At 35.6% G+C, this 72,089-nt stretch overlaps 1 protein-coding gene and 1 pseudogene across 2 annotated transcripts; both read left to right on the top strand.

Moving 5' to 3' along the window:
• The first annotated feature begins 44,033 nt into the window (after positions 1–44,033).
• Positions 44,034–46,964, top strand: LOC120120764 (annotated as a pseudogene).
• Positions 46,965–48,565: 1,601 nt separating this feature from the next.
• Positions 48,566–54,644, top strand: LOC120120762 (E3 ubiquitin ligase PQT3-like). Of its 2 annotated transcripts, XM_039140297.1 has the most exons (16): positions 48,566–49,388; positions 49,573–49,669; positions 49,865–49,946; positions 50,071–50,237; positions 50,321–50,397; positions 50,922–50,978; positions 51,063–51,219; positions 51,316–51,464; positions 51,573–51,737; positions 51,839–52,132; positions 52,536–52,577; positions 52,668–52,917; positions 53,099–53,218; positions 53,472–53,547; positions 53,784–54,387; positions 54,436–54,644. In XM_039140297.1, exons 1-16 carry the CDS (start codon positions 49,223–49,225, stop codon positions 54,465–54,467), a joined length of 2,535 nt encoding a protein of 844 aa, XP_038996228.1. In that variant the 5' UTR covers positions 48,566–49,222; the 3' UTR covers positions 54,468–54,644. The 2 variants fall into 2 exon arrangements, with proteins under 2 accessions (XP_038996228.1, XP_038996229.1); XM_039140298.1 differs by lacking the exons at positions 53,472–53,547; positions 54,436–54,644 and having other exon boundaries at positions 48,568–49,388; positions 53,784–54,141.
• The last annotated feature ends 17,445 nt before the right edge of the window (positions 54,645–72,089 follow it).

Here is a 72,089-nt window from a genome sequence, read left to right as displayed (position 1 = left end):
GTGCTCCATACAGTATATAATAAAAACATACGGATAAAATCTTTCAATGAAATCGGTTTATGCAACATGTTTTTAAAACATGAACACTACCCCCATCCGTTCACATCATAATTGTGTAGGTTCCCCAGAACCATACACCCAACCGCACATGCCATTTAGACCCTGAGCACAAAGCCGAGAAGTCTGCAGATAATCTTCCTTCAACAATACCCACCCAAATGACAATGAATGTATTCAAATGAAAACAATGATTAATCACTTAAAACATAACAAATATTTTATGCTTAAAAACCATATGCAGAAATACGAAAATCAGAATTCAAATCAATAATTCAGATATCAGATAAGCAGATCTCAGAAGTCGGTATGAAATACCTTAATTCAGAATTATATCAGAATATACAGTAAATCAGATATCAAGTATTCGGTATTCAGATAAATCATTTAAATCAGTAATATAATACTGTTAGGAAACACACCTGTAACAGTCTGAGAAATCGGATAGGGAAGCCTACTACTGGATTTGTCGATCACGCTCTGCTGCAGCGCTAGATCCTACGAATTGGAAAAATCCTTATTGGAATTCTAATAAAAAAAATAATCTTAATCTTTACTTAAATAATATACGGAAACCTACGGGTAGTTCTTGTAATACGCGGTTCGGACTGATCTGACGAACGGACAACACCGGACCTGACTGATCCTTGCTCAGGTGAAACACGAGTACCTTCATAAAATATCTTACTTAATCAATTTCTTAACCATATATCAAAATACTAAAATACTAAGCCTTTTTAGGTTCACAAGCTCGATTCGGGAATTTCGGGTCAGAATTTGGCAAAACGGACTTCGGAATCAAACTCAGGACGTCGAAAAACATAAAGTATGACCTTCTGAAATTTCGAATTCTCGGTCAAAATCAAAGTCAACGGGTTTGACTGACGATTTGGAGACTTCCGGGTTCGAATTTGGTGAAACAGACCCCAAAAACGGATTCGGGACGTCGAAACTGTCAGGATAGGTGTTTTCGGAAAAGATTAACGATCGTTTAATAGCCGGTCAAAGCCGGTCAAAGTTCTGGTCAAAGGAGGTCAACAATCTGTTGAACATTTTACACAAATAGCACCCTTTTTCGAATTATTTACCAGAATATCACCAAAACTGAATTATTTACCAGAATAGCACCAAAACCGAATTATTTACCAAAATAGCACCAGTCAACGGTCAACGGTCGGGTCGGGTCAACGGGTCGGGTCAACGGTCGGGTCGGGTCAACTATCGGGTCGGGTCGTGACCGGTCAAACCCTTAAGAAAACCGGTCAAACCGGTTTTTTTCAAACATTCACTCGCCCACCGGCGGCGTGTGTAGGCGCGTGGGACGTCTTCCGGGACTCTAAAAATTCCGGAAAAATTTCTAAAAATTATTTTCAGTGATTTCGAGATACTTACAAAGATCGGTTCAAATTTTTGAACGGCGGAGAGCTTGATTTCATCAAATCGGAAACTTTGACCGCTTCACCTCCCCACGCGCCGCCGTCGACGGAGATCGAGGATGACACCGGCGAACTCGGAACGGCACAAGGAACACGATGGTGCTGGAGGTGTCGTAAACGGAGCAACGATCGGCGATGAATTTAGGATTTTCAAGGCGATTGAGCTAAAAAAAAACGTCGATGCTTTGACTTGAAATTCACGACGTTTGGCAGCGTTTCGCTTCAATTAAATTGAGGGGATTGTTCCTGACTCGATAACGAACACGATGGTGCTTTCAAAACAACGATCGGAATTCAGACGGCGTCGGAATCGGGGTCGGAAGTTGAGGCAAGGAAATGGAAATTTGGGAGGAATTGGGTTCTGATTTTCAGAACCCAATTCACGCATAAATCATATATAAACCAAATACCTAACTTTTTGGGTAAATTCAGGGCTTGGTCCCTGAATTTCCTTTAACTCTAAAACAAGCTTCAAGTTTTAAAATCTTTCAATTTAGTCCCCAAATTTTCACCAATTACACAATTAAATCTTCAAATCCCAAATTAATATTATTTGAAATTTTCTGGTTGTTACAATTCTCCCCCTCTACAAGAAATTTCGTCCTCGAAATTTACCTTATGACAACAGATGAGGAAATTGAACCTCCATTGACTCCAATGTCTCCCAAGTAGCTTCTGAGGGGCTACGGTTACTCCACAGAACTTTGACCATTGGAATACGCCTATTCCGAAGAACTCGCTCATCCCTCTCTAAAACATGAACAGACTCCTTCTCATATGACAAATCAGGTCTCAGCTCTACCTCATCAACCTGAATGATGTGATCTGGATCTGGACGGTATCGCCTTAACATAGACACATGAAAAACATCATGAATACGACTGAGCTGGGGAGGCAACTCAAGCTGATAAGCAACAGGTCCAACTTTCTTCAGAATACAATACGGCCCAATAAATCTCGGACTCAATTTACCCTTACGTCCAAATCTCAATACCTTCTTCCATGGAGATACCTTGAGAAAAACCTGATCTCCAACCTCAAACTCGATATCCTTACGTCGCTTATCTGCGTATGACTTCTGCCTATCAAATGCCTCTCTTAAGCGATCACGGATCAGTCTGACAGTATCTTCAGTCTCTCGAACCAAGTCTGGACCCAAAGTCTTCCTATCATGCAATTCAGTCCAACATATAGGAGTACGACATCTACGTCCATACAGAGCCTCATACGGTGCCATGCGAATACTCGCCTGATAACTATTATTGTAAGCGAACTCAGCTAATGGCAAGAAATCTTCCCAGCTACCACGAAAATCAATCACACAACCACGTAACATATCCTCCAACACATGAATCAATCGCTCAGACTGTCCATCGGTTTGAGGATGAAAAGCTGTACTGAAATTCAAACGAGTACCCAGAGCCTCGTGCAAAGCTTTCCAGAACCTGGAAGTGAATCTCGGATCTCGATCAGATATGATAGACAACGGGACACCATGAAGTCTAACGATCTCAGAAATGTACAACTTAGCCAGTTTATCCAGAGAATAATTAACCCGAATAGGGATAAAGTGCGCTGACTTGGTGAGTCGATCAACAATCACCCATATAGAATCCTTTTTGGAAGGAGTTAGAGGAAGACCAGTAACGAAGTCCATCGTAATACGCTCCCATTTCCACTCAGGAATCTTAATTGACTGTAACAATCCAGATGGATGCTGATGCTCTGCCTTAACCTGCTGACAAGTCAAACACCTCGCCACAAAATCTGAAATATTTTTCTTCATACCAGTCCAAAAGTAGCGCTCTTTGAGATTATTGTACATTTTGTCCCCGCCAGGATGCATAGCATATGGACTACTATGAGCTTCCTGAAGAATAACCCGTCTCAACTCATCATCTTTAGGGACGCAATGACGACCGTGAAAACACAAAATACCATCCTGATCCAAAGTATACTCCGAACTCGATCCCTGCTTAACTTGTTCAATAATGGGAAACAACGAGCTGTCAAGGAGTTGTTTGGCCTTAATCTCCTCGGCCAAAGTAGGTTTAACCTGTAACTCTGCTAACATGCTATTATCATCAAATAAGCTCAAGTTAGCAAATAAGGCTCTGAGATCTGATATCGCCTTACGGCTCAAGGCGTCTGCCACTACATTAGCCTTCCCTGGATGATATTCTATCTCGAAATCATAATCCTTTAAAAGCTCCAACCAGCGACACTGTCTCAAATTCAATTCTTTCTGAGTAAGCAGATACTTCAGACTCTTATGATCAGTATATATATAACATTTTTCTCCGTAGAGGTAGTGTCTCCAGATCTTTAAAGCGAAAACCACAGCAGCTAATTCCAGATCGTGAGTAGGATAGTTACGCTCATGCGGCCTTAACTGACGTGATGCATAAGCGACAACCTTCCTATCTTGCATCAAAACACATCCTAATCCAGAATGAGAAGCATCACTGTAGACAGAAAAATCCTTCCCAGATTCAGGCTGAATCAACACTGGGGCTTGAGTTAGAACAGTCTTCAATTTCTCAAAGCTAGCTTGTTGGTCCTCAGACCAGACAAATGGAACATCTTTCCTTAATAGTTTCGTCAGAGGAGCTGCAATAAGGGAGAACCCCTCAACGAAACGACGGTAGTAACCAGCTAACCCCAAGAAACTACGGATCTCAGAGACGTTCCTAGGTTGCTTCCAGTTCAGAATAGCCTCCACTTTGCTCGGATCCACCTGAATGCCATCAGCAGAGACAATATGTCCAAGAAAAGTCACTTCGCTGAGCCAGAATTCACACTTGCTCAACTTAGCGTATAGTTTATTCTCCCTTAGAGTTTGAAGAACAATCCTTAAATGCTCCTCATGTTCTGCTTCACTTCTAGAATACACCAGTATGTCATCAATGAATACAACTACAAACGGGTCCAAATAAGGTCGAAACACCCTATGCATCAAATCCATAAAGGTAGCAGGGGCGTTAGTTAACCCGAAGGACATCACCAAAAACTCATAGTGCCCATACCGAGTACGGAAAGCAGTCTTCGGAATATCCACATCTTTCACTTTGAGTTGGTAATAACCAGATCTCAAGTCTATCTTTGAAAAGATAGAAGCCCCTCGGAATTGGTCAAAAAGATCATCGATTCTGGGCAGAGGATATTTGTTTTTAAACCGTGAGCTTGTTCAGTTTTCTATAATCAATACAGAGTCTCAATGTCCCATCTTTCTTCTTAACAAGAGAACTGGGGCTCCCCACGGTGATACACTGGGTCGGATAAATCCCCTGTCCAACAACTCCTGGAGTTGGACTTTCAGTTCCTTAAGCTCCTTTGGGGCCATACGATAAGGAGCCATTGAAACCGGGTTGGAACCAGAATAGACTTCAATCTCAAACTCGACTTCTCTATCTGGAGGTAATCCAGGCAACTCCTCGGGAAAAACATCGGAAAATTCCTTGACAATTCGGATGCCTTCAATATCTGATTGAGATCTCCTAGTGTCCAGAATATAAGCAAGAAACGCCTCGGAACCCTTCCTGATCATCTTCTCCGCTACCAAGGAAGACACAACATTCGTCAGAAATCCACGTCGTTCCCCGATCATTACAATCTTTCGATTATCTGGGGTCTTCAGAACAACTCTCTTAGTCTCAAAATCAATATTTACTCGATGTTTGTTCAACCAATCTACGCCGAGAATCAAATCGAACTCTTCAAAGGGTAACTCCATCAGGTTAGCCAGAAAAATCTCCCCGTTGATCTCTACAGGGCACTTTCTAAAAATACGTTTCAACACGATGGATTTGCCTAAGGGACTTTGAACTATCACTGAATGCTCAGTATACTCAACAGGAATATTTAGACCCTCAGAAACGGAATGCGATACATAGGAATTTGTAGAGCCACTATCAAACAATGCAAAGTATGGAACTGAATGAATAGTAACGTACCTGCAGTCACATTAGGCCCATCACGATCTTGTCGAAGTCTGGCAGTATAAACCAATGCAGACTGTCTGGCCTCAGATCTGACTGGACCCCTATTTTGAGATGCTCGGCCTCTATTAGCCGATCCAGGTGCTCTCTCCTGAGTACGACCACCTACAGGAGTCTGAACAGTACTCTGAGATCGAGCGGGAGTACGAGCTGGTGTCTGAACTGTAGAAACTGGCACTGGACAATCCCTTATAATATGGTCACCAGAACCACATCTAAAACAGGTGCCAAATTTTCTTCTGCATTCCCCAAGATGATGTTTCCCACAGTAATCACATGTCTGCAAAGGTTGCAACCCAGAAGATCCACCATGTCTAGTAGACTGAAAAGTTGAAGCACCAGATGCAACAGGTCTGACACTCGCACCGCCTCTCTAAAAGAAATCACCCCTGCCTCTCTTGCTAGGATGTGCAGAAGAATTAACAAAACCAGAAGGCCTCCTGAATCGATTCTGGGCTCGATCAGTATCTCTCTTGTGCTCCATACCCAATAGCTCTATTTCTTCAGCAGTCTTGGCTATCTCGACCAAGGCGTCAAAATTCCTCTCCCGATGGGTAGCAACTCGACTCCTGATCTCATACCTGAGTCCATTCTCAAACCTCAAGCATCGATCTGCCTCAGTGTTAACAAGTCCAGGGGCATAGCGACTCAATCGGATGAACTCAACCTCGTAGTCCATAACAGTCATATTACCCTGCTCCAGATTCTGAAACTCCTGGCGTCATTCCTGTAGATATCTCTCTCCGACGTAACGACTCCGGAAACGTTCTTTGAAAAGATCCCATGTTAATTGGTTTCTTGGAATACTACCAGAAATGGATTGCCACCATCTGAAGCTTTCTTTCTTTAACATAGTTAGGGCCCCCTTCAACTTCTGCTCAGGTCTGAGGTCCATCTCATCCATAATCCTCTCTGTGTCCTCCAGCCAATACTCAGCGTCTGTCAGAGGTCCACCAGTAATACCCTCGAATGGAATTACACCAGCAGCGACCAAAGAATTTGAAATCTCCACTGCAGTCATGTTACTAGGGGCTCTAGCAGCTCTCTGAAACATGCGGAAGATAGCTCTATTAATGGCGTCTTCATTCATCTCAGAATCCTCATTTTCAGTGACAGGAGGGTCTCTCACAGGAGTAAACTGATCATCTTGAGAAAGAGTCGGATCTACTTGTGGAACAGGAGAATCAAGTGGTGACAATGGATCGTCTATCGTAACAGAAGGTCGAGCGACTCGCCCTCTACCACGTCCACGTCCTGTCCTACGACCTCTTGCAGCATTCATTATTGGATCTATAAGGCTCTACAGAAAGAATTCGAAACATATGTCAGATTAGCATCAGGGATCTCGAGAAAACTTTAAATTATAAAATATGGTGACATGTTTTTTTTTCAAAATTTAGGACCCATATACAGTCCGAGTGTTTAAAACCGAAAGCTCTGATACCACCAAATGTAACCCCCTAGACCCGGCCTAAACGTTAGACCCAAACCTAAGCGGGCACATGTCCCATTCAGAGATTTCTTTATATTTAAAACACTTATATTACATTATTTATAATACAAAACAAGATATTAGTAATACAAATAAGTCCAAAACGATAGCAAATACATGTCACCAAACACAAATGAAAAACATATAGAGATATACGTTCGTACAAATTAAGTAGTTGATCTTCCCTGATGCCAAATCTGCTAGCTTACGGTCTTCTACTATCTGAAAAAGGTTAAAAACTACAGAATGAACTAAAAAGCTCAGTGTGCTCCATACAGTATATAATAAAAACATACGGATAAAATCTTTCAATGAAATCGGTTTATGCAACATGTTTTTAAAACATGAACACTACCCCCATCCGTTCACATCATAATTGTGTAGGTTCCCCAGAACCATACACCCAACCGCACATGCCATTTAGACCCTGAGCACAAAGCCGAGAAGTCTGCAGATAATCTTCCTTCAACAATACCCACCCAAATGACAATGAATGTATTCAAATGAAAACAATGATTAATCACTTAAAACATAACAAATATTTCATGCTTAAAAACCATATGCAGAAATACGAAAATCAGAATTCAAATCAATAATTCAGATATCAGATAAGCAGATCTCAGAAGTCGGTATGAAATACCTTAATTCAGAAATTATATCAGAATATACAGTAAATCAGATATCAAGTATTCGGTATTCAGATAAATCATTTAAATCAGTAATATAATACTGTTAGGAAACACACCTGTAACAGTCTGAGAAATCGGATAGGGAAGCCTACTACTGGATTTGTCGATCACGCTCTGCTGCAGCGCTAGATCCTACGAATTGGAAAAATCCTTATTGGAATTCTAATAAAAAAATAATCTTAATCTTTACTTAAATAATATACGGAAACCTACGGGTAGTTCTTGTAATACGCGGTTCGGACTGATCTGACGACGGACAACACCGGACCTGACTGATCCTTGCTCAGGTGAAACACGAGTACCTTCATAAAATATCTTACTTAATCAATTTCTTAACCATATATCAAAATACTAAAATACTAAGCCTTTTTAGGTTCACAAGCTCGATTCGGGAATTTCGGGTCAGAATTTGGCAAAACGGACTTCGGAATCAAACTCAGGACGTCGAAAAACATAAAGTATGACCTTCTGAAATTTCGAATTCTCGGTCAAAATCAAAGTCAACGGGTTTGACTGACGATTTGGAGACTTCCGGGTTCGAATTTGGTGAAACATACCCCAAAAACGGATTCGGGACGTCGAAAACTGTCAGGATAGGTGTTTTCGGAAAAGATTAACGATCGTTTAATAGCCGGTCAAAGCCGGTCAAAGTTCTGGTCAAAGGAGGTCAACAATCTGTTGAACATTTTACACAAATAGCACCCTTTTTCGAATTATTTACCAGAATAGCACCAAAACTGAATTATTTACCAGAATAGCACCAAAACCGAATTATTTACCAAAATAGCACCGGTCAACGGTCAACGGTCGGGTCGGGTCAATGGGTCGGGTCAACGGGTCGGGTCAACGGTCGGGTCGGGTCAACTATCGGGTCGGGTCATGACCGGTCAAACCGGTCAAACCCTTAAGAAAACCGGTCAAACCGGTTTTTTTTCAAACATTCACTCGCCCACCGGCGGCGCGTGTAGGCGCGTGGGACGTCTTCCGGGACTCTAAAAATTCCGGAAAAATTTTTAAAAATTATTTTCAGTGATTTCGAGATACTTACAAAGATCGGTTCAAATTTTTGAACGGCGGAGAGCTCGATTTCATCAAATCGGAAACTTTGACCGCTTCACCTCCCCACGCGCCGCCGTCGACGGAGATCGAGGATGACACCGGCGAACTCGGAACGGCACAAGGAACACGATGGTGCGGGAGGTGTTGTAAACGGAGCAACGATCGGCGATGAATTTAGGATTTTCAAGGCGATTGAGCTAAAAAAAACGTCGATGCTTTGACTTGAAATTCACGACGTTTGGCAGCGTTTCGCTTCAATTAAATTGAGGGGATTGTTCCTGACTCGATAACGAACACGATGGTGCTTTCAAAACAACGATCGGAATTCAGACGGCGTCGGAATCGGGGTCGGAAGTTGAGGCAAGGAAATGGAAATTTGGGAGGAATTGGGTTCTGATTTTCAGAACCCAATTCACGCATAAATCATATATATAAACCAAATACCTAACTTTTTTGGGTAAATTCAGGGCTTGGTCCCTGAATTTCCTTTAACTCTAAAACAAGCTTCAAGTTTTAAAATCTTTCAATTTAGTCCCCAAATTTTCACCAATTACACAATTAAATCTTCAAATCCCAAATTAATATTATTTGAAATTTTCTGGTTGTTACAATTCTCCCCCTCTACAAGAAATTTCGTCCTCGAAATTTACCTTATGACAACAGATGAGGAAATTGAACCTCCATTGACTCCAATGTCTCCCAAGTAGCTTCTGAGGGGCTACGGTTACTCCACAGAACTTTGACCATTGGAATACGCCTATTCCGAAGAACTCGCTCATCCCTCTCTAAAACATGAACATGCTCCTTCTCATATGACAAATCAGGTCTCAGCTCTACCTCATCAACCTGAATGATGTGATCTGGATCTGGACGGTATCGCCTTAACATAGACACATGAAAAACATCATGAATACGACTGAGCTGGGGAGGCAACTCAAGCTGATAAGCAACAGGTCCAACTTTCTTCAGAATACAATACGACCCAATAAATCTCGGACTCAATTTACCCTTACGTCCAAATCTCAATACCTTCTTCCATGGAGATACCTTGAGAAAAACCTGATCTCCAACCTCAAACTCGATATCCTTACGTCGCTTATCTGCGTATGACTTCTGCCTATCAAATGCCTCTCTTAAGCGATCACGGATCAGTCTGACAGTATCTTCAGTCTCTCGAACCAAGTCTGGACCCAAAGTCTTCCTATCATGCAATTCAGTCCAACATATAGGAGTACGACATCTACGTCCATACAGAGCCTCATACGGTGCCATGCGAATACTCGCCTGATAACTATTATTGTAAGCGAACTCAGCTAATGGCAAGAAATCTTCCCAGCTACCACGAAAATCAATCACACAACCACGTAACATATCCTCCAACACCTGAATCAATCGCTCAGACTGTCCATCGGTTTGAGGATGAAAAGCTGTACTGAAATTCAAACGAGTACCCAGAGCCTCGTGCAAAGCTTTCCAGAACCTGGAAGTGAATCTCGGATCTCGATCAGATATGATAGACAACGGGACACCATGAAGTCTAACGATCTCAGAAATGTACAACTTAGCCAGTTTATCCAGAGAATAATTAACCCGAATAGGGATAAAGTGCGCTGACTTGGTGAGTCGATCAACAATCACCCATATAGAATCCTTTTTGGAAGGAGTTAGAGGAAGACCAGTAACGAAGTCCATCGTAATACGCTCCCATTTCCACTCAGGAATCTTAATTGACTGTAACAATCCAGATGGATGCTGATGCTCTGCCTTAACCTGCTGACAAGTCAAACACCTCGCCACAAAATCTGAAATATTTTTCTTCATACCAGTCCAAAAGTAGCGCTCTTTGAGATTATTGTACATTTTGTCCCCGCCAGGATGCATAGCATATGGACTACTATGAGCTTCCTGAAGAATAACCCGTCTCAACTCATCATATTTAGGGACGCAATGACGACCGTGAAAACACAAAATACCATCCTGATCCAAAGTATACTCCGAACTCGATCCCTGCTTAACTTGTTCAATAATGGGAAACAACGAGCTGTCAAGGAGTTGTTTGGCCTTAATCTCCTCGGCCAAAGTAGGTTTAACCTGTAACTCTGCTAACATGCTATTATCATCAAATAAGCTCAAGTTAGCAAATAAGGCTCTGAGATCTGATATCGCCTTACGGCTCAAGGCGTCTGCCACTACATTAGCCTTCCCTGGATGATATTCTATCTCGAAATCATAATCCTTTAAAAGCTCCAACCAGCGACGCTGTCTCAAATTCAATTCTTTCTGAGTAAGCAGATACTTCAGACTCTTATGATCATATATATAACATTTTTCTCCGTAGAGGTAGTGTCTCCAGATCTTTAAAGCGAAAACCACAGCAGCTAATTCCAGATCGTGAGTAGGATAGTTACGCTCATGCGGCCTTAACTGACGTGATGCATAAGCGACAACCTTCCTATCTTGCATCAAACACATCCTAATCCAGAATGAGAAGCATCACTGTAGACAGAAAAATCCTTCCCAGATTCAGGCTGAATCAACACTGGGGCTTGAGTTAGAACAGTCTTCAATTTCTCAAAGCTAGCTTGTTGGTCCTCAGACCAGACAAATGGAACATCTTTCCTTAATAGTTTCGTCAGAGGAGCTGCAATAAGGGAGAACCCCTCAACGAAACGACGGTAGTAACCAGCTAACCCCAAGAAACTACGGATCTCAGAGACGTTCCTAGGTTGCTTCCAGTTCAGAATAGCCTCCACTTTGCTCGGATCCACCTGAATGCCATCAGCAGAGACAATATGTCCAAGAAAAGTCACTTCGCTGAGCCAAAATTCACACTTGCTCAACTTAGCGTATAGTTTATTCTCCCTTAGAGTTTGAAGAACAATCCTTAAATGCTCCTCATGTTCTGCTTCACTTCTAGAATACGCCAGTATGTCATCAATGAATACAACTACAAACTGGTCCAAATAAGGTCGAAACACCCTATGCATCAAATCCATAAAGGCAGCAGGGGCGTTAGTTAACCCGAAGGACATCACCAAAAACTCATAGTGCCCATACCGAGTACGGAAAGCAGTCTTCGGAATATCCACATCTTTCACTTTGAGTTGGTAATAACCAGATCTCAAGTCTATCTTTGAAAAGATAGAAGCCCCTCGGAATTGGTCAAAAAGATCATCGATTCTGGGCAGAGGATATTTGTTTTTAACCGTGAGCTTGTTCAGTTTTCTATAATCAATACAGAGTCTCAATGTCCCATCTTTCTTCTTAACAAAGAGAACTGGGGCTCCCCACGGTGATACACTGGGTCGGATAAATCCCCTGTCCAATAACTTCTGGAGTTGGACTTTCAGTTCCTTAAGCTCCTTTGGGGCCATACGATAAGGAGCCATTGAAACCGGGTTGGAACCAGAATAGACTTCAATCTCAAACTCGACTTCTCTATCTGGATGTAATCCAGGCAACTCCTCGGGAAAAACATCGGAAAATTCCTTGACAATTCGGATGCCTTCAATATCTGATTGAGATCTCCTAGTGTCCAGAATATAAGCAAGAAACGCCTCGGAACCCTTCCTGATCATCTTCTCCGCTACCAAGGAAGACACAACATTCGTCAGAAATCCACGTCGTTCCCCGATCATTACAGGGCAACTCCATCAGGTTTGTTCAACCAATCTACGCCGAGAATCAAATCGAACTCTTCAAAGGGTAACTCCATCAGGTTAGCCAGAAAAATCAATATTTACTCGATGTTTGTTCAACCAATCTACGCCGAGAATCAAATCGAACTCTTCAAAGGGTAACTCCATCAGGTTAGCCAGAAAAATCTCCCCGTTGATCTCTACAGGGCACTTTCTAAAAATACGATGCAACACGATGGATTTGCCTAAGGGACTTTGAACTATCACTGAATGCTCAGTATACTCAACAGGAATATTTAGACCCTCAGAAACGGAATGCGATACATAGGAATTTGTAGAGCCACTATCAAACAATGCAAAGTATGGAACTGAATGAATAGTAACAGTACCTGCAGTCACATTAGGCCAATCACGATCTTGTCGAAGTCTGGCAGTATAAACCAATGCAGGCTGTCTGGCCTCAGATCTGACTGGACCCCTATTTTGAGATGCTCGGCCTCTATTAGCCGATCCAGGTGCTCTCTCCTGAGTACGACCACCTACAGGAGTCTGAACAGTACTCTGAGATCGAGCGGGAGTACGAGCTGGTGTCTGAACTGTAGAAACTGGCACTGGACAATCCTTATAATATGGTCACCAGAACCACATCTAAAACAGGTGCCAAATTTTCTTCTGCATTCCCCAAGATGATGTTTCCCACAGTAATCACATGTCTGCAAAGGTTGTAACCCAGAAGATCCACCATGTCTAGTAGACTGAAAAGTTGAAGCACCAGATGCAACAGGTCTGACACTCGCACCGCCTCTCTGAAAGAAATCACCCCTGCCTCTCTTGCTAGGATGTGCAGAAGAATTAACAAAACCAGAAGGCCTCCTGAATCGATTCTGGGCTCGATCAGTATCTCTCTTGTGCTCCATACCCAATAGCTCTATTTCTTCAGCAGTCTTGGCTATCTCGACCAAGGCGTCAAAATTCCTCTCCCGATGGGTAGCAACTCGACTCCTGATCTCATACCTGAGTCCATTCTCAAACCTCAAGCATCGATCTGCCTCAGTGTTAACAAGTCCAGGGGCATAGCGACTCAATCGGATGAACTCAACCTCGTAGTCCATAACAGTCATATTACCCTGCTCCAGATTCTGAAACTCCTGGCGTCGTTCCTGTAGATATCTCTCTCCGACGTAACGACTCCGGAAACGTTCTTTGAAAAGATCCCATGTTAACTGGTTTCTTGGAATACTACCAGAAATGGATTGCCACCATCTAAAGCTTTCTTTATTTAACATAGTTAGGGCCCCCTTCAACTTCTGCTCAGGTCTGAGGTCCATCTCATCCATAATCCTCTCTGTGTCCTCCAGCCAATACTCAGCGTCTGTCGGAGGTCCACCAGTAATACCCTCGAATGGAATTACACCAGCAGCGACCAAAGAATTTGAAATCTCCACTGCAGTCATGTTACTAGGGGCTCTAGCAGCTCTCTGAAACATGCGGAAGATAGCTCTATTAATGGCGTCTTCATTCATCTCAGAATCCTCATTTTCAGTGACAGGAGGGTCTCTCACAGGAGTAAACTGATCATCTTGAGAAAGAGTCGGATCTACTTGTGGAACAGGAGAATCAAGTGGTGACAATGAATCGTCTATCGTAACAGAAGGTCGAGCGACTCGCCCTCTACCACGTCCACGTCCTGTCCTACGACCTCTAGCAGCATTCATTATTGGATCTATAAGGCTCTACAGAAAGAATTCGAAACATATGTCAGATTAGCATCAGGGATCTCGAGAAAACTTTAAATTATAAAATATGGTGACACGTTTTTTTTTTCAAAATTTAGGACCCATATACAGTCCGAGTGTTTAAAACCGAAAGCTCTGATACCACCAAATGTAACCCCCTAGACCGGCCTAAACGTTAGACCCAAACCTAAGCGGGCACATGTCCCATTCAGAGATTTCTTTATATTTAAAACACTTATATTACATTATTTATAATACAAAACAAGATATTAGTAATACAAATAAGTCCAAAACGATAGCAAATACATGTCACCAAACACAACTGAAAAACATATAGAGATATACGTTCGTACAAATTAAGTAGTTGATCTTCCCTGATGCCAAATCTGCTAGCTTACGGTCTTCTACTATCTGAAAAAGGTTAAAAACTACATAATGAACTAAAAAGCTCAGTGTGCTCCATACAGTATATAATAAAAACATACGGATAAAATCTTTCAATGAAATCGGTTTATGCAACATGTTTTTAAAACATGAACACTACCCCCATCCGTTCACATCATAATTGTGTAGGTTCCCCAGAACCATACACCCAACCGCACATGCCATTTAGACCCTGAGCACAAAGCCGAGAAGTCTGCAGATAATCTTCCTTCAACAATACCCACCCAAATGACAATGAATGTATTCAAATGAAAACAATGATTAATCACTTAAAACATAACAAATATTTCATGCTTAAAAACCATATGCAGAAATACGAAAATCAGAATTCAAATCAATAATTCAGATATCAGATAAGCAGATCTCAGAAGTCGGTATGAAATACCTTAATTCAGAAATTATATCAGAATATACAGTAAATCAGATATCAAGTATTCGGTATTCAGATAAATCATTTAAATCAGTAATATAATACTGTTAGGAAACACACCTGTAACAGTATGAGAAATCGGATAGGGAAGCCTACTACTGGATTTGTCGATCACGCTCTGCTGCAGCGCTAGATCCTACGAATTGGAAAAATCCTTATTGGAATTCTAATAAAAAAAATAATCTTAATCTTTACTTAAATAATATACGGAAACCTACGGGCAGTTCTTGTAATACGCTGTTCGGACTGATCTGACGAACGGACAACACCGGACCTGACTGATCCTTTCTCAGGTGAAACACGAGTACCTTCATAAAATATCTTACTTAATCAATTTCTTAACCATATATCAAAATACTAAAATACTAAGCCTTTTTAGGTTCACAAGCTCGATTCGGGAATTTCGGGTCAGAATTTGGCAAAACGGACTTCGGAATCAAACTCAGGACGTCGAAAAACATAAAGTATGACCTTCCGAAATTTCGAATTCTCGGTCAAAATCAAAGTCAACGGGTTTGACTGACGATTTGGAGACTTCCGGGTTCGAATTTGGTGAAACAGACCCCAAAAACGGATTCGGGACGTCGAAAACTGTCAGGATAGGTGTTTTCGGAAAAGATTAACGATCGTTTAATAGCCGGTCAAAGTTCTGGTCAAAGGAGGTCAACAATCTGTTGAACATTTTACACAAATAGCACCCTTTTTCGAATTATTTACCAGAATAGCACCAAAACTGAATTATTTACCAGAATAGCACCAAAACCGAATTATTTACCAAAATAGCACCGGTCAACGGTCGGGTCGGGTCAACGGGTCGGGTCAACGGTCGGGTCGGGTCAACTATCGGGTCGGGTCGTGACCGGTCAAACCGGTCAAACCCTTAAGAAAACCGGTCAAACCGGTTTTTTTCAAACATTCACTCGCCCACCGGCGGCGCGTGTAGGCGCGTGGGACGTCTTCCGGGACTCTAAAAATTCCGGAAAAATTTCTAAAAATTATTTTCAGTGATTTCGAGATACTTACAAAGATCGGTTCAAATTTTTGAACGGCGGAGAGCTCGATTTCATCAAATCAGAAACTTTGACCGCTTTACCTCCCCACGCGCCGCCGTCGACGGAGATCGAGGATGACACCGGCGAACTCGGAACGGCACAAGGAACACGATGGTGCGGGAGGTGTCGTAAACGGAGCAACGATCGGCGATGAATTTAGGATTTTCAAGGCGATTGAGCTAAAAAAACATCGATGCTTTGACTTGAAATTCACGACGTTTGGCAGCGTTTCGCTTCAATTAAATTGAGGGGATTGTTCCTGACTCGATAACGAACACGATGGTGCTTTCAAAACAACGATCGGAATTCAGACGGCGTCGGAATCGGGGTCGGAAGTTGAGGCAAGGAAATGGAAATTTGGGAGGAATTGGGTTCTGATTTTCAGAACCCAATTCACGCATAAATCATATATATAAACCAAATACCTAACTTTTTTGGGTAAATTCAGGGCTTGGTCCCTGAATTTCCTTTAACTCTAAAACAAGCTTCAAGTTTTAAAATCTTTCAATTTAGTCCCCAAATTTTCACCAATTACACAATTAAATCTTCAAATCCCAAATTAATATTATTTGAAATTTTCGGGTTGTTACACCAAGATAAATGGGTCCAAAAGTCACGAGATTCAAGTAGAGATAATCTACCACAATTTAATCTTCCCTGAAGAGTAGTGAAGTGAATCAATTTTTTTAGAACTGGTCTTCCCTAAAGAGTAATAAAACATACCCCTTCTTCCAAGATTTGATATTCCCTGAAGATAAGTACAGCAAATCTACCTCAATTCAATCTTTCCTGAAGAGTAGTGAAGTGAATCATAATTTTTCAGATCTGATCTTCCCTAAAGAGTAGTGGAGTAGATATATTTTTCCAAGATTTAATCTTCTCTGAAGAGTAGTGGAGAAAATATACCTCAGATTCAATCTTTCATGGAGAGTCATTAAGTGAATCATAATTTTTCATATATGATCTTCCCTAAAGAATAGTGGAAAAGATTTCTTCCAAGATTTGGTATTCCCCGACGAGGAGTGGAATAAATCTACGTCGATTCAATCTTCCCTAATGAGTAGTGAAATGAATCTAGACTTTCAGATCTGATCTTCCCTGAAAAAGCAGCGGAGCAGATCAAGTCTGACCTATCCTAAAGTTACAGTAGAACATATCAATTTCTGGATTTAATCTCGAAATGTAACCTTATCATACGAACTTGGTCATTATTTATCTTTTCTCTATTCATATTACATGTCAATGAGCAAAGAGGGGCGACTGTAATTACCAAGTTTTGTTTGGATGAAGCCCAAAACTAAACCCAAAATCTAACTAAAAATTTAGGGTTTTTATAACCCTAACCCTTAGCCACATGTTCCAAGCCAGTTGCCGCTGCCATTGAGATCTCCAAGTCATACGCCAATGAGCTTCTAAGCCATCACTTTCTCATCCAACTAAACCAAATAAAAAATTAAAAAATAAAAGAAACCATCATTAACAAATCCTATAAAATCCAAGCATTGAATGAAAATGTTCACTTATCCTCTGCCATGACCTTACCCACCATACCCTTCCAATTATTTTTTCAACAGGAAATCCTATTTTAACAAGCAACATCAGGCATGATAAAGAGGGCAACAACAGAGGGGGGGAATATGAAAAAAAAGAAATTACCCAGAGAGAAAAAAAATGAGGTACCAACAAAAAAACAACAATAAGAACCAAGAATCAAGAGAAGCAAGATAACTATATGTGTCCTCAGTGAGCTCATCATATGGCCACCTTTGGATTTCTTTATCAAAGAAAACAAACTCCTTTTTGTGTAGAAGGCAAACCCTTATCTTTTTGAACTCTAGGTTCATGGTTTGATAATTAGAGGGTGTAAGAAGGGGTTGTTTGAGAGATTCAAAGGTTTTTAGGTTGTAAAGTTGAAAGAAAATGAAAAGAAGAAGAAGAAGAATGGTAGCTTAGAGATAAAAACGACGGGGGAGGGTATATGGCAACTGGGTAGTTTAGTTTTAGATTAAATTTTAATAAGGATTTTAATAAAACTCCTTACAGGACTGCCGTTTCACTCCCTCCATAGTTTGATTTGTAGGCCTAGGGGAGAATTGTTTCGTCCATCCTTTAATTTCTATCTTTGTTTATTTTGGTCAATAGAAAAATCACATTTGTAATTCTTCTAAGTTTTATTGGAACGTGATTTGGTCCCTTGATCAGTTTTATTGCCATTTTACTTCAGTTTTTTGTTGTCTATTATTTTGGATTTGTTTCAATTTTGTCCGTAGTCATGTTTGATTATTTCTAGTTTAGTTATTTTTTTTGTTTTTTGTTTTTTTGTTGAGTAATCTAATTTTCTTTTGTTTTAATCTATTATTTTTTTATTATAGATCATTAATAGTTTACTTACACTTTAGGTCTAGATTTTACCCCTATTCCGATTTAGCTCCTATCTTTTATATTAGTGGTTTTGCATTTAACAAGTGTGTCCTCTGTTTGTTCCATTTCCACCCATAAATGCTTTTTTTTTTTCATTTCCAGTTATATTTTCATTTACTTTATTTAAGCCCACCATCCTAGTTTATGTTGTATGTACGAATATAATGTCATAGGTCACTAAAGGTCCTTGGTATTGTTTATAATAAATATTCGTGTACAAATAGGTAAGTGTATATAAAACACATGATAGGCTCTGCATACCTATTGTTTTATTGTGTCTAACAAATGGCATGTTTGTTTTATTATTTTTTACATATATTAAATATCAATCCTTTGTACACATTTAGTATGATTATTTTATCTATAATACTTAATAATTTAAAATGACATTTACCTTCGTACTCCAGCTTATTACTATATATATATATATATATTTGCATTTCCAATAACCTATGTCTATTATGTTAAATATCGTTTTTATATACATGTATACTATTTATTAAAAAATATTATTATGTATGGATAATTTACGGAGATGCCTTGACTAGTAGGAAGTGTGTTTTCGAGAATTGTTTACATAAAATTGCATGTTTTTATATGAATATTAAATATATATATTTTCATAAAATTAGGGCAATTGTCTTTTATATGAGGAATCCATGGAAACTTGCCTTAACTGGCAAGGAGTGTGTTTCTAAGGATTCCACGTATAAAAGAATACCCTTTTTAAATTTTTCAGAAAGGATCATAATTTAAACACCATTCGAATTCACAATATTCAACATTTAGAAGACGTATAATCGCTTATGTACTAATTTTGGGAGTTGTGGGGTGCTCATCCTTTCTCAGGTGTAACCGACTACTGGATCTTTAAAAATGAATTTTTGGTTAAACACAAATTATTTTTTGTCATTTAAAATGATTTTTTCTTAATATTCTTTTAAAGAAATTTTTTAGATATTAGACTTACCTAACCCTAAGGTCCATGGTGACTCCAAGTATGTTTTTTAAAACTCTAAATTTTAAAAAAATAAGTTGGTTCGATCCGACCTAAGCATCAAAAAGCTTAAGGACCGTTTCGACAGTAATGATTTCATTTTTTAAATGAAAAAACAGAGTTATTATTAAAGAAGGGTAAATGTTGAAAATCTAAAGCTTGTTTTAAACCATATAAAGCTTTTGTCAACTTAAAAATGTGATTTAGAAACTTTGAATTCCCAAAATCTGGACGTTGTTCCTCATACACTTATTCTTTTATAAAACCATTTAGAAAAAAACTTTTAACATCCATTTGATATAAAGTAAAACCATGATAACATGCAAATGCTAATAACATTCTAATTGCCTCCATCCTAGCTAAAGGAGTATAAGTTTCATCAAAATCTATTCATTCTTCTTGAGTATACCCTTGAGCAATAAGTCTAGCCTTGTTCCTCACTATGTTACCACTTTCATCTAATTTATTCTTAAATAACCATTTAGTACCTATAGTAGATTTGTCACTAGGTTTTTCAACTAATGTCTATACTTACTCATCTCAAATTGATTTAACTCATCTTGTATAGCCAATATCCAAAATTCATCATTTAATGCTTCTTTGATATTCTTAGGCCCTATGCATAAGGTATACGCAACAAAATTATAAATATTTCTAAGAGAGGATCTAATAGTTACCCCTTAGGATAAATCACCCAAAATCTCACCATCCTTAAATATTTGTACTCACTTGGGCATGAAACTTTCCTTTCCTCTAGAATTAGCTCCTCAAGAGCATCTTTTGTTTATTCTTGCATATCCTCTTTAGATGATGGTTCACCATCTTTTGTCATCTTCAACAAAAGAATTTCTTCCTCAGAAGAGGTTATCATAAAAAACAAAATGAATAAACTTTTCTACCAATAGAGTTCTTTTGTTAAAGATTCGATAAGCTTTAAAATTCATGGAATATCCATGAAATATTCCTTTATTACTTTTTGCATCAAATTGACCAAGATTGTATTTTTCATTATTTAAAACAAAACACTTACACCAAAATGGGTGAAAATAACTAATGTTAGGCTTTTTATTTTTGAAAAATTCGTATGGAGTTTTCTTTAAAATAGGCCTAATCATTACTCTATTTATAATATAACAAGCAGTGTTTATGGCTTTTGTCCAAAAATATTTTGGCAAATTATTTTCACAAAGCATGGTTCTAGCTATTTCCTCTAAAGTTCTATTTTCCCTCTCAACAACTCCATTTTGTTGAGGGGTTCTAGGGCTGAAAAATTATGGCTAATACCACAAGAGTTGCAAAAATCTTCAAAACCAAGATTTTGAAATTCGGTTCCATGGACACTCCTAACACTAGAAATTGAGTAATCTTTTTTAATTTGATTTATTTTTGAAAATGTGATAACTTTGTTTAAAGCTTCATCCTTAGTATTTAAAAAAAAACCCATGTGAATCTAGAATAATCATCAACAAGTACAAAAAATATTGTTTTCCACCAAGCTAGTAGTCCTAATAGCCTCAAATACATCCATATGAATCAATTTCAACACTCTAATAGATGAGACATCATTAATAGATTTAAAGAAAACTCTTTTATGCTTACCTTTTACACATGCATCACAATTTTTTCTAAATCAAATTTTAGCTTTAGTAAACATTTTACTAGATCTCCTTTAGCAAGTTTTTATATAATATAATCATGCTAGCATGTCCAAGTTTTTTATGCCATAACCATGAATCATTTTCATCTTTAGCTGCTAGGCATACATTTGAGGAAACAATGCCATTTAAATGCACCATGTAAATATTTCATATTCTATATCCAACAAGCATAATCATGTTTGATGTAATGTCAATTATTTTACAACCATTAGACTAAAAATTGCATTGTATCATTTATCACACAATTACTTATACTAAGTAGATTATGCTTCAAACCATTGACATATAACACATTTTAATTAAAATGGAAGAATTATTACCAATTGAACCCATTCTTTCTATATGGTCTTTAGAGTTGTCACCAAAAGCCATTACTCCTCCACTTTTAGGTTTGAGCTCTTTGAAACGGTTCTTATCACCGGGGTCATATGTCTTGAGCATCCACTATTAATGTATCATGAATTTGTTCTTACATCTTGTGCCTTGTAACAATGCTTATTCACCTACAAACATGGATTAATTTTTTATTTTTGGTACCCAAATTCTTTTGGGTTCATAGGCATTAGTTCCCAATAATGTAGTTCACTTAGGTATCTATTTTTCTAGGATATCATTGTCCTTAGTAGCAACAAGTCATTTGGGAACCTATATGCTTCTAACAAATTTTCCATTAGAGGTTCTTTGGGGACCTCTATGTTTGTAGTCTAAAGCTATTTTTAACTTAGTTATATTTTGAAGTTTGACCTTTTTGAAATCGATTTGATCCAACCTTGTTAAAAGAAGCTTTGAGATAATCAAGTTCCTTTTAATGATCATTATCAACCTTAGAAAGTAAGTTATGTAAATCTTGATTTTTCTATCCAAATTCAATAAGTTTGATTTGCATATCTTTCATCTTACTATCAAGTTCATTATTGGTCTTAGCTAGGCGGTCATTTTTCATTTTTTTTACATATTTTTCTTATTATTTGAAAATAATATCTTAAATTCTAGGGCCAATTCATCATAGGCCTCTTGTAGTTTATTAAATGAATATTAATTTAAATTAGATGAACTAGAGGTTACCTTAATTTCTCCCTCTATGGCCATAAGACACAAGTTGGTTATTTCTTTTTCTTTTTCATCGGAATATTCTTCATTGCTCCATATAGCTACATGTACCTTCTTGGTTGACCCATTCTTCTTCAATTGAGGACACTCAAACTTGATATGTTTCAGTTTCTTGCACTCATAAAAAAATGAGGGTCCTTCTCCTTAGATTCATTTTTGAAGCCCTCATTTCTTTAAAATATTCTTTCTTTGTTGAACTTCATGAATCTTCTAAATCTTTTAGCAAACATCATCATTTCTTCATTTTCTTCCTCACTAGAATCACTCTCTTCCTTGGTGGACTTGAGAACAATCCCAACTTTCTTCTTCTATGCCTTTTTCTTTTTCTCATTCTTAAGTCTTATCTCATAGGTGAGAAGAGACCCAATGAGCTCATCAATTGTAAGAACTTCAGAGTACTTCGCTTCCTCAATAGTTTTCCTCTTGGATTCCCAAGTCATTGACAATCTATTAAGAACTTTTCTCACTATTTCTTAATTGGTGTAGAATTTCCCAAAGGCCTTCAACTCGTTGATGATGGCGATAAAATGATCTAACATGATTTTGATGTCTTATTCAGCCTTCATTTTGAAATTCTCATAATTAAGTGTGAGAATTTCAGTATTCAAAATTCATCGCTTGAGATGTACCCTTATGTGGGACTCCAAGCTTGTCCCAAATCTCTTTTTGCATTTTAGCAAGAAGACACCATAATATACTCATTATGTGCATGGCCTTGGTATTGAGGTTAACGAGTCTTTGGTCTTTATCGGTCCATTCTGACTTGACCTTCGATACAACAAGCTCTCATTACTTTTTAAAATGAATTGATGGTCTATCTATGATTACGTCCACACCAAGTTTTTTAAACGTCAATTTTAATCCTTACTAAAGTGAAATTATGTTTTAAACTTAAAATATTTTTAAAACAATTTTTACAAAGTATTTTGAACCATAATCGAGCCAAAAATAATTTTTACAAAGGGATGTACTGATACACTCTTTGATGTATCGATACACACCCATCATCGAATGCATTTTGTGTACCGATACACAACTAATGCATCGATGCACTCCTGGCTCTATTAAAACATCGAATGTAATTAGTGTACCAATGCACTTGGAGTGTATCGATACACTAGGTCATATAACGATCGAAATATTTGAACTTTACACACAGTGTACCGATACACCCTTGAGAGTGTACCGATGCACCTACACTCCCAACAAATTTTTTAAATGATAATTACACCATAACGACTCTATTGACTTCACCAATGATCCCCAACGTTTAGAATCAATTCAAGTTGTATTTTAAAAATCTTAGGAGCCATTGATCAAGAACAAGAAATAAGAATTGAGAGAGAATCAAAGAGAAAGCCATAAACATATTGTTTGAGCTTTTCAAGCCTATTTCCCATTTAATATTCTTTTTGCTTTCAAGAACACCCTTTGTAATCAATTGTATTCATCTTTGAGTGTTATTTCTTTGTTCTAGAATTGTGCAAACATCTTGCCTTGTGAGGTTTTTCTGTAAGTTTGCGAAACTTGTATTGTTCTCTTTGGGAGAAAGTGTTCTTAAAAATTCTGGGTATAATTTTTGAGGGATTTGTAAGGTTACTCTTTGTCCTCAAAAGAAAGACAAATTAGTGAATTTGTGGAAAATCCTTAGTGTGGATAGCTACGGTAGTGGACGTAGACTTTGGTTGAGAAAGTTGAACCACTCTAAATCGTTGTGCAATTATTTTCTATTTTCTGCAAAAGCTTCCACCAAAATTTTTATTGCCAATTCACCCACCCTCTTGGCTATTTCGTCGATCGATTAACTCAACAATTGGTATCAGAGCTACACTCATTTGAATGTTTTCAGGAAGAGTTATATCGATATTTAAGTCATCAATGACCTCCACATCAAACTTAACTTCGATCTTAATTCAATGCCCATCAACAAGCCTCATTTCTTCAATGGAGCTAATTATGCTTATTGAAAGAATAGAATGAGGTACTTCATTAAGGCAAGTGACATGGGAGCATGAAATATCGTGGAAGATGGATACATCACACCTTTCACTCATTCAAGATTGTGGAGTGAAGAAGAGACAAGAATGTTCCAGCTTAACTCAAAGTCTATCCATATTCTATTTTGTTCTCTTGGACCAGATGAATATGAGAGAGTTTCATATTGTACAACCACCAAAGAAATATGGGATAAACTAGAAGTCACCCATGAAGGCACCAACGAGGTAAAATAATCTAAAATTAGTCTTCTAACTCATAGCTATGAAAATTTAAGGATGAAACCGGATGAAGATATCAAAGCTATGACAGATAGATTTTCCATGATTGTCAATGGTCTCAAATCATATGAAGAGATCATTACAAGCGAAAAGCTCATGATAAAGTTGATTTATTCTCTTCCTAAAGCTTGGCAATCGAAGAAGACGACGATCATCGAAGCTAAAAACCTAAAGTCTCTAACTCTCAGTGAACTCATCGGTTCTCTACTCACGCATGAAATGATGATTCAAGATGAGGTAGACCTCAAGAAGAAGGATGAGACAAAGAAGGAAACGGAGAAGAAGAAGAATGTTGGAGTTGCTCTCAAATCTACAAAAGATGAGAGTGATTCGGATGAAGATGACGATGACGAGGAAATGACATTACTTGCCAAACGATTTAGAAAACTAATGAAGCCCAAAAGTGGAAGAAAATTCAAAAGAAATGAAGGCTTCAAAACTAAATCAAAGGAGAATGACCCTATTATTTGCTACGAATGCAAAAAGTCGGGCATGTCAAATACGATTGCCTATAATTGAAGAAGAAGGGTCAATCCAAGAAGAAGCACAAGGCATACGTGGCTACATGGAGCGATGATGAACATCCGATGAAGATGAACAATAAGTAGCAAACTTGTGTTTGATGGTCATCGGGGAAAACTCTCAGGTAGCCTCTAACTCATCTGATTTTGAAGATTATTCTTTTGATGAGTTAGTAGAGGAATATACTGGGTCGGCTTTGGATTATGAGAAATTATTTTCAAAATATAAGAAAGATATTTCAAAATTGAAAAACGAAAATAATCTCATGACCAATACCAACAATGATCTTGAAAGTAAAATTAAAGAATTGCAAATCAAAATCGAAGATTTTGAAAAGAAAATTTCTGATTTGCATAATTTACTTTCAAGAGTCAACGATGATCATCAAAAGAAACTTGATGATCTAAAAGCTTCTTTCAATAGAGTTAGACCAAAACCTTTTGAAAAAATGAGAAAATTTAAAATCCAACTATATTAGAAAGAACTTTAAAAATTACAATCATAGAGGTCCCCAAAGAACCTCTAATGGAAAAATCGTTAGAAGTATATGGGTTCATAAAGAACTGATTACTACTAAAGATAATGATATCCTAGATAAGTGGATACCCAAGGGGACTAGAATTTTAGAGACTAATGAATATGGACCCAAAAGAATTTGGATACCAAAAATAAAAAATTAATCTATGATTGTAGGAAAATGAGCATTTCTACAAGGCACAAAATACAAGTTCAAATTCATGGTTCCTTGATAGTGGATGCTCGAGACACATGACTGGAGAAAAGAGCCGGTTTATAGAGCTTAACGCCAAAAATGGAGGAGTGGTAACCTTTAGTGACAATTCAAAAGGTTACATTGAAAGTATATGTACTATAGGTAATACCTCTTCCATACAAATAGAAAAATATTATATGTGAATGGGTTAAAGCATAATCTATTGAGTATTAGTCAATTATACGATAAATGATACAATGTATTATTTGAATTAAATGGTTGTAAAATTGTTGATATTACATCTAATCAGATTATGCTTGTTGGTCATAGAATATGAAACATATACATGGTGCATTTAGATTCTATTAATATGACTAACTTGTGCCTAGTTTCTAAGGATGAACATGATAGTTGATTATGGCATAGGAGACTAGGATATACTAGCATGAGTGTTTTACAAAGACTTATTCAAGGAGATTTAGTAAGAGGATTTCCAAAGCTAAAATTTGATAATGATAAAATTTGTAATGCATGATCTAAAGGAAAACATAAAAGAGCTTCCTTTAAATCCATTAATGATGTATCAACTAGTAGAATATTATAATTGATTCATATAGATCTTTTTGGGCCAATTAGGACCACTAGCTTGGGTGGAAGACAATATTAATGTGTATTAGTAGCTAACTATTTTAGATATAATTGGGTTCTATTTTTAAGTACTAAAGATGAAGCATTAGAAAAATTCATCACGTTTTCAAAAGTAATCCAAAACGAAAAAGGTTACTCCATAACTAGTGTTAGTAGTGATCATGGTACTGAATTTGAAAATCTTGGATTTACTGATTTTTTTAATTCAAATGGGATTAGCCATAATTTTTCAGCACATATAACCCCTCAACAAAATGGAGTTGTTAAGAGGAAAAATTGAACTTTAGAAGAAATGGTTAGAACCATGCTTTGTGAAAACAATTTGCCAAAATAGTTTTGGACAGAAGCCACAAATACCGCTTGTTATGTTATAAATCGAGTAATGATTAGGCCTATTTTAAAGAAAACTCCATATGAACTTTTTAAAAATAAAAAGCCTAACATTAATTATTTTCAACCTTTTGGATGTAAATGTTTTGTTTTAAACAACGGTAAAGACAATCTTGGCAAATTTGATGCTAAAAGTGATGAAGGAATTTTTCTGGGTTATTCCTTAAATTCTAAATCTTATCGAGTATTTAATAAAAGAGCTTTAATGGTAGAAGAGTCTATACATGTTGTTTTCAATGATAATCCCCTTCCGAGGAAGGATCCTTGTGTTGATGATGACGAAGGTATTGTAAACACACATGACGTTGGAGAACCATCATCAAAGAAAGAAGTAAAAGATGAGGAAGCACATGATGATCTCGAGAATCCAACCATTGAAGAAAGGGAAGTCACTTACCCAAGAGAGTACACCTATGTCAAGGATGGTGAGATTATAGGTGATCCATCCAAAGGGTAACAACTCGATCTTCTCTTAGAAATATGTAATTATGTTGCTTTTATCTCATGCATAGAGCCTAAGAATATTCAAGAAGCATTAGATGATGAAAATTGGATAATGACTATGCAATAAGAGTTAAATCAATTTGAGAGAAGTAAAGTATGATTAGTTGAAGTAAATTATGATTAGTTGAAAAACCTGGTAATAAATCTACTGTAGGTACTAAATGGGTATTTAGGAATAAGCTTGATGAAAGTGGTAATATTGTGAGGAACAAGGCTAGACTTGTTGCTCAAGGCTATACTCAAGAAAAAGGCATAGACTATGATGAAACATATACTCCCGTAGCTAGGATGGAAGCAATAAGAATGTTATTATCATTTGCATTTTTCAATGAATTTAAATTATATCAAATGGATGTTAAAAGTGCATTTTTAAATGGTTTTATAAAAGAAGAAGTGTATGTGGAACAACCTCTTGGTTTTGAAGATTCAAAATTTTCAGATCATGTTTTTAAATTGAAAAAAGCTCTTTATGGTTTAAAACAAGCTCCTAGAGCTTGACACGAAAGATTGTCAAATTTTTAATAGAAAAAGGTTTTTCAAAAGGGAAGGTTGACGCTACATTGTTTTTAAAGTGAAAAGGTAAAGATTTATTAGTAGTTCAAATTTATGCTGATGATATAATATTTGGTTCTACTAATAATGCTCTTTGCCAAGAATTTTCTAAGATAATGCAGAGTGAATTCGAGATGAGCATGATGGGGGAGCTCTCATTTTTCTTGGGACTCCAAATCATGCAAAGAAAAGATGGCATCTTCATCAATCAAGCAAAATACGTCAAGGATATGCTCAAAAAGTTTGGATTGGAAGATGAAAAACCCCAAGCCACTCCAATTACAAAGCTTGATAAAGATGAAGGAGGTAAATGTGTAGATGTTAAATTATATAGGTTTATGATTGACTCTTTGCTTTATCTAACCGCAAGTAGACCAGACATTATGTTTAGTGTTTGCTTATGTGCTAGATTTCAATCATGTCCTAAAGAATCATATATAAAAGCCATTAAGAGGATCTTTAGATACCTTAAGGACACTCCTAGTTTATGACTTTGGTATCCTAGAGACTCTAGCTTTAGCTTGCATGCCTTCTCTGATGTGGATTATGGAGGAGGAAAAATAGATAGGAAAATCACCTCCGATACTTGTCAATTCCTAGGAAATATGTTGATTTCATGGTTTTCAAAGAAACAAAATAGTGTTGCATTATCTACCACTGAAGCGGAATACATTTCAGCATGTAGCTATTGCACACAAGTTTTATGGATGAAATAACAACTTTTAGATTATGGAATTGAAGTTGGTACCATACCTATCAAGTGTGACAATACTAGTGCTATTTGTCTCACTAAAAATCTCATCCAACACTCTAGAACTAAGCACATTGAAATTAAACATCATTTCATTAGAGATCATCACTAAAAGAGATATAGTTCTAGAATATGTTGATACTTTGCATCAATTAGCGGATATTTTTATAAAACCTTTAGAAAAGGAGAGATTTTGGACACTTAGGAGAGAATTAGGTTTAACAAACCTACATTGACTTAGTGTTTAAAATAATTTTAGCATTTTTATTAAAATTGAAAAATGGTTATAAAAATAACACTTTTGATTGCATTCTTTGCTAATAGTTAGGGGGAGTTATGTTCTTTAGTGAAAATTAATTGTATGTTCAAATAGAATTTAAGGATAGTTTTAATTGATTGAATATAGTTAATTTTCAATCTATGAGTTTCCAATACCACTAGAGCTAATTGATTTAGCATTATAAGTGTTTAAAACAGATTTTTGACATCTTTGTGCAAAGTGCATCGATACACTATGATAGTGTACCGATGCATTCCTTGAATGTGTATCGAAACACTCAAGAGTGTACCGATACACTCGTCAGGTTTTGGATTAAAATCCCTAAATTCTTCATTTTATCAAAACCCTAAACTAAAAACATTCCTCAACCGTACGCCTCTCTCACACTCCATTCTCAAATTTACTTCAAAATCAATGATTTAAGTCGGAATTCAACAAGTTTTTCAACTCCTAAACCTGCTACGATCAACAAATCCGTGCAAACAATATTACATTCATCTCAATCCCAATTTTTCAAGGTAATTTTTTTTTCTAAAACCACTATTTTATCGATTTTTGAACTTATGACTAGTTTTAATTAGTTCTAGTTTGAATTAGATATCGGGCATTACTCATATTATGTTTATAAACTAGATTCTACAACTAATTTCATCAAAAACACACAATTTTATCAAAAAAAAATTTTCATTTTGAAATAAAAAAATGTTTTGATTTTAAAATTTGATGTTTTTGTTGAAAACATTTTGATGTTTTGATATAACAAATTAAGTTAAATGAATTTTAAGATTTTACAAAATATTTTCTAAGTATATTTGATATAATTATTCGAATATCAAAATATTACTCCAAGTCTTTCAAAGTTCATTTTAATCCTTACTAAAGTGTAAAAATATGTTTTAATCTTTTAAACAAATTTACAAAGTATTTCAAGCCTTAATCGAGCCTAAAAACATTTCTTAATAAATTTAAAACGAAAATGTACAGATTGCCCAGAGGGAACCGATTCCCCCACAGAGGGAATCGATTCTCCCTAAAAGGTTTTGGCTCCGAAAAATAAGAGATTACTCAGAGGGAACCGATTCCCCCCAGGGGGTACTAACTCCCCCCTGTTTAACGGTCGAAATATTTGAATTTTTACACTTCAGGAATCGATTCCCTATGAAGGGGTACTGATCCCCTCCACGCTCCAAGCAGTTTTATTAATTGTTTTCACACTTAAACGACTCTATTAACTCCACTAATCATCCCCAACGTTCAGAATCAATTGAAAGAGTATTTAAACAAGCTTAGAAGCCATTAATCAATAACAAGAAATAACAATCAACAAGAATCAAGAGAGAATAAAAGAGAAAGCATCAAACCTCAAGTTTGAGCATTTTCAAGCCTATTTCATTCAATATTCATTTTTGCTTTCAAAAAAACTTATTGTGCTCAATTGTATTATTCTTGAGTGTTATTTCTTTGTTCTAGAATTGTGCAAACATCTTGCCTTGTGAGGATTTTCTTGTAAGTTTGCAAAATCTGTATTGTTCTCTTTGGGAGATAATGTTCTCAAGAATTTGGGGTATAATTCTTGAGGGATTTGTAAGGTTACTCTTTGTCCTCAAAAGAAAGACAAATTAGTGAATTTTTGAAAAATACTTAGTGTGGATAGCTAAGGTAGTGGACGTAGACTTTGGTTGAGAAATTCAAACCACTCTAAATCGTTGTGCAAATAGTTTCAATTTTATGTAAAAGCTTCCACCGAAATTTTTATTGCCAATTCAACCCCTCTTGGTCTATTCCGTCAATCGATTAACTTAACAATTGGCATCAAAGCCTCACTAATTTGAAGGTTTAATCACCTCTTGAGTCGATTCGGGAAGATTTACATCGATATTCAAGTCATCAATGGCAGGCGCTTCAAACTCTGACTTCGTTCTTGATTCAATGCCCATCAACAAGCCTCCTTTCTTCAATGGAGCTAACTATCCTTATTTGAAGAATATAATGATGTAATTCATTCAAGCAAGTGACATGGGAGCATGAAATGTCATAGAAGATGGATACATCAAACCTTCCACTCACCCGAGATTGTGGAGTGAAGGAGAGACAAAAATGTTCCAGCTCAACTCCAAAGCCATCCATATTATTTTTTGTGCTCTTGGACCAGATGAATATGGAAGAGTTTCATCTTGTACAACCACCAAAGAAATATGGGACAAACTACAAGTCACTCATGAAGGCAACGACGAGGTAAAAGAATCTAAATTAGTTCTTCTAACTTATAGCTATGAAAATTTCAAGATGAAACCGAATGAAGATATCAAAGCTATGACGGATAAATTTTCCACGATTGTCAATGGTCTCAGATCATATGGAGAGATCATTCCAAATGAAAAGCTTATGAGGAAGTTGGTTTACTCACTTCCAAAATCGTGGCAATCAAAGAAGACGACAATCATCGAGGCTAAGAACTTAAAGTCCTTAACCCTTGAAGAACTAATTGGTTCACTCCTCACTCATGAAATGATGCTTCAAGATGAGGTAGACCTCGATAAGATTGATGAGACACCAAAAGAAAAGGAGAAAAAGAAGAATATTAGAGTTGCTCTCAAATCCATAAAAGATGAGAGTGATTCGGATGAAGATGATGAGAAAATGGCATTATTTGCCAAACGGTTCAGAAAATTAATGAGGCCCAACCGAGGAAGAAAATTCAAACGAAATATAGGCTTCAAAACTGAACCAAAGGAGAAGGACTCCATTATTTGCTATGAATGCAAAAACCCAGGCCATGTCAAATATGATTGCCTTCAATTGAAACAAATGGTCAATCCAAGAAGAAGTAGAAGACTCATGTGGCTACATGGAGTGATGAGGAAGGTTCCGATGAAGAGGAACAAGAAGTTGCAAACTTGTGCTTGATGGCCATCGGGGATAGCTCTAAGGTAACCTCTAACTTATTTGATTCAGATGATTTATCTTATGATGAGCTATTAGAGGATTATAATGGTTTGACATCTGATTATAAGACTTTATTTTTAAAATAAAAAAAATGATATTTCAAAATTGAAAAATGAAAATAGTCTGATGTCCAAGACCAACAATGAGCTTGAAAGTAAGATCAAAGAATTGCAAATCAAATTAATTGAATTTGAAAAGAAAAATATTGATTTGCATAATTTACTTTCAAGAGTCAATGATGATTATCAAAAGAAAATTGATGATCTTGAAGCTTCTTTTGATAAAGTTGGATCAAAACGTTTTGAAAAAGGAGAAAATTCAAAATCGAACTTTGTTAGAAAAAGTTTTAGAAACTACAATCATAGAAGTCCTCAACGAACCTTAAATAAAAAAATTGTTAGAAGTATATGGGTTCCTAAAGAACTCATTACTACTAAAGATAAGGGTATCCTACACAAATGGATACCTAAGGGGACTAGGATTTTGGAAACTAATGAATATGGACCCAAAAAGATTTGGGTACCAAAAAAAAATTAATCTATGTTTGTAGGAAAATGAGTATTGCTACAAGGCAAGAGAAACAAATTCAAATTCATGGTACCTTGATAGTGGATGCTCAAGACACATGACCGGAGACAAAAGCCGTTCATAGAGCTTAACGCCAAAAATAGAGGAGAAGTGACTTTTGGTGATAATTCAAAAGGTCACATTGAAGGTATAGGTACTATAGGTAATACCTCTTCCATACAAATTAAGAATGTTTTATATGTGAATGGATTGAAGCATAATTTATTGAGTATTAGTCAATTATGCGATAAGAGATTCAATGCCATGTTTGAAATTAATGGTTGTAAAGTTATTGGCATTGCATCTAATCGGATTATGCTGTCATAGGATAAGAAACATATATATGATGCATTTAGATTCTATAGATATGACTAATTTATGCCTAGTTGCTAAGGATGAGCATGATAGTTGGTTATGGCATAGGAGACTAGGACATACTAGTATGAGTGTTTTACAACGATTAATTCAAGGAGATTTAGTTCGAGGGTTGCCTAAACTAAAATTTGATAATGATAAAATATGTGATGCTTGTGCTAAAGGAAAACAAAAGAGAACTTATTTTAAATCCATTAATGATGTATCCAGTAGTAGAGTATTACAATTGATTCATTTAGATCTTTTTGGGCCATCTAGAACTACTAGCTTGGGTGGAAAACAATATGCATTTGTCTTGGTAGATGACTATTCTAGATATACTTGGGTTCTATTCTTAAGTACTAAAGATGAAGCATTAGAAAAATTCATCATGTTTTCAAAAGTAAGTCAAACGAAAATGGTTACTCTATAACTAGTGTTAGGAGTGATCATGGCACTGAATTTGAAAATCTTGGATTTACTGAGTTTTGTAATTCTAATGGTATTAGCCATAATTTTTCAGCACCTAGAACCCCTCAACAAAATGGAGTTGTTGAGGAAAAATAGAACTTTAGAAGAAATGGCTAGAACCATGCTTTGTGAAAACAATTTGCCAAAATAGTTTTGGACAGAAGCCACCAATATCGCTTGTTATGTATTAATCGAGTAATGATTATGCCTATTTTGAAGAAAACTCCATATGAACTTTTTAAAAATAAAAGCCTAACATTAGCTATTTTCATCCTTTTGGATGTAAATGTTTTGTTTTAAACAACGGTAAAGAAAATCTTGACAAATTTGATGCTAAAAGTGATGAAGGAATTTTTTGGTTTATTCCTTAAACTCTAAAGCTTATCGAGTATTTATAAAGAACTTTAGTTGTAGAAGAGTCTATAAATGTTGTTTTCGATGATAATCCCCTTCCGAGGAAGGATTCTTGTGTGAATGATGATGTAGGTATTATAAACATAAATGACGTTGGACATGACGTTGGAGAACCATCATCAAAGGAAGAAACGAAATATGAGGAAACTCAAAATCCTCTTGAGAATCAACCATTGAAGAAAGGGAAGTTTCTTATCCAAGGGAATATAAATATGTCAAGGATGGTGAAATAATAGGTGATCCAACCAAAGGGGTAACAACTCGATCTTCTCTTAGAAATATATGTAATTATGTGCATTTATTTCATGCATAGAGCCTAAGAATATTAAAGAAGATTTAAATGATGAACATTGGATTATGGCTATGCAAGAAGAGTTAAATCAATTTGAGAGAAGTAGAGTATGGACATTAGTTGAAAAGCCTAGTAATAAATCTACTGTAGGTACTAGATGGGTATTTAGGAATAAGCTTAATGAAAGTGGTAATATAGTGATAAACAAGGCTAGACTTGTTGCTCAAGGGTATACTCAAGAAGAGGGCATAGACTATGATGAAACATACGCTCCGTAGCTAGAATGGAAGCAATAAGAATGTTATTAGCATTTGCATGTTTCAATGAGTTTAAATTATATCAAATGGATGTTAAAAGTGCATTTTTAAATGGTTTTATAAAAGAAGAAGTGTATGTGGAACAACCTCCTCGTTTTGAAGATTCAAAATTTCCAAATCATGTTTTTAAATTGACAAAAATGCTTTATGGTTTAAAACAAGCTCTAGAGCTTGGTATGAAAGATTGTAAAATTTTTTTAATTGAAAAAGGTTTTGCAAAAGGGAAGGTTGACACTACATTGTTTTTAAAGAATAAAGGTAAAGATTTATTAGTAGTTCAAATTTATGTTGATGATATAATATTTGGCTCTACTAATGATGTTCTTTGCCAAGAATTTTCTAAGCTAATGCAAAGTGAATTCGAGATGAGCATGATGGGAGAGCTCTTATTTTTCTTGGGACTCCAAATCAAGCAAAGAAAAGATGGCATCTTCATCAATCAAGCCAAGTACGTCAAGGATATGCTCAATAAGTTTAGATTGGAAAACAGGAAACCTCATGCCACTCTAATGAGATCATCTACAAAGCTGACAAAGATGAAAGAGGTAAATGTGCAGATATTAAATTGTATAGGTCAATGATTGGCTCTTTGCTCTATCTAACAGCAAGTATACTGAACATTATGTTTAGTGTTTACTTATGTGCTAGATTTCAATCATGCCCTAAGGAATCACATTTACTAGCTGTTAAGAGGATCTTTAGATACCTTAAGGACACTCCTAGTTTAGGACTTTGGTATCTTAGAGACTCTAGCTTTAGCTTGCATGCCTTCTCAGATGCGGATTAAGGAGGATGCAAATTAGATAGGAAAAATACCTCCGGTACTTGCCAATTCCTTGGAAATATGCTGATTTCTTGGTTTTTAAAGAAATAAAATTGTGTTGCATTATCTACCACTGAAGCGGAATACATTTCAACCGTTGTTGTTGTGCACAAGTTTTATGGATGAAACAACAACTTTTGATTATGGAATTGAAGTAGGTACCATTCCTATCAAGTGTGACAATACTAGTGCTATTTGTCTCACTAAAAATCCCATCCAACACTCTAAACTAAGCACATTGAAATTAGAAATCACTTCATTAGAGACCATGTTGCTAAGGAAGATGTAGTTCTACAATTTGTTGATACTTTGCATCAATTAGCGGATATTTTTCCAAAACCTTTAGACAAAGAAAGATTTTGGACACTTATGAGAGAATTATGTTTAACTGACCTATCTTCACTTAGTGTTTAAAATACTTTTTAGCACTTTTAAATTAGATTTGGAAATGCTCATAAAATAACATTTTCGAATGCATTTCACGCTAATAGTTAAGGGAGTTTATGATTCTTAGTGAAAATTAATTATAGTTCAAATACTTAAAGATAGATTTGATTGAATAATTAATTTTCAATATATGAGTTGTCAATAACACTAGAGCTAATTTAATTTAGGATTTTGAATGCTTAGCACAGATTTTTGAAATTTTAGTGCAGGAGGAATCGATACCCTCTTGAAGGGGAACATATTCCCCCTTTGAATGGGAACCGATTCCCCTTTAGGGAATCGATACCCCCACGGGGTCTGGATATTACACGCCCAAAATACCCTATTTTCTCAAAACCCTCTAGTACTCTTCTCTCACACCATTCTCTCTCTTCTTTCCCTAAATCTTACTTTTGCCAAAATCATCAAAAATAAATCGGATTTCAATCATTTTCATCTCCTAAACCTATTTGAATCATCAAACTAGTGCAAAAATCATCACATTTTCACAAAATCTGAATTTTCTCAAGGTAATATCTCTAAAACCCATATTTTATTAATTTTTGAACTTAGAACTAGTTTGATTAGTTCTAGGATGAACATTATATCGGACATTGATTGTTTAGTGTTTAGAAAACTAAATTTTATAACCAATTTCATCAAAAACACTCAATTTTTCAAGAATATTTTTTGAATTTCGAAATTTAAAAAATATATTCGAAAATCAATGGTTTAATTAATATTTTTGATTCAATTATGTTGTTTTCATGAGAACTATTCATATTATGATCTTCAAACATAATTTTTCAAATAGTTTCAAACTTTGCTCAATAGGATTCGGTTTAGAGAACATTGAAATATTGCGGACTCAATTGAGTTTTGGGATTGATTATATTGCATACATGTGTTTAAAATTTCAGGTTACTCTTTCTATTCCGATTTTCTTATGTCATGTCTCACAAACGTTCTAGACCATCCTCTAGTCGATCAAACCAACCACCAAACTCACCTCCAAATCCACCTCCTATCCAATAAATTCCTAATCCTAATCCCGATGATCCAAATATGACCATTCTTAATTCGTGCTTCAATGAACCAGGTCGTAGACAAAATCTCCTCTTTAGGTATTCTCAATATTTTGAATCCTACAAAATTCGGGAAGAAAGAATCCCATCTCTTCAAGCTATGTTAGACATAAATTTTTGATATCTTCTTACCCTACGAGAGTGGAAATTTGATAAATTATTTGAACTTGAACCAATAATTTATCATCAACTCGTTCGAATCTTCTATTCTAATTTCATTTCATTCAAAACCAGGCTAAAACCGTAACCATAGGAATTCGATCCTATCTTCTAGGAGATTTCTTTTATATGACCCGGAATACATAGCCAACGTATTAGGATTAGATAACAAAGGCTTAGACAATGAAAAACAAACGGTAGGTTCTCATTATAAAAGAAGGGATAGTGCGAGTGTTTTAGATTTTCATGATCGTTTCCTTCATCTAATGATCTCTTGGTGGTTTTGACCATCGGGAGGGAGATACTCCACTCTTCTAGCCTTGGATCTTTTTTGGCTACATTGTATCCAAAATAATCTTAAAATAAACCTACCTCAGATTATCTTTGCCGAAATTGTTGAAACTAAAAACCTAGTTCCTAATAAGAAACTTTGTTCATCTCTAGTTTATGGTTGTATTCTAAGTAATATGTTTTCAAAAGCCGAGCTTAAGGTTGGCCTTGATGCCTCTTTTCCACTCAAAAATCAAATCAATCTCTTTTCCTTAACAAAATCGGGATGAAAAATAAGTGAAGAAACTAGTCAATGGGTTCGTACCAGTGAGCAAGCTCCGGGAGCTGACGAAGCCGACGATGAGCCAGAGCAGCATGAGGAACAAGCACAACGAGAAGATCAAATGCCTCCATATTTTCAATCTTTTATGGAGACATTCAATTTCTGGTATGCATCCATGGAGTCATGATTTTCTTCCATAGAATCCCATTTGCACAATATGGGAGCTCAACAATTGGAAATTCTCCGAGAGATGCGCGCGAACAACGCAACAATGAATGAACATATTAATGCGCTCACACATGAGATGGCCGCAATGCGAGCTCATTTTCCTTCCTCCGATCCACCTACGGATGCTTGATTCTTGTCGTGCTTTAGTTCTCTTAGATGTGACTTAGAAATTATTGTTTTAACATTTTGAATGATTTGGATATTTGAATTTGATATAAATGTTGGATTTTTATGTTTTGGATATTTTTGAATGGTTTGAACTTATTATATATTTTTGGTCTTTTTGAATTTTATTTTTGAGCTTAATGTTTATTATTTTGTGCATCATTTACATCATGTTAGATATATGACCAATTTTTCCATGTCACATCGTTTATGAATATTGGATTATGAAACTAATGGCTAACTTCTTCTCTTGATTGTGATCTTAGCAATTAAGCTTTAAATTTCTAATTATCAATTGGCTAAGTTTTTCAAAAACCTTGTTTAAAAAGTTTTAGATTATTTTTTATTTAACAAAAAGGGGGGAGAAGTGTTAGAGTAAGGGGGAGTAATTTTCAAACTCAATTTTTGATTAAATTTTTTTTTCAAGAAAATCTTAAAATTACTTAAGTGTTTTGTTATATCAAAAAGGGGGAGATTGTTGAAAACATTTTGATGTTTCGATATAACAAATTAAGTTAAATGAATTTTAAGATTTTATAAAAGATTTTCTAAGTATATTCGATATAATTATTCGATTATCAAAATATTACTCCAAGTCTTTCAAAGTTCATTTTAATCCTTACTAAACTGTAAAAATATGTTCTAATCTTTTAAACAAATTTACAAAGTATTTCGAGCCTTAATCGAGCCAAAAAGCATTTCTTAATAAATCTCAAACCAAAATGGGTAGATTGCCTGGAGGGGACTGATTCCCCCTGAAAGGTTTTGGCTCCGAGAAATAATAGATTACTTGGAGGGAACCGATTCCCCCTCAGGGGGTACCGATTCCCCTTATTTAACGGTCAAAATATTTGAATTTTTACACTGCAAGAATCGATTCCTTATGAAGGGGTACCGATTCCCCCCCACGCTCTAAGTAGTTTTATTAATTGTTTTCACACTTAAACGACTCTATTAACTCCACTAATCATCCCCAACATTCAGAATCAATTGAAGGAGTATTTAAACAAGCTTAGAAGCCATTGATCAATAACAAGAAATAATAATCAACAAGAATCAAGAGAGAATCAAAGAGAAAGCATCAAACCTAAAGTTTGAGCATTTTCAAGCCTATTTCATTCAATATCATTTTTTCTTCAAGAACACTTATTGTGCTCAATTGTATATTCTTGAGTGTTCTTTCTTTATTCTAGAATTATGCAAACATCTTGCCTGTGAGGATTTTCTGTAAGTTTGCGAAATTTGTATTGTTCTCTTTGGAAGAGAGTGTTCTCAAGAATTTGAGGTATAATTCTTGAGGGATTTTTAAGGTTACTCTTTGTCCGCAAAAGAAAGACAAATTAGTGAATTTGTGGAAAATCCTTAGTGTGGATAGCTAAGGTAGTGGACGTAGACTTTGGTTGAGAAAGTCAAACCACTCTAAATCGCTGTCGCTGTGCAAATATTTTCAATTTTCTGCAAAAGCTTCCACCAAAATTTTTATTGCCAATTCACCCCCCTTGGCTTATTCTGTCGATCGATTAACTCAACAATTTTTATTTAATTATGTTGTTTTGAAAACTACATATTGATTTCAAACATTGTTTTCAAAAATAGTTTTTCAAATTTACCATTAGGATTTTAGCGAACCTTGAATATTGAGGAACATATGAGTTTGAGATTGATTATATTGCATACATGTATTTTAAAATTGCAAGTAACCTTATCCATTCGATCTTTAACCATGTCTCACTCTAAACGCCCTAGGTTGTCGTCTAGTCGTTCAAACCAAAACGATCTCCTATTCCTCCTCCCAATCCAAATCCAAACCCAAACGAACCGGAAATGACCATTCTAAACTCTGTTTTAACCCACCTGGTCGTAGAGATAATCTCTACCATAGGTTTCATATCTGTTTGAGTTATATAAAATTCGGGAAGAGCGTATTCCCTATCTAAGCAATGGTTGATATGAAATTTGAATATCTTCCTACTCTTCATTCTTGGAAATTTGATAAACTCTTTCACCTCAAACCTATCGTTTATCACCAACTAGTCCGCATTTTATTCTAATGCGGTTTGTGTCCAAAACGAGTCTCGAACTGAAACCATAGGGATTCGATCCTATATTCTAGGTCAATTTTTATATTGACTCCTACACAATAACTAACACATTTGGTTTAGATAACGAAGGTTTAGATAACGAAAAAGAGATTGTGGAAACACCTTATAAAGCTAAGGCTAGTGCAAGTACCTTAAGAACTCATCACGAGCGTTTTTTTCACTTGATCATCTCTTGGTGGTTTAGACCATTGGGAGGTAGGTACTCCTCCCTTAGAGTTTTAGATTTATGGTGGATACATTATATCCAACATAAAAAGAAATTAAATTTTCCACAAATCATTTTGGTGAACTAGTAGAAACCGTGAATAATGTACCATCTACATATGTTGAAACCTTAGTTTACAGTTGTCTCCTTAGTAATATGTTTATCAAAACTAGACTTAGGGTCATGCTTGATGTACCCATCCTCTTACGAACCAAATAAATTTCACGACCTTGAAAAAGTCGGGATGGATGGGGAAAAGGATCAATGGGTTCGATCCACCGAGAAAACACCGGGAGCTAGCTCTTCACGAGCTCCTCCGGCACGGCTGCGGACGATGATCCAGAGCTTGAAGAACTTATGCTTGATATTGATGATCACGTACCCGACGATGAGCCGTCACAACAAGAGAGTCAGATGCCTCCACACTTTCGATCTTTTATGGAGACTCTTGACATGAGGTTTGCATCCATCGAGTCTCATTTAACTGCTAACAATGAAGCGACGATCATCGTTTTGATGCTATAGACGAAAGGGTCGACGCGCTTACAATGATGTGGCCATATATGGGCACATTTATCACCTCTGATCCCCCGATGGACGATTAGACCTTTTATTGCTTTGTTTCTTAGGTTAAGATAGAACTTCATTGTTAAAACATTTTGGATGTTTTTGGATTGTTATTTTGGATGATATGGATGTTTGAACTTGAATGTTTATTTATATATATTTGTTGTTTGAATTTGGTTTGATTAATTTGAACTTATATGATTTTTGCATCATTTCATTTTAGATAAATATGACCAATTACCATTGCACATTATTTAGAATATTGATTTATGGAACTAATGGCTAATCTTTCTTTGATTTATCGATTTAAATTATTCGAATATAAAAATATTACTCCAAGTTTTTCAAACGTTAATTTCAATCCTTACTAAGTGTTAAAATCGAACCATAATCGAGCCAAAAATAATTTTTACAAAGGGATGTACATACTCTCTTTGATTTATCGATGCACCCAACATCGAATGCATTTTGTGTACCAATACACAACTAATGCATCGATACACTCATGGCTCTATTAAAACATCGAATGTAATTAGTGTACCGATGCACCTAGAGTGTACCGTTACACTAAGTCATATAACGATCGAAATATTTGAATTTTATATAGTGTACCGATACACCCTTGAGAGTGTACCGATGCACCTACGCTCCCAACAAATTTTTTAAATGATAATTACACCATAACGGCTCTATTGACTCCATCAATGATCCCCAACGTTAAGAATCAATTCAAGGTGTATTTAAGCAAGCATATGAGCCATTGATCAAGAACAAGAAACAAGAATCGAGAGATATTCAAAGAGAAAGCCTTAAACTTATTGTTTGAGCATTTCAAGCCTATTTTCCATTCAATATTCTTTTTCTTCCAAGAACACCCTTGTACTCAATTGTATTCATCTTTGAGTGTTCTTTCTTTATTCTAAAATTGTGCGAACATCTTGCCTTGTGCGGTTTTTCTGTAAGTTTGCAAAATTTGAATTGTTCTATTTGGGAGACAGTGTTCTCAAGAATTTGGGGTATAATTCTTAAGGGATTGTAAGGTTACTCTTTGTCCTCAAAAGAAAGACAAATTTGTGAATTTGTGAAAAATCCTTAGTGTGGATAGCTAAGGTAGTGGACGTAGACTTTGGTTGAGAAAGTTCGAACCACTCTAAATCGTTGTGCAATTATTTTCTATTTTCTGCAAAAGCTTCCATCAAAGTTTTATTGCCAATTCACCCCTCTTGGTTATTTCGTCGATCGATTAACTCAACATGTAAGTTTAAGGGAAAAATGAAAATTGAACACAAGAATTTTAGAGTGGTTCGACTTTCTAAACCAAAGTCTGCATCCACTAAATTAGCTATCCACACAAAGGATTTTCACAAACTCACTAATTTGTATCAACCTTTGAGGACAAGGTGTAACCTTACAACTCCCTTAAAAATTATACCCCAAATTCTTGAGACACTATCAAAAAGAGAAAATTACAAATTCCAAACTTAGAAAAACCTCATTAGGAATATGTTTGTACAATTCAAGAACAAATAAGAACACTTGAGAAGTAAAAACAAATGAGTACAAAAGTGTTACATGAAAGCAAAAGGAATATTCAAGAATGTTGACATTGATTTTGGCTCAATATGATTGCTTTAGCTTTCTCTATGATCTCTTGTCTTCACACATGACTTGGAATCTTGTTTTCCCACAATAAATGCTGCCTAGACGCTTTGAGTACTGGTACTCGAGCTTGGAGTATCGGTAATGCCTGCATTAAATATAAAATTCTAGTCATTGGTGAGAGAGGAGTATTGGTACTCCAATTAGAATATCGATAGTGATATCGATACTCAAAGAGTATCAGTATAAAAATAGCCTACTGGAATTTGCATTTGTCAAAATTCTAAAGGGAGTATCGATACTTCTATCAGAGTATTGACACTACAGTGTAATTTTATGTCATTAGTGTCGGTACCACATGAATAATATCGATACTGTAGGGTTAAAAAATTGATTTTTGACTCAATTAAAATCTGAAACTCTTTGTAAAAATATTTAAAAATTAATTCCAATATATGATTTGAATTTTCAAAACAGTAAGAATAAAAATGAAGTTTTTGACCTTAAAAAGAATTTACATATTCGAACAATTTAATCGAATATAAACTTAAAAAACCAATAAAAAACAATCTTAAAATTTCTTCAAAATATTTATTTTTGGTATATCAAATATCAAAGCATGGTTCAACACTACCCTAACTTAAGACCCTAAATTATAAGTTATGAGATTATGATTTAGGATTTATGATTTAGGGTTTTAAGTTAGGATATGGTATAAAATGATGCAATTGAGCAACTTAGATGGCTAAATTGATGCGAAAATAAGATATGGGTGAAAGTGATAAATTGAATCTACTACAAGAGCAAAAGTTACGATTTTACCTAACTAATTATACAAAAATCAGAATTGATGGGCATCATTTGGGTTGAGTATTTGATCGAGTTGAGTGAAAAAATCAGATTAATTGAGGTTTACAAATGATTTATCATGTCAATTTTATTAATAAATTTTGAGTCAAGCTGAATTTATGAAATTTGAATTTAAGTTGAATTTAATATTTATTTGAATTTTATTTAAATTAATATCATTATTATAATATTATAATATTGATTGATTTCATTTAAATGAATCTCTCCAATTATATATATATTCTTTTTCACTGTAGGTAAGAGTTTTATTTATTAAAATATTATTTAAAATTATAGAATTATTTATATTATAGATTAAAATGTGACTAGATGAGTTGTTTATTTAAGGACCAAAATGTGAAATCTTAAGAGTTGGTGACCATCTGTAGTTTACCTAATGATTATATATCAGATAATCAATCCAACGTCGCTGTGAGAAGTGAGAACCTTCTTCTCTTGCCATGCTGTCAAACAATTCTGGAACACGTAGATACTTGAAACTTCAACAAATAACACGACGCGTGTCATCAAATGACCACCAAACAAGATCAAATATGAATGACTAAAAACCAACTAGTAACATTTTCTCTTCCGCGCATTGTTTATCCTAACGTCGGAAGATATCAAGGCTAATTTCGTAAGTCAAGTCTCCACCTATTTAATTCCCAGACGCCTACATTAATAAGAATAATGAAGAGCACCAATTTCCTTTCTTTTTAATTTTTGGCCGTTATGAATTTTTGTGATTAAAGTGTTGAAGTCTGATTAAATCTCGAAATAGAAGAGTTTAATTTCAAAGTCGAGACCTCGACGTCCATGGCCGCCCCTTTTTGACCACTCCTTTTCAACCTACGTGTATCAGGTAACTTCTCTACAAAAATTCCTTGTGTGCTCTAACTCTTTCACTGATTTTTTGCTTGTTTCATGGAAAAAGGTAATCACAAGGAAATTGAATATTGTTGCTTGGACAAGTGGCGTGAAATCTTAATGGAATTTAGGCTTTACTTTTTAGCATTTGATCTAGCATTGTTGAAGAATTTTAATAGGGGTCTCCTTAATATAGTTGACTTCGATTCCATTTATCTTGAAATTTCTCCGTTGTAATCAACTTGTAAATAAGCTTGTTCAGACTGCTGTGATCAAAGTGTGAGAGTAGCTAGCTCGAACGCCGAGTTGGGGAAACAGTTTCTCGATGAAACTAGATGGATGATATTGTGTAGTATAAATGTCTCAACATGTGCATCTATAGACGTAATAGTTTCTTGTTGGTATAAATTCATGTACAGCCCGCAAGATGATGTGACCCCATTTCAGATTGGGTGGTGAAGCTCAAATAGTTCAGGTACTTCCTAGCTTTTATAAAAGAATTTTCTTTTAATTTAAGTATATGATCTGTACCTGTAATTATGTAACTTTTTTAAAAAAGTCTTGGTAATTTTTATTTCATTTCCAGATAATGCTGAAGCCACAAGAAAAGGTTATTGCAAAACCCGGTAGGTTATTTGGTCTCTATTGTATTCCTTGGTTGGGTTAATACTACTATAGTTTTATGTTTTAAAATAGGAATATTGCTATCATGGTGAAGGGTTTCATCACAATTTTAGTATTGTGATCATAAACTAATGTTCTTGGTAAATTGTGAATGGTGAGGCTTTCTGTATATTATGATAAGTATATTGTTGGTTGCTAGGGTAGGAGTAAAGCTCTATAATCTACAATTTGGAATGCTACAGCTTCCTATTGCCAATATATTGTAGTACAAATAGTGACTAAAAGTGTCAAAAGTTCGATAAATGGAGAAGTTACTTTACTATCAATTAAACTATCTACACATATCCTATTGTTTTGCTTATAATTACGATCACATTAGATCCTCTGCTGAAGAGCAGTAAGGAGAGCTGCTTGATCATAAGATGATTGGCTTGCTGCATTATGTTAGTTATTGTTTGTTATAACGGAGACTTTAATTCATCCAAAGTTGATGTTGAATGTTACAAATGCAGGCTCCATGTGCTTCATGTCTGGGTACATTGAAATGGAAAATACTTATGTCCCTTAAAATGAGGTAGGCTGTGGCAGTGACTTTTGGCAAGAGTATAAGTAGTATTGCTCTTCGCTATAATGGTCTAAGTGATGGATTGTTGGCATTGCTGCACTTCTCTTGCAAGGGTTCTTGGTTTGTGTTTCAAACTCTAACAACTTTTTATTTACTTATTATAGTGCTTGTCAAGTTGAGTGTTTTGTGGTCCCAAATTGCCGTTTTGTTAGTGCTAACTATGAGCTATATGTTGTTTGTTCATGTTTTTTTCTTTGGCAGATTGATTTAGCAATGTTCGGTGGAGGGCTTTTATTTCAGGTAGCTGACTTGCTCGTGGAAATTCATTTTTGGTGCAATATTAGCTTGGAATCTTTACACCATCTTGTAAACTTGTTTTACAGCCAGATGCGTTTCTTTGCTCCATCAATGATGTGAAGGTCAATAATACAGTTGATCAGTGGCCACGGAGTGTTGTAACCGGTGTAGAGGTGACATAAAGATACATTAATATTTTATCATTTTTTATTCTTCTCTTAGATGCATACGCCAGCTGTGTTCAAAGTTCTTTTCAAATGTATTTCAGTTTTTCTGTTTCTTTGGTTTATTCCTCAGTTTCTTTAAGCTGTGTGTATCTGTTTATTTGATGGATGTGTTGCTGGCATAGCAGGGATTTCTTAGACAGAAGTTATCTGGCCAGGGGCTTGCATTTATCCTTGCTGGTGTAGAGTAATGTTGCATACGCCAGCTGTGTTCAAAGATCTTTTCAGATGTAACTTTTCTTTGTACATCTTTTGAATTGCTTTAATTCGAAAGATAGCTCATTACAAGTCATGAAGAAGCATGTTTTATTTTCCTTATTTTCTATTTTCTATTTTCTTATGAACTTGTTGTTCTTGTCTTCCCTTCCAGAAATGTTAATAGAAAAAAGGATAAAAACTCATTGCTTAACCAACCGTTGATAACATATTCCTTTGTTACATGCAGCAAACTATTGAAGTTATAAATTTGTATGCATAGGTATCTGATCATTGGGATTCTGTGGGCTTCTTTCTTTTGCTAGTTATGCAGAAAAATCTTGAGGTGGGAGAGGTATTGGCAGTTGATATGTCATGCATTGTGGCCCTTACTACTTTCATCGTTATTCAAATCAAATACAATGGTCCAATAAGAAGAGCAGTGTTCGGGGTAAGCCGCTTTCAGTTAGTATATTTCTACACTCGGTATGATAGTGGATTAGTGGTCGAGTAGGAGTTCTGGTGCCTGTATGTTGTTCTTTTCGCAATTGTGTGCCTGTATTTGTGATTTTTATTTTATTTTAGCCAATAAATTTGTTACTGTCGACCATTTTTCTCTAGTAAATTATCGACTACATATTTTAAAATATCGGGACTTGTTTAAGAATGTCTCATCCGAGTCTCTATTGTGAACACACTGAATGGCACTGGTTGATAAACTCTACTTCTACTGTCCCAGTTACACTGCTTAGACTTTGCTTGATGCCCATGATTGGTATTTACGTATATGGCCTTGTAAGTTTCGTTGCTGTTTCAATGCGAACTTGCAGGGCAACAATTTGGTTACAGCCGTTCTAACCGGACCAGGAATTGTATTCATTCAGAGCTTGCCATTTCAGCGATTTTCGCAACGAATTGCAAGGTAAAATCCGGTTGCAGCATCCACAAAGCCTACTTGCTGAATCATGATTTCAATTTCCATGCCATTTAATTTGTCCATTTTCACCAGGCACAAAGTTTTAACAAGTAGGATAAAATTGTGGGTTTTTGCAGGGCGGTTACATCTCCCAACATGAGAGAAAATCCAAAGTTTTTCATTCAGATAGCCATTTTCTTTTTTCTAGCTTATGTAGTGATTGTATCTTCATTAATATTGAAAAGACAGAGTATGTATGTTCAAACTTCAATGGGAACCAAAATGATGAAGATGTAGAAGTATGCATAGAAGGACACGTTCTCCCCTCAAAGGATTGTTCAAGTACCTAGGGTATGATACATAAAGATGGGGGTGTAGATGATGACGTTACACACCGTATAAAGTCGGGATGGCTAAAGTGGAGGGCCGCTACTGGAGTTCTGTGTGACAAGAAGGTCCCTCTAAAACTTAAGGGAAAATTTTATAGAATGGCAATAAGACCAGCGCTGTTGTATGGATCAGAATGTTGGGCAACCAAGAAGGATCACGTGAGGAGGATTGAGGCCGCAGAAATGAGAATGCTTCGATGGACATTTAGTATATTTCTACACTCGGTATGATAGTGGATTAGTGGTCGAGTAGGAGTTCTGGTGCCTGATGTTTTTCTTTTCGCAATTGTGTGCCTGTATTTGTGATTTTTATTTTATTTTAGCCAATAAATTTGTTACTGTCGACCATTTTTCTCTAGTAAATATCGACTACATATTTAAAATATCGGGACGTTTAAGAATGTCTCATCCGAGTCTCTATTGTGAACACACTGAATGGCACTGGTTGATAACTCTACTTCTACTGTCCCAGTTACACTGCTTAGACTTTGCTTGATGCCCATGATTGGTATTTACGTATATGGCCTTGTAAGTTTCGTTGCTGTTTCAATGCGAACTTGCAGGGCAACAATTTGGTTACAGCCGTTCTAACCGGACCAGGAATTGTATTCATTCAGAGCTTGCCATTTCAGCGATTTTCGCAACGAATTGCAAGGTAAAATCCGGTTGCAGCATCCACAAAGCCTACTTGCTGAATCATGATTTCAATTTCCATGCCATTTAATTTGTCCATTTTCACCAGGCACAAAGTTTTAACAAGTAGGATAAAATTGTGGGTTTTTGCAGGGCGGTACATCTCCCAACATGAGAAAATCCAAAGTTTTTCATTCAGATAGCCATTTTCTTTTTTTAGCTATGTAGTGATTGTATCTTCATTAATATTGACCGATGTGTGAAATTGTTTCACTTTTAAATTTTAACCAACCTATGATTATTTGCCCGTTTTTCTTTATTAAAACTTAGATCAAGTATATCATAACATTGCTTCTTCTGTTTTAGAAAAATGTAGTTTAGTTAAGTTTTTATTTATAGTTTTGATTTTGTTGGTTTAAATATATGATTACAAATTTTTATCAACTTAGAGAGTGGAGACAAATAATGAAGAGTTTTAATGTAAAGTGAAAATGACGGAGGTAGACAAAGATGGAGAATGTAGAATACGGAAGAGTTTTTTTAATGGTTAAATTAACAATTTAAAATTAAAAATGAAAAGAGATTACAATTTGCATATTTTAAAGTCATAGGACTAAAAGGTATGTGAACTAAAAATTAGGTCCAAGAAAACTAGGAGGACCTAAAATTAATTCAAACCGAGAAAGGGTTAAGACTTAATTTATCGAACTTTAAAACAAGGAGGACCTAGAAGCAGTTAACCCAAAAATAATTGGGACCTGGGCCCCTATTAATGTGCAAGTAGTTATGTCCCTGGTGGGGGCATATGGCCGTCCTTTAGAGATAATATATATCTATTTATTTTTGTTGAAGGACCATATTCGGATATAGCTTTTCGATAACCTCTTCCCAAATTCCCATTTCCCCTTTACCTATATCAAAACCCTATAGATTCACGATGATCGCTATTCGCTAATTATTTCTCTCTCTCCAATCTCTTATTGAGTTTCTGCAAGCTTGTAATGTTCTATTTTTTAATTTCGGCGTATCAGAATCTCAAGTCTAAAATTTTCCGAGTTTCCTTTTGAAGATCGATCGATTGTAGGATTATTTCCTGAAGGTTTACTTTTGCTCGCGTTTCAAAAGATGGAGATCGGGCCGACTGATTTGTAAGGAGCGATTCTTTTAGTAAAACAATCGAAGATTCCGTGTGAATTTGATGATCTAAGAGCAAAGGAGCTTTTTCATTATTCCCTCCGATTTGCCCTAAACTTCTGGTTTAGCTGAGAAATTCGATTTATTGGAATACAGCGTGAAGAAATTGTCAGAGTTGATTTCTCCGAGACAAATTTTGCATCGAAGAAGAATCGAGTTTGGTTCGGTTTCTCTTAGAATAAGGGGAAAAACTTGTACTGTTTATATTCTTTTTTTTATTGAATATCAGGCCTAATTTTGTTTGGAAGGCCAATAAAAAGTTCATAATTTTCTTGTGTTTTTTTTATAAAATTATTATTATTTTTATTATTATTACTATTTTCTCAAGGAAACAAACGTAAAAAATGGCTGTTTATTACAAATTTAAAAGTGCGAGAGATTTTGATTCAATTTCCATGGATGGTCCGTTTATAAGTGTTGGTACTTTGAAAGAAAAAATATTTGAATCAAAGCACTTGGGCAGGGGTACAGACTTCGACCTCGTTGTCACTAATGCCCAAACTAATGAAGGTTGGTCTTTGCTTAATGCATTCAAATTCTTATTTTCCCGTTAAATCTAGCTTAAAAATATCAGTTAGGAGCATGGCCTAATCTTCCATTTGATGATAATATCAATTTTTAGTAGTTGTCTCCGTTCATGAAATAGCATTTTTCTATAGTGTTTTACAGACTTGTGTTATCTTTTCAATTTCAGAATATCTGGACGAAGCAATGTTAATCCCGAAAAATACTTCCGTATTAATTCGTCGGGTTCCTGGAAGGCCTCGCATGCCCATTATTGCTGCACCAGAGTATTATCTCAGTCCTTTAGATGCCAAACAACTTAAATGTTTTAATTTTAGAGAACTTGTTAAGAAAACAAGTATTAAATGTTCAGTTAATTGCATGAACTTGATCAGTTGTGTGTTTAGATTGGTTCTGACTATTGGTGGCTAGTGTGAGAGAACCACCTAATTCTAGGTTTGCATTTTTTTTATGCTTCACAGGCCCAAGGTGGCAGATCAGATTGAGAATGCTCAACCAGAAAAGAGTAACTTCCTGGATGCTGATTCATCTGTTCCAAAATATGTAAGCTTTGCTTCTGACATATTTTCCTTGATGAAAATGGGTTTGACTTTGCACTACTCATGTTGCCAATTTGCCTTCTACGAATATTGAATTTAATATGCTGGGCTTGTCTTTTTACTTGTAGCCCGAAGACTCAGAATGGGATGAATTTGGGAATGATTTGTATTCAATCCCTGAAACACTACCAGTCTTGTCAAGCAATCCACTTCCTGATGCTCCCCCTACTGATAAAGCTGATGAGGAAAGTAAGATTAAGGCTTTAATAGATACTCCTGCCTTGGATTGGCAGCGGTGAGATGAATGCTATTTCTTTATTTTGTTTTTTTGTTACTTCTATTGATGCAATGTCCATTCTTAATTGTTTGGGTTTGCAGCCAAGGTGCAGATGGCTTTGGACCTGGTAAAGGCTTTGGAAGGGGTATGGGTGGAAGGATGGGTGGACGTGGTTTTGGTGATTTTCTTAAGCCCTTTTTGTCTTCATTGCATTGTTTATCATGGTGGGGGTGTCTTTTTGGGTGGGGACATTGCTTTGTGTATATGATGTTCACTTTATATTGAAGTTTTTATCTCTGGAATTTTAAAGTTTGATCTTCTCTGCTGCTTATTATTTTGTTTTAAGTGTGCCTTGTGCTTTTGCATGTGAGATATTAGTTTTGTGGTTACCTAGTTAGTGTGTGCGAGTGTATGCATATATGTGCATGTGATTGTTCTAGCCTTGTCCATTGTTGCATCATTTAAGTGTGAGCTTGTCAGTGGACAACGCGTCTGGAAATTAGTCGCAGTTGGAACTCTCTCTTTTGCTATAACATATAGCAGTTTTGTGTGTAAACCTGTTTATGCTTGAATGGGTGGTAGCTGTTATTCTAATTTAGCTCAGTAGCTTTTGAAATTTTGTGGGGCATTTGATTGCAGTAATTGTTCTTCCAAATAGTATTTTAAGCTGAAGTTTTTGTTTTCCTCATTGATATTGATTAGGATTGGAGCGCAAAACGCCTCCTCAAGGCTATGTTTGTCACCGTTGCAAGGTGCCTGGTATGTTGAATCTATTTTCCTTTTTCATTTGCTTAGATTATACTTTTTCGTGAACCTGTGGTTGCTATTGAATTTGTGATGAAGGGCATTTTATTCAACACTGCCCCACAAATGGTGATCCGAACTATGATATTAAAAGGGTGAAGCCTCCAACTGGCATTCCAAAGTCGATGCTAATGGCAACTCCAGATGGCTCTTACGCTTTGCCAAGTGGAGCGGTTGCGGTTTTGAAACCCAATGAGTAACTGTTTTGTCTTATTATTGTGGTTTTGTTTCATGCTTGTAGGCAATTTTATTTGTTATGCTTGAAAACTATTTTTTTTTTTGTTTCCAACAGGGCTGCCTTTGAGAAAGAAATTGAGGGCTTGCCTTCCACTCGTTCTGTTGGTGACCTTCCACCTGAACTCCACTGCCCACTGTGCAAGGAAGTAATGAAAGATGCTGTTCTAACTAGCAAATGTTGTTTTAAGAGTTTTTGTGATAAATGTGAGTTTTATTGCTGCCTGCTCATCCCATGCATCTTTTGGTTCGTTTCCCTGTTGAATGGTTTTGTATATGTAATTTTGAAGCACATATTTACAAAATGTATCTCAGGTATAAGGGACTACATTATCTCAAAGCTGATGTGTGTATGTGGGGCGACCAACATACTCACTGATGATCTTCTTCCAAATAAAACCTTACGAGATACCATTAATCGTATATTGGAGTCTGGTAACAGCAGTGCTGACAATGCTGGAAGTACTTTTCAAGTTCAAGGTTCATCATTGTTGTCATAAATCATAATCAAATTAATTAACTTATAACTGACTTCTATGATGTATGGATCTTTATTGATTTGTCCTGTCTTTCAAATCTAGATATGGAATCTGCACGGGGTCCACAACTGAAAATTCCATCTCCTACTACATCTGCTGCATCTAAGGGAGAGCAGAAACCAGTATCTGCCAAGGAAGAAAGTCCTGATGTTAAGGATAAAGCTAATGAGTTGAACAAAGCTATTCCCGCACAGCAGATCTTGGAGAAAGTAACGACAACTAAACTAGCTGAGGCATCTGAAGCTACGCTGGAGTCAATGAGTGTGAAGGAGCCTGCATCACAAGGGAGACTTGTGGAGGAAGAAGTGCAACAGAAGGTGGCTTCTGGAGAGGCAGGTAATTATGTTTTATTTCTTTGCCCAAGTTAGAAGGAAACCTTTAAGAACATTGGTACTGACCTCCTTGCTGGTGTGGTAGATTTTGGGGTTAAACCTGGGTGGAAATGCTTGGCGTGGTCTATCTCATTTTTGTCAACCTCAGTATCATTCCCGTTCTTGAAAGCTTGTGGCTGAGATTTATTTCTAGTGTCATTTTTTAAAGAAATTCTCGAATGTGTCTGTTAAGAACTTTCATTGTTCATGCACTAAATTTTTTTGCCATCTTCCCTGTTCTATCTTGCACTGAGTTGGATATATATTGTGTGTGTATTATAGTGAGAGTAAGTAGTACTTGTTCTTTAGTGGAAATGAAGAAAAATAGATGGATCATTGGTTTAATTTTGATCCTTTTTTTTCTCCAGGAAAGAAAAAGAAAAATAAGAAGGTTCCTTTGCCAGCAAGTGGTAGGTTTGTAGCCTCTATTTTGTACTATTGATTATGAGTTTTATAAAATTATTAGTATTATTTCTAACCTGAATCTTGTTCCACTCCAGACTGGCAGTGGAAAACCTCTCAGGATCTTGCAGCTGAGAACTATATGATGTCTATGGGTCCCTCTGCCTATAACCCTTACTGGACTGGTATGCAGCCTGGGATGGATGGATTTATGGGTCCTTATACTGGAGTGATGCCCTATATGGGTGGGTATGGACTAGGTCCAATGGACATGCCATTCGCAGGTGTCATGCCTCCAGATCCTTTTGGTGCTCAAAATTATATGTTTCCTCCCATCCCACCCCAGAGGTATGTGTAACATTTGTTAAATAGCCTATGTTTATACCAGTTGTGTGTGTATTGCCAGTGGCATGGAATTTTTGTCTCTTTTTAAAAAAATATTGGATCATGTATTATTTGGTTTCTTATGTACTGATGATATCTGGAGTCTGGACATCTTTGATTTTTTTGTCAACTTAATGGTTTGTAGAGATCTTGCGGAGTTTGGAATGGGTATGAATGTTGCCCCACCTATCATGAGCAGAGAGGAATTTGAGGCTAGGCAAGCTGCTTTGATTAGGAAGCGTGAAAATGAGAGACGAGGTGAAAGGTACTGAACATACTTTTATTATTCTAAACTTGCTATGTACATTATTGTTATTCCATTGGTTTATACTTTCCATTGAGCTCGGAATAATTCCTATTTCCTAGTCATTCATTTGGCTACTCCTTGGGACAAGGTGCATGCAAGTCCTGAGATCCCTGTAAAGGGCTTCCTGTAGGTGTTGAATAATATCTTTCTGTTTACAGGGATTGATTCACCGGATGAAACGGTTTACTTAATATTTCTGAAATTATTGCAGGGAGATGTCTAGAGATCGGGAATTTGGTAGGGAAGTGAGCAGCAGTGCTGATGTTTCGTCACTGAAGTCAAAATCCGTATGTGCTTTTTTACCTAGCTTTCTTTTATTCTTGTTTGTCATGTCACCAATCAATTGTCTAGGCCTACTTCTTTCACTCGAGTATTTTTATGGTAGCTTACACTGAAAAACGATAGGCATATAGAGTTGGTCAGAGCTGCGCAGTTTAAGCTTGTATTTCTGATTAGTAACATGAGAAGGAACAAGATGATCTGTTGATGATGTATCATTTCAATTATGTTTTGTTTGTTGCAGAAGCCTATTCCACAAATGTCAGGTGGTAATCGTCGCCATGAGCATCTTCGGCATCGATCAGAGAGGACTTCACCAGAACGTTCCTTACGGGACTATGAAGCACCTCCACGCCCTTCAAAGAGGAAAGCTGACCAGAATCATGACGTTGAATGTGATTATGACCATAACTATGATGATCGTGATCGTGATCGCCATCATCATCATCATCATCGCTCCGAGTCTTCCAAGCTTGAGCCTGAACAAGCACACAAATTAACTTCCACGACTACATCAGGAACGGATAAGAAGTCAAAGCCTAGTGTGTTTTCTCGCATTAGCTTTCCAGAAGAAATTAGCAAGAAACGGAAGATATCTTCTGATGAACCTGCGTCCTCTGGCCATCACAAACCATCCTCCAATGGATATGATTACAAGACATCATCGGCCACTGCCAAGGCGGTTTCTACTACAAGTGGTGGTGGGAGGAAGAGCAGTAGTAGCAATGCTGTAGATTATGAGTCCAGTGACGATGATAGACATTTCAAAAGGAAACCATCAAGGTACGAGTCATCTCCACCACAATCAGCCGAGTGGGAAGAGAAACCATGGCACTCAAGAGGATCAAGGCAACGGGAATGGGATCGAGGTCGGGAACGGGATCGAGATCGAGATCGGGAGCGTAGCAGCAATAGTAAACACAGATAGAATAAGAGGTAGTAGTAGTAGTAGTGCTTGTTACTGAAGTAGCGTATGCTCGCTCTGGAATTGCTATCGCATAGCTTTGCACCAGTATGCTACTATTAAGTCCTAATGGAAGGATTTGTGGAGAAAATAATACAATTTGTTTTTGCTTTGTATTTTACAATCCTAGTGGCTCTAATATTTAAAAGTTTCCTCATTAAGTACTATTGTAATGCAGTTTTTCTTATCTTAATTCTAATTTTTTTGAGCAAAAATCATGAATGAGCCTCATTAAAAATTCTTTCTAAACTCAATAAGGATCTAAATCCACTAAAAACAGAAGTGTCCAATACAAATTCTTTCTAAACTCAATAAAAAAAGTGTCCAATTACCATAAATCAAATATTAAGTACATTATTTTGAATGTCATGAACAATAATATCGAGATAAACCAAATCAAAGAGTAATAAAACAAATCAAAGAATAAAAAGTCACCAGTTCTAAGAGCTCAACTAGTTGCAACTAGCTAACTGATGAGCAACATAATTACAAGAACGACTAGCATAAGTAACATGAAACTGAGAATTGTTCTGAAAAATTGTCCGAGCTTCCTACATAAATCATCGAGAGGTGAAATATCATCTTAATCTTTTGTAATCTTGTGAACAAGTGTCATTAAGTCAGTTTCAAATTGAACAGCCATCCATCCCATATCACAAACGAATCTCAATCCAACAAGTAATGTACGGAGCTCCGAAAACTCGGCTTCAAAGTAATCACCATATGGTTGAGCAAATCCATCACACATTTGGACTCTTCTATAACACCAGAATTGTCATTTTTCGAGTATTTATCATCCCCATAACAAGAAGTATAGATCGAGCACAATCCATATTCTAGCTCGCTCAATTAACCACCTTAACGCTCGAACAATATTTCATCTTCTCCTTAAAAACCTCTCTCAAGTAATCTAGGTGTAGAATCTTAGTGTTAAGATAGCCAAACAGTTATTATGTAAACACTCATAACAAAGAAAGGAAGAGAAGAAAATCTCAGTCATTTTTATTAGAATGAAAAAGCTGCCTTTTAAGTCATACAAGGGGTGCTTATATACAAGGCTGAACAAACGACTACCTCTTTTACCAACTTTGCAAGCAACCCTGTAACAAACTCTTAACAAATTCATGCAATGCAATACATTCTTCAACATTCACCCTACTTGACAACTCATAACAAACACATCAAAGACCTTCATTCTTCAACATTCACCCTACTTAACAACTTGTCAAAGCCTTCATCATTCCTTCATCATTCGTCAACTTCTTCAATTACATTTTTACTGCTCAACTCACGAAGCAACAACTTATCCTTGAGTTGAACAATCAACAGTCGTTGTCTATGCTTTAGGAATAAAGGAGCAGATAATGGTTTAGTTAGAATATCAGCAACCTGCTCAACTGTTGGAACCTCATGAACCTGCAATTTTACAGTAGCAACCATCTCTCTAACAAAGAACAAATCAATTTCCATATGTTCGAATTTAGAATGAAGAACAGGGTTAGCACATAAAGCAACAACACTCGTATTGTTACACCATAATGTAGGTGTACCATGTAGAACAACATGCAACTCAGTAAGTAAGGACTGAAGCCATACCATATCAGCCGCAGCACATGCAATACTCTGATATTCAGCCTCAGCAGTAGATCTGGCTACATCTTATTGTTTTTCAGAACTCCATGAGACTAAGTTCCCAGAAAAGTAAATGCAATAACCAGAAGTAGAGCGCCGATCATCCACATCCGACCCCCAGTTGACATCAGCAAAACCAGTTAACGTCAATCTTAAGGAAGGTGAGAAACGTAAACCAATATCAATAGTACCCTGAAGATAACACAATATTCGCTTCACAGCTTGAAAATGAGTATCAAGTGGAGCTTTCATGAACTGACACACTCGATTGACTGCAAATGCCACATCAGGGCGAGTAATGACAACATTTTGCAATGCACCAACTATACTTCTATAGTAAGAAACATCTTCAAAATTAAATCCATCCTTAACTGACAAGTTACAACTTGACACCATGGGAATAGGAAGACTCTTGACACCAACAAAGCCACTACGCTGTAACAAATCACCAATATATTTTCGTTGACTCAACGTAATATTACCTGCCTCATAATAAACCTCAACCCCAAAAAATAACTCAAAGTTCCAAGATCCTTCAACGAATATTGTTTGTTCAAATTGTTAATAACAAACTGCACTTCATCAGGTTTATTTCCAGTGCGAATAATATCGTCAACATACACCAACAAATACATAACATTGGTAGCTGACTAGTGAACATAAAGAGATGAATCAGATTTTGCTAAAATAAAACCCTCAAACTCCAAATACATGCAAAGTTGCTCAAACCAAGCTCAAGGAGCTTGTTTAAGCCCATAAATAGCCTTGTGAAGTTTACAAACAATGTTACCATCACCTTACTCGTTACCTGGCGGCTGAATCATATACACTTCCCTAGTAAGAATCCCATTTAAAAAAGTGTGTTGAGTTAATCGATCGACGGAATCGACCAAGAGGGGGGTGAATTGGAAATTAAAATTTTGGTGGAAGCTTTTGCAGAAAATTGAAAGTAATTGCACATCGATTTAGAGTGTTTCGACTTTCTCAATCAAAGTCTACGTCCACTACCTTAGCTATCCACACTAAGGATTTTCCAACAAATTCACTAATTTGTTCTTTCTTTTGAGGCCAAAGAGATAACCTTACAACTCCCTCAAGAATATACCCCAATTCTTGAGAACACTCTTTCTCAAAGAGAATATTACAAATTTGCAAACTTACAAGGAAATCCTCACAAGGTAGAGTGTTTGCACAATTCTAGAACAAAGAAAAGAACACTAAAAAATGAATACAATTAGTGTTCTTGAAAGAAAAATGAATATTGAATGAAAAATAGGCTTGAAATGCTCAAACTTAAGGTTTGATGCTTTCTCTTTGATTATCTCTTGATTCTTGTTGATTGTTGTTTCTTTTATTGATCAATGGCTTCTAAGCTTGTTTAAATACACCTTCAAATGATTCTGAATGTTGGGGATGCTTAGTGGAGTCAATAGAGCCGTTTAAGTGTGAAAACAATTAATTAAATTCAGTTGGGAGCGTCAGTGCATCGATGCATACCATGGTGCATTAGTGTAAAATTCAAATATTTTGACTGTTGGAACACTTAGTGCATCGGTGCACCAAGTGTGCATCGATGCATAAAATGCATTCGATGTTTTGAAAAAGCCTGAGTGCATCGATGCATGGTCTTGTGCATCGATGCATCAAATGCACTGAGTGCATCGATGCATGGTATGTGCGTCGATGCATAAAATGCATTCGATGTTTGAAAAATTAATTTGTGCATCGGTGCATCACTCTTAAAAATTGATTTTAGGCTTGATTTCAGTTCAAAATACTTTGTGAAAATTGTTTAAAAAATAGTTTAAGTATAAAACATAATTTTACACATTTAGTAAGGTTTAAAATTGATTTTGAAAGACTTGGAGTAATAATTTGATATTCGATTAATTGAATCGAATATACTTAGAAAATCATTTGTAAAATCTTAAAATTCATTTAAACTTAGTTTGTTATATCGAAACATCAAAATGTTTTCAACAATCTCCCCCTTTTTGATATAACAAAGCACTTGAGTAATTTTAAGATTTTCTTTGAAAATAAATTTTGAAAGCCAAGTTTGAAATTACTCCCCCTTACTTTAACACTTTTCCCTTAAAAAAAACTTAATTACTTTGACATTTCTCCCCTTTTTGTTAAATCAAAAAGACTCAAAAATCGATTTAAACAAGTTTTTGAAAAAAATAGCCAATTGATTATAAATATATATATAGCTTAAGCTGCTAAGATCACAATCAAAAGAGAGATTAGCCATTAGTTTCATAATCAATATTCATAAACAAATGTGAAATGACATAATTGGTCATAATGTAACTAGTATGTAAATGATGCAAAAATAAAATAATAAACATTAAATTCATAATGAAAATTCAAACCAAATATATATAAATATTAAGTTCAAAAATCCATAAAACAAAAAATAAGTTCAAAACATCCAAAAACCATCAAGTTTAAACATCCAGAAACATCAAAAATCAATCCAAGTGTGAAAATTCAAGAAATCATAACAAGGAAACAAATTCATTCCATCAGAGGATCGGGATGAGGAGGATAATGAGCTCGAACTCAAGAGTGAGTGCGTCCATACGTTCACATATCTCCCACTGAAACTTAGTAATCTGAGACTCATGGAGTCAAACCACAGATCAAATGACTCCAAGAAGGATCGAAAATATGGTGACATTTGATCTTTTTACCGTGCCGGTTCCGGTGCAGGCTCATCGTCTGGAACGTGATCGTCGATATCTTGCATAAGTTGTTGAAACTCAGGATCATCGTCAGCAGCCGGTGCCGGAGGACGAGGAGGAGCATGAGAAGAGCTAGGAGGAGCTCGTGAAGAACTCGCTCCCGGAGTTTTGCTTACCGGGTCGAAAGACCCAAAGACCGGTTTCCTCGTCTTGTTTCCAATCTGCTTTCTTCAAGGAAGTAAGATTGATTTGATTTTGGAGTGGGATAGGATTGTCGAGAGAGACGTCTAGACCGAGTTTGATAAAGAGATTACTCAGAAGACATCCATAAATCAATGTTTCGATATGTTTTGAAGGAACAATGTTTATGATGTCCACTAGTTGACTAAAAATAATGTGGGGCAGATTTATTTTGATCTTATTTTTAATACAGTACATCCACCATAAATCCCTAGCACATAGAGTGGAGTACCTACCTCCGGATGTTCTAAACCACCAAGAAATCATCAAATGAAGAAAACGGTCGTGATGAGATCGTAGAGTACTAACACTAGAATTTGGTAGGGATATTCCACATTTTCATTCATTAAATAACCCATCATCATCTAACCCAAAATAGAAAGCTATAGTCTCGGGGTCAATATTAATATATTGGCCTAAAAGATAGGATCTAATGGCTATAGTCCCATTGAGTTTTGTTTTGAATACATACCGCATTGGAATAGAAAATACGGACTAACTGTTGATAAACGATAGGTTTGAGCTGAAACATTTTATCAAACTTCCAAACTTTAAGAATCGGAAGGTATTCAAAGTCAATATCTATCATAGCTTGAAGAGAAGGAATACGCTCTTCCCGAATTCTATAAGATTAAAAATAATTTCTGTACCTAGAGTACAGTTCGTCTCTACGATGCTCAGGCATGTTAAAACAAGATCCTAATAGAGATGTAGGTGGAGGAGGAACGAGATTAGAGGTTGGTTTGAACGAGAACGACTCGATGAAAACAACATAATTAAATAAAAAACATCAAATTTAAAATTAAATTCAAATTTTCGATTTTTTTTATTTCGAAAATTCAAAAATTCCTTTGAAATTTTGTGGGTTTTTTTTATGAAATTGGTTGTAAAATCTGGTTTGTAATTATCAAACAATCAATGCCCGATAAAATGCTCATCCTAGAACTAATTAAAATTAGTCCTAAGATTAGAATATGATAAAATAGAAGTTTTTAGAAAGATACCTTGAAAATTTTGGATTTGAGAGGAATGAGATGTTGTGTTGCACGATTTAATGATAGTAGTAGGATAAGAAGTTGAAAAACTCAAGATTCCTACAATATTTCGTTGATTTTGAGCAATAGGATATTTTTGAATGAGAGAGGGACGAACGGCGGGGTATTTTGAGGTTTAGATGGGATTTTTAGTGAGACAAATAACACTAGTATTGTCACACTTGATAGGAATGCTACCTACTTCAATTCCATAATCAAAAAGTTGTTGTTTCATCCATAAAACTTGTGCACAACAACTACCAGCTGAAATGTATTCGCTTCAGTGGTAGATAATGCAACACAATTTTGTTTCTTTGAAAACCAAGAAATCAACATATTTCCAAGGAATTGACAAGTACCGGAGGTGCTTTTCCTATCAAATTTGCATCCTCCATAATCCGCATCAGAAAAGGCATGCAAGATAAAGCTAGAGTCTCTAGGATACCAAAGTCCTAAACTATGAGTGTCCTTAAGGTATCTAAAGATCCTCTTAACAGCTAGTAAATTTGATTCCTTAGGGCATGATTGAAATCTAGCACATAAGCAAACACTAAACATAATGTCCGGTCTACTTGCAGTTAGATAAAGCAAAGAACCATCATTGACATATATAATTTAACATCCACACATTTACCTCCTTCATCTATGTCAAGCTTTGTTGATGAGCTCATTGGAGTGTCATGTGGTTTCCCATTTTCCAGTCCAAACTTCTTGAGCATATCTTTGACGTACTTAGCTTGATTGATGAAGATGCCATCTTTTCTTTGCTTGATTTAGAGTCCCAATAAAAATGAAAGCCCCCCCCATCATGCTCATCTCGAATTCACTTTGCATTAGCTTAGAAAATTCTTGGCAATGAACATCATTAGTAGAACCAAATATTATATCATCAACATAAATTTGAACTACTAATAAATCTTTACCTTTATGCTTTAAAAACAATGTAGTGTCAACCTTCCCTTTTGAAAAACCTTTTTCAATTAAAAAGTTTGACAATCTTTCATACCAAGCTCTAAGAGCTTGTTTTAAACCATAAAGCGCTTTTGTCAATTTAACAACATGATTTGGAAATTTTAAATCTTCAAAACATGGAGGTTGTTCCACATACACTTATTATTTTATAAAACCATTTAAAAATGCACTTTTAACATCCATTTGATATAATTTAAATTCATGAAAACATGCAAATGCTAATAACATTCTAATTGCTTCCATCCTAGCTACGGGAGCGTATGTTTCATCAAATCTATACCCTCTTCTTGAGTATACCCTTAAGCAACAAGTCTAGCCTTGTTTCTCACTATATTACCACTTTCATCAAGCTTATTCCAAAACACCCATCTAGTACCTATAGTAGATTTATTACTAGGCCTTTCAACTAATGTCCATACTTTACTTCTCTCAAATTGATTTAACTATTCTTACAAAGCCATAATCCAATATTCATATTTTAATGCTTCTTTAATATTCTTAGGCTCTATGCATGAGATAAATGCAACATAATTACAAATATTTCTAAGAGAAGATCGAGTTGTTACCCCTTTGGATGGATCACCTATAATCTCACCATCCTTGACATAGTTGTACTCTCTTGGGTAAGATACTTCTCTTTCTTCAATGGTTGGATTCTCGAGAGGATCTTGAGTTTCCTCATCTTTCATTTCTTCATTTGATGATGGTTCTCCAACGTCATTTATATTTATAATACCTACATCATCATTCAAACAAGAATCCTTCCTCGGAAGGGGATTATCATCGAAAACAACATGTATAGACACTTCTACAACTAAAGTTCTTTTATTAAATAATCGATAAGCTTTAGAATTTAAGGAATAACCCAGAAAAATTCCTTCATCACTCTTAGCATCAAATTTGCCAAGATTGTCTTTACCGTTGTTTAAAACAAAACATTTACATCCAAAAGGATGAAAATAGCTAATGTTAGGCTTTTTATTTTTGAAAATTTCATATGGAATTTTCTTTAAGATTGGCCTAATCTTTACTCGATTTATAACATAACAAGCGGTATTTGTGGCTTTCGCCCAAAAATATTTTGGCAAATTGTTTTCACAAAGCATGGTTCTAGCCATTTCTTCTAAAGTTCGATTTTTCCTCTCAACAACTCCATTTTGCTGAGGGGTTCTAGGTGCTGAAAAATTATGGCTAATACCATTAGAATTACAAAAATCAGTAAATCCAAAATTTTCAAATTCAGTTCCATGATCACTCCTAACACTAGTTATAGAGTAACCTTTTTCGTTTTGGATTACTTTTGAAAATGTGATGAATTTTTCTAATGCTCCATCTTTAGTACTTAAGAATAGAACCCAAGTATATCTAGAATAGTCATCTACTAAGACAAATGCATATTGTTTTCCACCCAAGCTAGTAGTCCTAGTTGGCCCAAAAAGATCTATATGGATCAATTGTAATACTCTACTAGTTGATACATCATTAATGGATTTAAAAAAAATTGCTCTTGTTTTCCTTTAGCACAAGCATCACAGATTTTATCATTATCAAATTTAAGCTTAGGCAACCCTCGAACTAAATTTCCTTGAATTAGCCGTTGCAAAACACTCATACTAGCATGTCCTAGTCTCCTATGCCATAACCAACTATCATGCTCATCCTTAGCAACTAGGCATAAATTAGTCATATCAATAGAGTCTAGATGCACCATGCATATGTTTCCTATTCTATGACCAACAAGCATAATCCGATTAGATGCAATGTCAATAACTTTACAACCATTAGTTTCAAACATGACATTGAATCCTTTATCACATAATTGACTAATACTTAAGAGATTATGCTTTAATCCATTCACATATAAAACATTTTTAATTTGTATGAAAGAGGTAATACCTATGGTACCTATACCTTCAATGTGACCTTTTGAATTATCACCAAAAGTCACTTCTCCTCCATTTTTGGCGTTAAGCTCTATGAATCGGCTTTTGTCTCTGGTCATGTGTCTTGAGCATCCACTATCAAGGTACCATGAGTTTGAATTTGTTTCCCGTGCCTTGTAGCAATGCTCATTTTCCTACAAACATAGATTAATTTCTAATTTTTGGTACCCAAATTCTTTTGGGTCAATATTCATTAGTTTCCAAAATCTTAGTCCCCTTAGGTATCCATTTGTGTATGATATCTTTATCTTTAGTAGTAATGAGTCGTTTAGGAACCCATATACTTTTAACGATTTTTCCATTAGAGGTTCTTCGGGGACCTCTATGATTGTAGTTTTTAAAACTTTTTCTAACAAAGTTGGATTTTATTTTCTCCAATTTCAAAACGTTTTGTTCCAACTTTATCAAAAGAAGCTTTAAGATCATCAATTTTCTTTTGATGATCATCATTGACCTTTGAAAGTAAATTTTACAAATCCGAATTTTTCTTTTCAAACTCTTCTAGTTTGATTTGCAAATCTTTGATTTTACTTTCAAAATCATTGTTTGTCTTGGATATGAGCTTATTTTCATTTTTAAATTTTGAGACATCATTTTTATATTTTAAAAACAATTTCTCATAATCCGTAGCCAACCATTATATTCCTTTAATAACTCATCATAAGATAAATCATCTAATTCAGATGAGTTAGAGGTTACCTTAGAATCTTCCCCGAATGCTATCAAGCACAAGTTTGCTACTTCTTGTTCCTCTTCATCGGAACCCTCTTCATCACTCCATAGCCACATGAGCCTTGTGCTTATTCTTTGATTGACTCTTTCTTTTCAATTATGGGCAATCATATTTGACATGCCTCGGTTTTTTGCATTTATAGAAAATGATAGGGTCATTCTCTTTTGGTTCATTTTTGAGACATTCATTTCATTTGAATTTTCTTCCTCGGTAAGGTCTCATCATTTTTCTGAACCGTTTGGCAAACAATGACATTTCCTCGTCATCATCATCGTCATCTTCATCTGAATCACTCTCATCTTTTATGATTTGAGAGCAACTCCAACATTTTGCTTTTCTCCTTCTCCTTTGGTGTCTCATCAATCTTATCAAGGTCCACCTCATCTTCAAGCATCATTTTATGAGTGAGGAGGAAACCAATTAGCTCTTCAAGAGTTAAGGATTTTAGGTTCTTAGCCTCAATGATTGCCGTCTTCTTGGATTGCCACATTTTGGAAGTGAGTAAACTAACTTCCTCACAAGATTTTCTTTTGGAATGATCTCTCCATATGATTTGAGACCATTGAAAATCGTTGAGAATCTATCCGTCATAGCTTTGATATCTTCATTTGGTTTCATCCTGAAATTTTCATAGCTATGTGTTAGAAGACTAATTTTAGATTCTTTTACCTCGTCGGTGCCTTCATGAGTGACTTGTAGTTTATCTCATATTTCTTTGGCAGTTGTCCAAGATGAAACGCTTCCATATTCATCTGGTCCAAGAGCCTAAAATATGATATGAATTGCTTTGGAGTTGAGCTGGAACATTCTTGTCTCTCCTTCACTCCACAATCTTGGATGAGTGAGATGCTTGATATATCTGTCTTCTACAACATTCCATGCTCCCATGTCACTTGTTGAATGAAATACTTATGCTATTCTTCCAATAGGCATAGTTAGCTCCATTGAAGAAAGGAGGCTTGTTGACGGGCATCAAATCGAGACCGGAGTCGACATTTGAAGTAGAGGCCATTGATGACTTAATAATCGATGTAACTCTTCCCGGATCGACTCAAGAGACAATTAAACCTTCAAATGAGTGAGGCTCTGATACCAAATGTTGAGTTAATCGATTGAAAGAATCGGCCAAGAGGGGATGAATTGGCAATTAAAGTTTTGGTAGAAGCTTTTGCAGAAAATTGAAAGTAATTACACAGCGATTTAAAGTGGTTCTACTTTCTCAATCAAAGTCTACGTCCACTAATTTAGCCACACTAAGGATTTTCCAACAAATTTAATAATTTGTTCTTTCTTTTGAGACCAAAGAGATAACCTTACAACTTCCTCAAGAATATACCCCAATTCTTGAGAACACTCTTTCTCAAAGAGAAGATTACAAATTTGCAAACTTACAAGGAAATCCTCACAAGGTAGATTGTTTGCAAAATTCTAGAACAAAGAAAAGAACACTAAAAATGAATACAATTGAGTACAATTAGTGTTCTTGAAAGAAAAATGAATATTGAATGAAAAATAGGCTTGAAATGCTCAAACTTAAGGTTTGATGCTTTCTCTTTGATTATCTCTTGATTCTTGTCGATTGTTGTTTCTTATTATTGATCAATGGCTTCTAAGCTTGTTTAAATACACCTTCAAATGATTCTGAATGTTGGGGATGCTTAGTGGAGTTAATAGAGCCGTTTAAGTGTGAAAACAATTAATTAACTCCAGTTGGGAGCATCAGTGCATCGATGCATACCCATGGTGCATCGGTGCATCAGTGTAAAATTCAAATATTTTGACCGTTGGAACACTTAGTGCATCGGTGCACCAAGTGTGCAACGATGCATAAAATGCATTCGATGTTTTGAAAAAGCCTGAGTGCATCGATGCATGGTCTTGTGCATCGATGCATCAAATGCACTGAGTGCATCGATGCATAAAATGCATTCGATGTTTGAAAAATTAATTTGTGCATCGGTGCATCATTCTTAAAATTTGATTTTTAGGCTTGATTTCAGTTCAAAATACTTTGTGAAAATTGTTTAAAAAATAGTTTAAGTATAAAACATAATTTTACACATTTAGTAAGGTTTAAAATTGATTTTGAAAGACTTGGAGTAATAATTTGATATTCGATTAATTGAATCGAATATACTTAGAAAATCATTTGTAAAATCTTAAAATTCATTTAAACTTAGTTTGTTATATCGAAACATCAAAATGTTTTCAACAATCTCCCCCTTTTTGATATAACAAAACACTTGAGTAATTTTAAGATTTTCTTTGAAAATAAATTTTGAAAGCCAAGTTTGAAATTACTCCCCCTTACTTTAACACTTCTCCCTTAAAAAAAACTTAATTACTTTGACATTTCTCCCCTTTTTGTTAAATCAAAAAGACTCAAAAACCGATTTAAACAAGTTTTTGAAAAAAAAGTAGCCAATTGATTATAAATATATATATAGCTTAAGTTGCTAAGATCATAATCAAAAGAGAGATTAGCCATTAGTTTCATAATCAATATTCATAAAAAAATGTGAAATGACATAATTGGTCATAATGTAACTAGTATGTAAATGATGCAAAAATAAAATTAATAAACATTAAATTCATAATGAAAATTCAAACCAAATATATATAAATATTAAGTTCAAAAATCCATAAAACAAAAAATAAGTTCAAAACATCCAACAACCATCAAGTTTAAACATCCAGAAACATCAAAAATCAATCCAAGTGTGAAAATTCAATAAATCATAACAAGGAAACAAATTCATTCCATCAGAGGATTGGGAGGAGGAGGATAATGAGCTCGAACTTCAAGAGTAGTGCGTCCATACGTTCACACATCTCCCGCTGAAACTTAGTAATATGAGACTCCATGGAGGCAAACCGCAGATCAAACGACTCCAAGAAGGATCGAAAATATGATGGCATTTGATCTTTTTGCGTGCCGGTTCCGGTGTAGGCTCATCGTCAGGAACGTGATCATCGATATCTTGCATAAGTTGTTGAAACTCATGATCATCGTCAGCAGCCGGTGCCGGAGGACGAGAAGGAGCATGAGAAGAGCTAGGAGGAGCTCGTGAAGAACTCGCTCCCGGAGTTTGCTTACCGGGTCGAAAGACCCAAAGATCGGTTTCCTCGTCTTGTTTCCAATCTGCTTTCTTCAAGGAAGTAGATTGATTTGATTTTGGAGTGGGATATGATTGTCGAGAGAGACGTCTAGACCGAGTTTGATAAAGAGGTTACTCAGAAGACATCATAAATCAATGTTTCGATATATTTTGAAGGAACAATGTTTATGATGTCACTAGTTGACTAAAAATAATGTGGGGCAGATTTATTTTGATCTTATTTTTAATACAGTACATCCACCATAAATCCCTAGCACATAGAGTGGAGTACCTACCTCCGGATGTTCTAAACCACCAAGAAATCATCAAATGAAGAAAACGATCGTGATGAGATCGTAGAGTACTAACACTAGAATTTGGAACATAGGGATATTCCACATTTTCATTCATTAAATAACCCATCATCATCTAACCCAAAATGGAAAGCTATAGTCTCGGGGTCAATATTAATATATTGGCCTAAAAGATAGGATCTAATGGCTATAGTCCCACATTGAGTTTTGTTTTGAATACATACCACATTGGAATAGAAAATGCAGACTAACTGTTGATAAACGATAGGTTTGAGCTGAAACATTTTATCAAACTTCCAAACTTTAAGAATCGGAAGGTATTCAAAGCCAATATCTATCATAGCTTGAAGAGAAGGAATACGCTCTTCCTGAATTCTATAAGATTAAAAATAATTTATGTACCTAGAGATGTAGGTGGAGGAGGAACGGGATTATGAGGTTGGTTTGAACGAGAACGACTCGATGAAGTTCTAGGGCGTTTGGGATTAAACATGGTTTAAGAATCGGAAAAAAGAATATAACCTACAAATTGAAACATGTGTATGCAATTTAATCAATCCCAAAACTCAATTGAGTCCTAAAATATTCAAGGTTCTCTAAATCAAATCCTAATGGGCAAAGTTTTGAAAAACTATTTGAAAATAATTTTTGAAAAATCATAATATGTGTAGTTTTTATGAAAACAGCATAATTAAATAAAAAACATCAAATTTAAAATTAAATTCAAATTTTCGATTTTTTTATTTCGAAAATTCAAAAATTCCTTTGAAATTTTGTGGGTTTTTTTTTATGAAATTGGTTGTAAAATCTAGTTTGTAATTATCAAACAATCAATGCCCGATAAAATGTTCATTCTAGAACTAATTAAAATTAGTCCTAAGATTAGAATATGATAAAATAGAAATTTTTAGAAAGATACCTTGAAAATTTTGGATTTGTGAGGAATGAGATGTTGTGTTGCACGATTTAATGATAGTAGTAGGATAAGAAGTTAAAAAACTCGAAGATTCCGACAATATTTCGTTGATTTTGAGCAAAAGGAGATTTTTGAATGAGAGAGGGACGAACGACGGGGTGTTTTGAGGTTTAGATGGATTTTTAGTGAGACAAATAGCACTAGTATTGTCACACTTGATAGGAATGATACCTACTTCAATTTCATAATCAAAAAGTTGTTGTTTCATCCATAAAACTTGTGCACAACAACTACGGGCTGAAATGTATTCCGCTTCAGTGGTAGATAATGCAACACAATTTTGTTTCTTTGAAAACCAAGAAATCAACATATTTCCAAGGAATTGACAAGTACCGAGGTTCTTTTCCTATCTAATTTGCATCCTCCATAATCCGCATCAGAAAAGGCATGCAAGAAAAACTATAGTCTCTAGGATACCAAAGTCCTAAACTATGAGTGTCCTTAAGGTATCTAAAGATCCTCTTAATAACTAGTAAATTTGATTCCTTAGGGCATGATTGAAATCTAGCACATAAGCAAACACTAAACATAATGTCTGGTCTACTTGCAGTTAGATAAAGCAAAGAACCATCATTGACATATATAATTTAACATCCACACATTTACCTCCTTCATCTATGTCAAGCTTTGTTGATGAGCTCATTGGAGTTCATGTGGTTTCCCATTTTCCAGTCCAAACTTCTTGAGCATATCTTTGACGTACTTAGCTTGATTGATGAAGATGCCATCTTTTTTTTCTTGATTTGGAGTCCCAAGAAAAATGAAAGCTCCCCCATCATGCTCATCTCGAATTCACTTTGCATTAGCATAGAAAATTCTTGGCAAAGAACATCATTAGTAGAACCAAATATTATATCATCAACATAAATTTGAACTACTAATAAATCTTTACCTTTATGCTTTAAAAACAATGTAGTGTCAACCTTCCCTTTTGAAAAACCTTTTTCAATTAAAAAGTTTGACAATCTTTCATACCAAGCTCTAGGAGCTTGTTTTAAACCATAAAGCGCTTTTGTCAATTTAGAAACATGATTTGGGAATTTTAAATCTTCAAAACCTGGAGGTTGTTCCACATACACTTCTTATTTTATAAAACCATTTAAAAATGCACTTTTAACATCCATTTGATATAATTTAAATTCATGAAAACATGCAAATGCTAATAACATTCTAATTGCTTCCATCCTAGCTACGGGAGCGTATGTTTCATCATAATCTATACCCTCTTCTTGAGTATACCCTTAAGCAACAAGTCTAGCCTTGTTTCTCACTATATTACCACTTTCATCAAGCTTATTCCAAAACACCATCTAGTACCTACAGTAGATTTATTATTAGTCCTTTCAACTAATATCCATACTTTACTTCTCTCAAATTGATTTAACTCTTCTTGCATAGCCATAATCCAATATTCATCTTTTAATGCTTCTTTAATATTTTAGGCTCTATGCATGAGATAAATGCAACATAATTACAAATATTTCTAAGAGAAGATCGAGTTGTTACCCCTTTGGATGAATCACCTATAATCTCACCATCCTTGACATAGTTGTACTCTCTTGGGTAAGATACTTCTCTTTCTTCAATGGTTGGATTCTCAGAGGATCTTGGTTTCCTCATCTTTTATTTCTTCCTTTGATGATGGTTCTCCAACGTCATTTATATTTATAATACCTACATCATCATTCAAACAAGAATCCTTCCTCGGAAGGGGATTATCATCGAAAACAACATGTATAGACACTTCTACAACTAAAGTTCTTTTATTAAATACTCGATAAGCTTTAGAATTTAAGGAATAACCCAGAAAAATTCCTTCATCACTCTTAGCATCAAATTTGCCAAGATTGTCTTTACCGTTGTTTAAAACAAAACATTTACATCCAAAAAGATGAAAATAGCTAATGTTAGGCTTTTTATTTTTGAAAATTTCATATGGAATTTTCTTTAAGATTGGCCTAATCTTTACTCGATTTATAACATAACAAGCGGTATTTGTGGCTTCCGCCCAAAAATATTTTGGCAAATCGTTTTCACAAAGCATGGTTCTAGCCATTTCTTCTAAAGTTCGATTTTTCCTCTCAACAACTCCATTTTGTTGAGGGTTCTAGGTGCTGAAAATTATGGCTAATACCATTAGAATTACAAAAATCAGTAAATCCAAGATTTTCAAATTCAGTTTCATGATCACTCCTAACACTAGTTATAGAGTAACCTTTTTCGTTTTGGATTACTTTTGAAAAATTGATGAATTTTTCTAATGCTCCATCTTTAGTACTTAAGAATAGAACCCAAGTATATCTAGAAAAGTCATCTATTAAGACAAATGCATATTGTTTTCCACCCAAGCTAGTAGTCCTAGTTGGCCTAAAAAGATCTATATGGATCAATTGTAATACTCTACTAGTTGATACATCATTAATGGATTTAAAAAAATTGATTTTGTTTTCCTTTAGCACAAGCATCACAGATTTTATCATTATCAAATTTAAGCTTAGGCAACCCTCGAACTAAATTTCCTTGAATTAGCCTTTGCAAAACACTCATACTAGCATGTCCTAGTCTCCTATGCCATAACCAACTATCATGCTCATCCTTAGAACCTAGGCATAAATTAGTTATATCAATAGAGTCTAGATGCACCATACATATGTTTCCTATTCTATGACCAACAAGCATAATCCGATTAGATGCAATGTCAATAACTTTACAACCATTAGTTTCAAACATGACATTGAATCCTTTATCACATAATTGACTAATACTTAAAAGATTATGCTTTAATCTATTCACATATAAAACATTTTTAATTTGTATGAAAGAGGTAATACCTATGGTACCTATACCTTCAATGTGACCTTTTGAATTATCACCGAAAGTCACTTCTCCTCCATTTTTGGCGTTAAACTCTATGAACCGGCTTTTGTCTCTGGTCATGTGACTTGAGCATCCACTATCAAGGTACCATGAGTTTGAATTTGTTTCCCGTGCCTTGTAGCAATGCTCATTTTCCTACAAACATAGATTAATTTCTAATTTTTAGTACCCAAATTCTTTTGGGTCAATATTCATTAGTTTCCAAAATCCTAGTCCCCTTAGGTATCCATTTGTGTAGGATATCTTTATCTTTAGTAGTAATGAGTCCTTTAGGAACCCATATACTTTTAACGATTTTTCCATTAGAGGTTCTTCGGGGACCTCTATGATTGTAGTTTTTAAAACTTTTTCTAACAAAGTTGGATTTTGAATTTTCTCCAATTTCAAAACGTTTTGTTCCAACTTTATCAAAAGAAGCTTTAAGATCATCAATTTTCTTTTGATGATCATCATTGACCTTTGAAAGTAAATTTTACAAATCCTAATTTTTCTTTTCAAACTCTTCTAGTTTGATTTGCAAATCTTTGATTTTACTTTCAAAATCATTGTTGGTCTTGGATATGAGCTTATTTGCATTTTTTAATTTTGAGACATCATTTTTATATTTTAAAAACAATTTCTCATAATTCGTAGCCAAACCCATTATATTCCTTTAATAACTCATCATAAGATAAATCATCTAATTCAGATGAGTTAGAGGTTACCTTAGAATCTTCCCCGAATGCCATCAAGCACAAGTTTGCTACTTTTTGTTCCACTTCATCGGAACCCTCTTCATCGCTCCATGTAGCCACATGAGTCTTGTGCTTATTCTTTGATTGACCATTTCTTTTCAATTGTGGGCAATCATATTTGACATGCCTCGGCTTTTTGCATTCATAACAAATGATAGGGTCATTCTCTTTTGGTTCATTTTGTTTGAATTTTCTTCCTCGGTAAGGTCTCATCATTTTTCTGAACCGTTTGGCAAACAATGCCATTTCCTCGTCATCATCATCGTCATCTTTATCTGAATCACTCTCATCTTTTGTGGATTTGAGAGCAACTCCAACGTTTTTCTTCTTATCCTTCTCCTTTGGT

This window comes from Hibiscus syriacus, unplaced genomic scaffold (assembly GCF_006381635.1).
Source record: "Hibiscus syriacus cultivar Baekdansim isolate YM2019G1 unplaced genomic scaffold, ASM638163v2 tig00110347_pilon, whole genome shotgun sequence".
NCBI classification, from domain to species: Eukaryota; Viridiplantae; Streptophyta; class Magnoliopsida; order Malvales; family Malvaceae; genus Hibiscus; species Hibiscus syriacus.
The sequence above is the reverse complement of the archived record's forward strand: the minus strand, read 5'-3'. Positions and strand labels throughout refer to the sequence as shown.

Excerpts from the sequence above, each read along its gene's own strand:
- LOC120120762 (XM_039140297.1), top strand. The coding sequence starts at position 49,223 with ATGGCTGTTTATTACAAATTTAAAAGTGCGAGAGATTTTGATTCAATT. Across the intron at positions 51,738-51,838 it reads AAGTACTTTTCAAGTTCAAG|ATATGGAATCTGCACGGGGT; the intron begins GTTCATCATTGT and ends TTTCAAATCTAG. Across the intron at positions 52,918-53,098 it reads CCTCCCATCCCACCCCAGAG|AGATCTTGCGGAGTTTGGAA; the intron begins GTATGTGTAACA and ends AATGGTTTGTAG.